This window comes from Tympanuchus pallidicinctus, unplaced genomic scaffold (assembly GCF_026119805.1).
Source record: "Tympanuchus pallidicinctus isolate F22 unplaced genomic scaffold, pur_lepc_1.0 scaffold19, whole genome shotgun sequence".
Lineage (NCBI taxonomy): Eukaryota > Metazoa > Chordata > Aves > Galliformes > Phasianidae > Tympanuchus > Tympanuchus pallidicinctus.
In genome coordinates, this window is record NW_026294710.1 from 6,709,359 (window position 1) to 6,781,447 (window position 72,089).

The 72,089-nt window shown below is 38.4% G+C and overlaps 1 protein-coding gene and 1 long non-coding RNA gene across 3 annotated transcripts; both read left to right on the forward strand.

Moving 5' to 3' along the window:
- The first annotated feature begins 3,671 nt into the window (after nt 1–3,671).
- Nucleotides 3,672–37,344, forward strand: GNAI1 (G protein subunit alpha i1). Of its 2 annotated transcripts, XM_052680919.1 has the most exons (9): nt 3,673–4,171; nt 24,529–24,571; nt 24,646–24,787; nt 29,671–29,828; nt 30,453–30,581; nt 33,922–34,051; nt 35,294–35,447; nt 36,287–36,501; nt 36,602–37,344. In XM_052680919.1, exons 1-8 carry the CDS (start codon nt 4,054–4,056, stop codon nt 36,475–36,477), a joined length of 1,065 nt encoding a protein of 354 aa, XP_052536879.1. In that variant the 5' UTR covers nt 3,673–4,053; the 3' UTR covers nt 36,478–36,501; nt 36,602–37,344. The 2 variants fall into 2 exon arrangements, with proteins under 2 accessions (XP_052536878.1, XP_052536879.1); XM_052680918.1 differs by having other exon boundaries at nt 3,672–4,171; nt 36,287–37,344.
- Nucleotides 17,851–21,738, forward strand: LOC128079592 (uncharacterized). The gene is made up of 2 exons (XR_008206228.1): nt 17,851–19,067; nt 19,131–21,738. It is a non-coding gene; the product is annotated as an uncharacterized LOC128079592 (long non-coding RNA).
- Nucleotides 37,345–72,089: the final 34,745 nt, after the last annotated feature.

Consider the following 72,089-nt stretch of genomic DNA (forward strand, 5'->3'; position numbering starts at 1 on the left):
GTCCTTTCACTAGTAACATTGAGCAGGGACGTTATCATTGCTAATTAATATCTAAAGTCTCCACAACCTACTATAGATTTGTATTTGCAGCTTACCTTTCATGTCTACTTGACAGTTTACTCATCTTTTAAAATTTCAAACAGTGCAATGTAATTTCCTACCATTGATAATGATTTGCAGCCACATGGGATCACAGCACCACAGAGGATGCCCCTTTAGTAACCCAGAAAAAAAGGAGGGTAGTGGAACTGTTAAAAAAAAAAAAAAAAAAAAAAAAAAAGTCAAGAAACTGTCTAAAAACAAAACTTTAATATACATACTTTAAAAGTGAAATAGTACTTAGGAAGAAAGTATCTTGCACTGGAATTCAGTAACATTTTGTTTTCTTAGCACAAAAATTAATTAAATGAATTTTATTTGTGGGATTTTTTTTTTCCTCTCCATTAATCCACCTTGAATTGGTCTTTTCCCTTTTACAAAGATGATAACAATTCAAACTTGTCCATTTTCCTCTGCTTTCATAACAACTGTGTATTTGGTTTCTCAGATGTCATTTTCCATACATTATGTGATTAAAAACAAAAGAGCACAGTGAACGAATAAGAAATTCTATCAAGTTCACGCAGTAGCAGCTGAAGATAATCTTACTAAAATTGAACCTAAGAGCAGGTGATGGGGACTCAGATGGAGGCCATAACAAACCACTGCTATTTGTCACTAAAGCAAGCAAAACAACAAAATCTCTCCTCTCTCAGAAATGCAGCTGCAAAACACACACATTCTGAGCATTCTACCAACTTGTCAGATGAAGGGACAAAGCTGCGTAGTTCTAACTTCAGGGATGAAATACGTATTTCATATAACTGCACTGCTGAACAGCAATTCCAACCAACATACCAGAGTAAATAGTTTCCTGACATTTTGGAATAAAACTGATAGATGGTGTATTGCTCAAATACAGACAATATTTAAATATTTATTTATTTATTACACTACAGTAGAGTATTTCAGATTAAAAGAAAATACTTCAGTACACCAGAAGTGAACCTCTGCCATCACATAAAGATCTCTGCTAGCTCCAAGTGTAGATTCAGACCTCCACTGCTCTACAATTTAACATTATGTAAGGTGTTATTTGTGGAAAGCACTGCATGGACAAACTTTTTTCTCAATATTGGCAAGAATAATTAGCACAATAATTATTCAACCTTTCTAGGCTCTCTAAAAGAGTGTATATTATTCTAGGGCCCTGAAAGCTTCTACTGATGCAAAGCAACTCTGCAATACAATCGAGTATCAATTGAGGAATTACTTAGTATGTAGAAGTAAACAAATGAGATTGATTAACACAGCTGAAAAGATCTTTCTTTCAAAGAATACTGCATGAAGAAATACAATCAAAGAATCATAGAATGTCCTGGGTTGCAAACGACCTCATCTAGTTTAAACGTCCCTGCAGTGGGTAGAGTCACCAACCACCACAGCAGGCTGCCCAGAACCACATCCAGCCTGGCCCTGAATCCAGGCATGCGGCATCCACAACCTCCTTGGGCAAACCTGTTCCAGTGTGTCACCACCTCTGTGTGAAAAAATTCCTCCTAATATCTAACCTAAATCTGCCTTGTATTAGTTTAAAACCATGCCAAGCAGTTTTAAACAAACAAATAGTACTGTTAAATCATATGTAACCTGTAATGAGTATTTCTTTTGCTCCTCTGAAATTAAAAATCCACAAAAATGGCTGCAAAGAAAAAAAGTTATGTTCTTCTTCAAAAGGGTGATAAAAATGTGGGGCCTACTTCATCCTGTATGAGTATGGATATGGATGCAGTGACAGCATTAAATAAGAAGGACATAGACAGATTCATGACAGACACTCGTAGTCAAAAGTACAAAAATATGTGCACTGAGTACATATAAAGTTGGATGTCCCACTTGTAGTATCTCACTCCATATAACACCTAACTCTTCCACTGTTATATATTTCCATATACCAAAGTCTCTGTTTACTGCTTTCTTATTCCTTAATCTGTACATTTTCACTTGCCGGTACCCAAACCACACACTGTTTACTTTAGAAATCATTCTTCATCCCTTATTCCTAAATCAGGAAACTATCCCGAAACTTATTAATTTTCCTGCCCCAGCTTCATTTTTTTTCTGACTGCGCCTGACTGTTCAGTAGCATGCAGGAACTCTTCAGGAGGACACAGAACTTTGGCAGAGAAGTAACTAATATCTCTCAGCTGCTCAGATGCTTTTTCTGGGGGTAGCACAATGAAGAACAGCCAGACAAGATGTTTCAGAGGTCTTACAAAGTCGTGCGAGCTGATGTTTCTCAGTTTAAGAGAGGTTGCATAAGTGCTTTTAATAAGGAGTCATAATATTTAATTCACAGTTTAACTGTATTTGATTTTACGTCATTACTTATGGTTTATTCTGTGCTAGCTTTCAAGACCTATATAAAGAAGAAAATCATAAAATCATAGAATGGCTTAACTCAGAGGGGACCTTAACGATAACCTTGTTCCAATCCCCTGCTTGGACAGGTTTGCCACCCATCAGATCAGGCTGCCCTGGGCCCCATCCACCCTGAACTTCAAAGCTTCCAGGCAAGTGGCATCCACAACTTCACTGGGCAGCTGCGCCAGCACCTTACCACACTGAGTAAATCATTTCTTCCTAACATCTACCCTAAATTTCTCCCTTTTAAAACCTTTCCCTTTTGTTATATCACTATCACAGTTAAAAAAAAAAAAAAAAAAAAAAAAAAAAAAAGCAATAATTTTGCCCATTTGCAGGCTCCCCTTCCCAATGCAATGCCACAATTAGGTCACCCCAGTGCTAAAGTTCCCCGACTGAACAAGCCCAGCTCCCTCAAGCTTTCTTCACAGAAGAGGTTCATGCGGCCACACTTTTCAAGCCTGTCCTGGTCTCTCTGTATGGCCCCCTTCTTTCACAAACCCTAAAGGCTCATTGGAGAAGACAAACCTGAACTTAATACGCTTGCCTTGTAGGCTCTTCCACGTGACAGTCTGACTGAAAAAATATCCTAAAAGTCAGAAAGTTTTGTCTCATACAGATTCTACGGCGCTGAACTGGGTTTACGCAGTGACATTTTGCGGCGGGGCAGCACAGAGCAGCCGCAGGGATCGCTCCTGTGCCCAAAGCCGGGCAGCCTCCCCACATCGCATCAGAGCCAGCCGCCTCCAAGGGCCGCGCCGCTGCACACAGCCGCCCATCCACCAGCACGCAGCTCCGGGAACGGGACTCGAACGGCTCTCAGCAGTAAGGCAGGAGGAGGCGACGCACGGCAGATGGAGACGTTCACGGCCACGAGCTACCGAGGCCATGCCTAAGGAAGTCGAACACCCCACCACAGGCGACTCTCAGTCTCCGGAGTAACCCTACAGGCATTAGAACAGCCTCTCCAGGCGCTCCCTCCTCAAAACAGTGAAACCTCTCGCGAAAAGCCATTTAAATTCGAGCCCTTATCGCCCCCCGCCCGCAGCAAGGTGTGCGGGGCTGGGCGCTGACGTCACGCACACGCAGGACGGACGGAGGTTCGCGCCCGCGTTCCGTTCTCTACCTCCGGCCGCTCGATGCTGCACGCAGGCGCGCTCGCGCCCGCCCCGCCCTCCCCCGCGTGCACGCGCCCGCCCCCTTCCTCTCCCTCCCACGGCTCTGTGGGCTGTGCGCGCCGCCGAGAGCTCCGGAGGGGCGGGGGCGGCGATAGCAGACTCGAGGAAGGGGAGCGCGGAGCGATCGCTTCCGCCGGCAGCGTGTCCCCGGGGACGGATCGAGGGAAGCCTCCCTCTCCCTTCGCTGTGGTGTTTTTTTACGATTTTGGTGTTGTTTTTTGGTTTTTTTTTTTTGCTCCGCTCTCCCTTTACTTGCGCGTGAGGTAAACGTGGTGCGCGCTGCCTGCGCTTCAGGTGGGGAAGGAGGGAGAAAGAAAGCGGGCAGGCTCTGCTTCCCCCCGCTCCTCAACGTCTCTCCGGAGCCCTCCGCGCCCCGCTTCTCCCCGCGGCGAGGTACGCGGCCCCTGCCGAGATGGGCTGCACGCTGAGCGCCGAGGACAAGGCGGCGGTGGAGAGGAGCAAGATGATCGACAGGAACCTGCGGGAGGACGGCGAGAAGGCGGCCAGGGAGGTGAAGCTGCTCCTGCTCGGTAAGGGCGGCCCCTGGCCGGGCCGAGCTCCGGAGCTGTGAGAGCCGAACGGAGGGCGGGGGACCGCGGAGGTTCCCCAGGGAGCGGCGGCGGCGGGGCGCGGAAAGGGCGCGCGTGGCTCCTCGGAAGCGTTGGGGGCGGAGGGGGGAGCGCAGGTGGGCGCGGCGGGGCTGCAGGCCGGGCCGGGGAGCGGTTCCGAGAGGCTGGGGCTTTGTTTAGAAAAGGCGCCGGCTCCGCGTGAAGGGAGTGAGATCTTGAACTTCTGATGTGGGTTCTGGGTACTTCGGTTCCGAGGAAGAGCTTAAGGGAATTTCAGGTTGGGAGATGTTTGTTTCGTGTGGAACGTCCCCATCTGAAACGTCGGTGTAAGAGTGAAGTGGAAGAAGCGTCAAAGGAACACGAGGCGCCGTCTGACTTCTTGCATTGTTTTGTTTTGGAAGTTGGTTACGTTGCTGAACTTGTACAACGTAAGGTCAAACCTTGACGGGTTATAAAGTGTGTAATAGAGCGGATCACTGTAATAAGGCGATGAGGAGCTGCACAGAGAAGCTGTGGATACCCAACCTCAGGAGGTGCTCAGGGCGGGTTTGGATGGGGCCCGGGTATCGATCTGGTGAGCATCAGCCCTGTGCACGGCAGGGAGTTGGCACTGGATGGCCTTTGAGGTCCCTTCCAGCCCAAGCAATTTCACAGTTCTGTGCCATCAGGTCTTCCAGATTTTGCTCACAAGTTCCTGGAGCTAGCAGCTTTGCGTATTATAAGTGATATGTTTGTGTATAAAGATAAATGAAGTAAAATTACTGCTAAAAATCACTATGAAAGGAGAAGCAATATTTAAATAGAAATGCCTTTGTGCAGATCTAAAACTGTTGTATGTGTTGTGGGCAGCTGAGTCCTGCAAGACGTGTTGTATTGATGTTATGGGGAGTTTTGTGTTATGCTTTATAGCTTAACTGCACTGGATCTTTTTAACCCATATTTTTAAAAAATAAATATATACAAAAAAAATTTGGAGTTTCAATTTTCCTTGTGCTGCTATAGTTCCAAGCATGGTTTCTGGTTTTTGAAATACTACCCAATTTTCTCTCCTCCATAAATTTGTTTTCCTTGAGTGGAGCATTCTGTATAGTACAAATCTTGCTGTAGTAGAACTCAGTAACTTCTGTCTGTTGCAGACTTGTAAAATAGCTCCAAACAGGTACAGGGAACTGAAGCCCTTCCCTCTGTGTTTATATGAAGAAACAAAGCAAGCTAGTATGGTAAAGCAAACTTCTAAAAAATGTATGTACAGATTTAAAATTCTGCATGTGAGGGGAAGAAAGCTTTTCTCTTCTCTTTGCTTTCCAGAAAGTGTTAGGCTGTTGGTTGGTACTGTGCTTAGTCCTGTGCAACTTTGTAAGCCTGGAGTCTGTTGCGTGGGAAGGTTAGCCTCTGATCAGCACTGCAGAAAATGTCCTTTTTCAAGAGATGCAGACTACTGGTTTGTATATGACAAGGCGCTAGAAATAATTTTTCAGAGTTTTGCTGTTCTGTACTGAACTTTAAATAGACATAGGTAGTCGTTACGCTATTCTGTAAATGTGGATAACGTCTTCTATAAAATTTGCATTAAACTTGAGAATGAGCTGTTTTCGGTGGCTGAATATTCTTGTGTACAAATTTATATGCTAGTAGCTTTTTATATGAATTCTTTCTGATACAGATAAGCTTTTGAGGAATTTGTTTTCTGCTGTAGTCTACCGAAATCTCAGGAAATGAAGTTAATGCTCAAATACATGCATTTCCTCACCTTACGACTCAGTGTAGTATTTCCCTTCAACTATTAAAAAGTGAAAATGAGCAGATGAAGAATTTCTAGGGCCAGAGCTCAGAGTAAGGCTTTATGTATACATCTATGGATACATTTATGTATTTCAGATCCTAATGGAAGCTTTTCTGTTCCATTTCCTGTGTTAGCTGTCCTAAATGTTATATGAATGCTTTATCTGATGGAAAAACTATTTTAAGTTACTTCCACTAGTCATTTTCTTCTTGCCACTCATTTTCCCAATTGCTTTTTCTGCCCATATGTTGTAGTTTGTCATCAACTCACTTGTATTCCTGCATCTATTTATGGGCTTGTTCTACTAAAAAGATGCTGAAATAAAAGGAAAAGAACAAGTTGTGGTCTGCTGACAGGAAGATATGCCATGTGAGAGGCATCTGAAATACCTTGCTTATGTAGAAACAGTGTGTAGCTCTGTGCTGAGTACTCAGTAAGGCAGTTCTACTTCAGGATCTGTAAAAACTATTTCTGTATGGTGATTAGAGAATCCTAGTGATACTTGAATTACTTAGTGTGTTAACTGGAGAATAGGTTTATAAAATTAGTGTGTTTCTGGCTTACAGTGGAATTAAAATAAAAAGCTTTTCTGAAGGTTTTTCTAAGCCAGGAAGTATCATTGATTAGAGGGAGCTGTGATACTGCTCTGCGTAAACCATGACTTTGTGAATAGTATCACTGATCTGTGGTAGATTCGTGTTTTGTTCTGTATCTAGGAAGAAGCAGTCATATTCAAGCTGTTCTAAATGCTGTTGGTTTGAGTTGTCTAACTTTTTGAAAGCATACTATCTGTAAATTGGTACTGCATTTTGTACAGGTTTGACTGTAGATCATGCTTCTGTTCTTGGAATAAAAGTATTGGATTTGGACCAATATCTGTGAAAAATATTTTAACCTTGTAATTCACTTCAGTGTTATATGCTAACAGCAGGAGAACCTTCTCTGGAAAACTTGAAAACCATCTTCGTTATTAGAAATAAGCTGAACTTCAGCACATAGCTGAATGAGCCAGCTGGAAAATGTTTGTGTATGGAGCTGGGTGATTTTTTTTTTTTAGTTGTAAATTATTAAATAAGCTGCTTTCATTTAAATGGCTTTTATCCATATGTCTCCTGTTTGTGATGAAGGGTTTTTTTGAGTTTCCATGAAGTGTAAGTGCAGTCCAGTATGATGTCCAGTGCTGAAAAATTTAACATTCCAAGTACTTTTCCTTAAGCCCTTAAAGTTTGTGTCACTGGTATTTCTTAAACCTGTTTCATGATTACTTGAGGTAATGTTTGTTTCTTTCTCAAAGATAGGCTCATGTATCTATAGGGTAAACTGTATTTCTGAAAAACTGCGTATCTTCTATCTTGACTGCCTTCCAAGAGAGGGAAGCAAAGGAACCAAGTTTTTCTCTTCTGTGGTGATTTTTTTTTTTTTTTTTTTTTTTAATTTCTGTGTTCGGAGTAGGGGGAGGATGTGAAAGAAATACTGTGATGCTTGCAGAATGAGTGTAATTCTACTCATTTCGGGAGGTGGTGGCTCTTTGTAACTGGTCTGTGTGCTGCATTAATATACATGTGATCCAGATCAGGTGTGGATTTGCAAGTACGTTTCAGTTGAGTTAGCCAAAGCGCATAAGACTGAATTCAGTGCCAACAGCAGGAGAACAGACAGTACCTCATTTAGTAGAAAGCCTTCTGGTATGAGGTTAACTCATTGAGTTTTATGAATACATTCAAACTGGCAGCATGAGTTTACAGGATTAACACATTTGTCTTGTGGATCATCACATTTTTTATCTAATACAATAAATTAAGTGCTGATGTTCTCAGTATCACTGGAGAAGGCAATAGGCCTATTCTTTAGGAGAGGGTTCTGGGATCCACAAGGCCACTGATTATGTGTGACAACTGAAGTTGTCTTCTTTCTGGATAGTCAGGCTTCCAGGGCCTTTGTAGTCAGGACCAGCAGAGCTTCTATGTCCCTTATCAGATTCTTATATGGTTCACACTCAAACACTGTTGCCATGTTCTTAAAAAACCTATTTTTCAGTTTAAGGCAGACAATTCCTTTTTTTTTTTTTTTTTTTTTTTTTAAATTGTAGTTCTCCCTGCTGCTGAAGGCACTAACTAAAATTATATTCAGTTCTAAATTTTCCTTTCTCAAACATTTTTTTTGAACTGCTGTTCTTTTGTTCCAGACCTTCGTATTTCTGCTCAATTGACTCCCACTGCATACTCATCTTTCCCGCAGTGTCATCTTCACAGTCCTTGGCAATACACGCTTTCCTCCAGACCTGACTGCACAATGGACTGAAAAAAAAAATATATATATGTATGTGTGCATTATGTACCATTAATTTTCTTGCCTTTCCTCCAGTGTTTTCTTTCTCCATACTCAGATAGATGTCTCAGTTACTGGAGCTCTCGAAGCCTTTTTCTCACAAACATATATTGCACCTTTCAGGAATTCTTACCTTTTCTTTGTAAGTTATGCCAACCTCTGTTGTAGTGGTCCAAAATATCCCTGGAAACATTTCCTGCCTGACCTTCAGTCACAACTATCTGTAGAATTTAAGTTCAAATTTTGTTTAAGAATTTGTTACAAGATAACTTAGAAGTGTTTAATTTTACTTTTGGTTTATTATAGAATATTCCATTTGCAAGTGACCTACAGAGATCAACTCCAATTGCCCAACTATTTCAGTGGCATCCACAAGATAAAATATATTAAGGGCATTATCCAAATGCTTCTTGAGCATTGTTGGGTCTGAGGCAACAACCACCTTGCTAGGAAGCCTGTTCTGGTATTTGACCACTGTCACAGTAAATTTTTTTTTCCTCATGTCCAGTCTGAATCTCCCTGTGTGCAATTTTGTGCAGTTTCCATGTGTTTACTGGGGAGAAAAGAATTGCTGAGGACGAGAAAAAGAGGAGCCAGTTGCATAGAACAATGTCATTGTTGCTTCTCCTTTTCTCTAAACTGGGCAACCCAAGCATCCTCAGCCTCTCCTCATAGGGCATGCCTTCCACCCCATTTAACCAGCTTTGTTGCCCTCTGCTCCAGAGACATTTGAGGACCTTAACATACTTTTTATATTATGGAACCCATATAGGCACACAGTATTTGAAGTGAACCCACAGCAGTGCTAAATGTAGTGGGAGAGTTACCTCTTTGGACTGGCTGAGTAGAGTGTTTAATGCACCCCAAAATGTGGGTTACCATTTTAACTATTGAGCTGGTGGCTCACAGTGAGCTGCTGTCACCAGCGCCCACAGATCCTGTTCTGCTGAGCTACTCTCAGCCATTCCTCTGCCGGTCTGTGTCTGATATTACTCTGTCCCAGGTGCAGCACCCAACACCCATTGCTGATTGCTCAATACTCCAGCCTGTGTAGATTGCTGTGTAGGCTGCCCAGGGAGGTGGTGGAGTCTCCTTCTCTGGAGATGTTCAAGACCTGCCTGGATGCCTACTTGTGTGACCTGCTGTAGGGAACCTGCTTTGGCAGGGGGGGTTGGATTTGTTGATCTCTGGAGGTCCCTTCCAACCCCTACAATTCTGTGATTCTGTGATTTTTCCAAGTATCATCAGTGGATTTGCCAAGGATAAATTCAACTTCTGCATCCAGTTTTCTGATTAAAAATGAATAGGACTGATCCTAGGATTGAGCACTGGGAAGCACCACTAGTGGCTCGCTTCCAGTCAGGTGTAACCCCATTCACTACAACACTTTGAGCTCTGCCATTCAGTCAGTTCACCACCCAGCATAGTGTGAACCAGTTCATCTCACAGCTGGACACTTTGTCCAGAAGGGTACTGTGAGGGACGGTATCAAAAGTCTTGCTGGAATCCAGAAAAATTACGTCCACTGCTTTCTCTTCATCCTCTAAGCAGATGACTTTACTGTAGGTAATCATCAGGTTAGTCAGACTGGATGGACTTTCCCATCGTGAAACTATGTTGATGATGCCTGATAGTAGCTTTGTTGTTTGAATGCTCCTCTAGGACAGTCTTCTCTATAACTTCCAGGTACTGAAGTTGAACTAACAGGGTGTGCCCACTACACATCTTTTTCTTCTTTGTTATTTTTTTTCACCCAGATGTTCTGCTGCATGATCTGTTTAAATTTAGATACTTCTTAGTAGTTCTGAAACAGAAACTGTCTTGTATTTTAACATGGTACAGCTGAATGCTGGCATCAGGATGTTACTTGTGTGAACTTCTGTGCATGACTTGCAATTATGTTCATGCAGTCCTCAAACCTTAGTACTAAATACAGCAATAATTTGTAAGGACAAAGTCAAAATTGCTAGATTTCCCATTGCATACCGTTTCTCTTGCTTTTTTATAAGGAAACTCATGCATATACAGAAGACTGAGCCACTTAGATGTGTGTTTGTATAATTGCAGTTCTGGTTTTTGTGCTTGTTTCTCTCTTTGAATTTTGGTGTACTAATTTATAACTTTGGTCATTAGTGTGTATAGACTTCTTAAGTACAATACAGATTATCTTAGCGAAAGTTTATTAAATCAGTAGGATTGTATTGTGGCTTTCTTTTTTCAGCATTCTTATGAACAGTTTGCTTTAGTATGTATGCTTTAAGATGAGGCTAGAGAAAAACCGTGCATTTTGTACTGTGCTGTAAGACCGACAATGCCTGCTTCCTTTTTTTCTCTCTAGTTTAAAAGGTGTAGTTATGGATTTATATCTTTTTGCTTTTATATCAGGCACTAAAGAAGTTTCTGGATTTTGAGAGTTGTGCAATGGATTTCACATGTTTATCTTTAAAGAGAGATTTCCTTCAAGTTGTGTTCTAATGCTGTGCAATTTTTTTTTCCCCCTCTTGAATCAGAGACAAAAAAAAAAACTCCAGTAAATAATTTTTAGTAAGCACCTCATTTCCAGCATTAACACTGCCTCAGGGCAGTACATACATTTTGTAATACACCAACTTATTTGGTTTCTTGTTATTTTTTTCTGGGAGCACAGTTTATTGTATCATCATCATGCTAATATGATAGCTTCCTACAGTTCTATGAATTATGGTACTGAAATGATCTTGTAGTGAAGCTAACCCCACTTTTCTAAAGAGTTATTCTTCATTAACTTCAGACTGCAGCTTACAGTACAGTTCCTTGCCTAGTTGTGTTGGCACAACTTGAGCTCAAGCTTCGTGCTATAAAGTTAGGCTGTTCTGATTTCTATATATAAATATAGAAATATAAGTAAATATATATATAATCATTTCTGAGGTAGCTCATACTATTGTTGCCATATTTTACCCTCTAATTGTCTTGGTATTCTATAAATACCAGGTATTTTGAAACCAAGCCATCAGTCTGCTTCAGAGGTCGTGAAATTCTAAAGTGAGTTTTGCTGCTGTGAGTTTGATAGATATCTGCAGTGTTTCCTGTAATGTACTGTCTGGCAAATGTCAAGGTAGAAAATGAAAGTAGAGAAGAGAGATTAGAAATGTTAAGTGTGAAGATTTTTCTGCCATGGAAACGCTGCAATAAAGATCTGAGCTGACTTGATAATCAGCAATTAGAAGGCTTTTTCCAAAATGTATATAGGAAAGCCTGTATTGATGGAAAACTTGCTATTCTGAGCTTGACTCTTAGTCACTGACCAGCTTTACTGAGCTCAGCTGTTCTATTTATTGTCCTTGTTTGTTCAGTGTCCTAGTGTTGTCTCAGGCTTTGTGTAAATTACTGTTTTGTTATTCTGGAAATGGAAATTGGTTGGCTTCACCTGAAAGATTGTGTATCCGGAAAGAAATACCTTAAACTGGTAAGGGATTTTATGAGCTCTTGGAAAATTTGGGACTTTTAAACATGTGAGAGCAAGAAGCTTTGAGTTTGCTGCTTGGAAAAATGTATTTTTTGAAGTGGCTTAACTTGGTGACATTTCTGAGCTGAAGGATGTTAAGATGCTGAAATCATTTAGAAAAATAAGACACAGTAGCATACACTTTTTACTGAGACAGCTTTGTGTACTAGGAATAGATGCTTTTGCAGTAAAAGACTCATGATATCACACAATGGCTGAGGTTGGCAGGGACTCTGGCTCCGTTTGGTCCAAACCCTGCTCAGGCAGGGGCAGAGTATCCAGAACTACATCCAGGTGGCTTTTGAAGATCTTCTAGGAGGAAACTCCTCATTCTGTCTGGGTGAACTGTGCCATTACTCAGCCACTCACACAGTAAAAAGTGCTTTTGTGATATTCAAGTTGAATCTTTTGTGTTCCAGTTTATACCATTGCTTCTTGTCCAACCACAGGGCTCCAGTGAAAAAAATGCCTGGCTCCGTCCTTTTTGTCCCTTGCCTTCAGGTATTTAGACACATTGATGTGATCCCTTGAACCTCCTGCAGACTGAACACTGCCAGCTTTCTCAGCCTCTTCAGTACTGAAGCTTGAGGGCTGGGCTCGGGTGAACCTAATGAGGTTCAACACGGCAAAGTGCAAGGTTTTGCATTTGGGCCGGAAGAACCCCAGGCACTCGTACAGGCTGGGAGGAGTGGTCCTTGAGAGCAGCTCGGCAGAGAAGGACCTCGGGGTCCTGATGGACGAGAGACTGAACATGAGCCAGCAGTGCGCTCTGGCAGCTCGAAAGGCAAATGGTATCCTGGGCTCCATCAGGAGAGGGGTGGTCAGCAGGGAGAGGGAGGTGATTGTCCCTCTCTACTCGGCTCTTGTGAGGCCCCACCTGGAGTACTGTGTCCAGGTGTGGAGCCCTCAGTACAAGAAAGACATAGAGATCTTGGAAAGGGTCCAGAGGAGGGCGACTAAGATGATCAGGGGGCTGGAGCACCTCCCCTATGAGGACAGGCTGAGGGAATTGGGCTTGTTCAGCCTGGAGAAGAGAAGGCTGCGGGGTGACCTCATTGCAGCCTATCAATACCTGAAGGGAACCTACACCCAGGAGGGCTGACAACAGCAGGACTAGGGGAAATGGATCAAAGTTGAAGGAGGAAAGATTTAGGTTGGATGTTAGGGGGAAGTTCTTCACAAGGAGAGTAGTTAGGCCCTGGAACGGGCTGCCCAGGGAGGTTGTGGATGCCCCGTCCTTGGACGTGTTCAAGGCCAGGTTGGACGGGGTCCTGGGCAACCTGATCTGAATGTGTACGTTTGGTGGCCCTGCTAGGCAGGGGGGTTGGAACTACATGATCCTTGAGGTCCCTTCCAACCCAGGTGATTCTGTGATTCTGTGATTCTGTGAAGCGAGTTGCTCGGAGAGGCTGTGGAGTCTCTTCCCTGGAGATTTTCAGAAGCTGCCTGCATGTGGTCCTGGGCACCCTTCTGTGGGTATCCCTGCTTCAGCCCTTTACTCTTTGGGGAAAAAAATGCAATAAAGGATAGGTTTAGTTATGGCTGGGCCTTTCCTTTAAAGTAACATTTCTGTGGAGTCTTTAAACAATTTGTCTCAGTGTCATTCTTTCAGGATCTCAATTGTTGGGGTACTCTGCCTTACAGTGTATGAAAACTTTTTCTTTAAAGAGACTTGTTAAGAGGTTTAATGTAAACATTTATTAGTATACAGGAATTGCTTTCCTTTCCTGGCTTTAGTAATTGAAGGGTTAGTAAACCTTCAGGTAACACAATTTCTTGTTCATTTACGCATTAACCTGATAAATAAGTAGAGATGTTGATACATGCATCTATCCTTTTATGTAAGCTGTACATTTATATTGAGAGATGTGTGTAAACTGCAATATTTTGTATACCTATATAAATTGATATTGAAATTAGTGCTTTTCATGCATCTATTTTATTTAAAGGAATCAGTGTTCGAGTATACAGTGCTGCAGTTTATGAAATAAACTGTATGTCACTACTTTTTCATGCTTTTTAGAAATGCATTATTGCATTTGAAATGTGTAATAGACTTAGCAAAGGTACCTGACTACATCTTTAGTGAAATGTAACTGTATCTAGGCAACCAAATTGGACAGGAAGTTTCTACAATCATTGCTCTGAACTGATTGCTTTTAAAGAAGTCGTCAATATACTGTAATGTAAATTCCAGTTCTAACATGGGGAAGGAAGCACCAGCATGAAAATCTCAGCCCACCTTGCAGCAGAGGACTCATGGACCTCTTCCATGAAGGCAGGTCGAGGAGAATTGGGCATGTTCAGTCTGGAAAAGAGGAGGTATGATCTCATTGTGGCCTTCCAGTACTGGAAGGGAGCTTATAAACAAAAGTGGGACTGTCTTTTTATGTGTGCAAATAGTGGTAGGATAAGGGGGAATGGTTTTAAACTAAATGAAAGATTTGAATTAGATGTGAAGTGGAAACTTTTTTACTCAGTGGGTGATGAGATTTGTCCGGTGAAGTTGTGTATGCCTCATTCCTGGAGATGTTCAAGGCCAGGCTGGATGGGGCCCTGGGCTGCCTGATGTAGAGTGGCAACCCTGTCCCACAACAGGAGAGTTGGAACTCAGTGATCTTTAAGGTCCCTTCCAATCCAAACAATTCTGTCATTCTATGAACTTCATATGGCCTGTTTTTTGAAAGGATTGAATGTGCAGCTTGGAATCAAGTGGCAATCTGTATCACTTCTTTCATGAAGTTTTTAAAGTAATTTCTCTCATACATCTGTCTGCCTATCTTTTTCTCTTACGTGGTTGAAGCTGATGTAATACATAACAACTCATGTTATGAGCTAAACAGATTACAATGGTAAGGAAATATTTTCCAAGAATAAGAATCTTGCCTGCTTTGTAAATACATGTTGGAATGCCAGAAATAAGTAGTATCCATTGTTTAATAGTGTAGTGACATAAATAGTTACTTGGCTATGGGAACTATTGTGTTCCTAAAAGGACAGAGCTGTTGCCACATCTGGCTGAATGATTTTGCACTCTCCCTGGTACTTTAATATGTTTAAGTCAGTTTTGTGCTGGTTTAATAGTCAAATTAGCTATCCTGTTTTGACTTTGTTTTGCTGCTAGAGTGGTCAGTCTTAACTGATATTTTTTAATGGTCTGGTCAGCACCTGAGTAACTGCATAGTGAGCAGCAGAGATATGTGCCTGATGCACATGGATTGCTAGAAGTGAGCAGCAGCAGATGGAAGGTAAATGGATGCTGAATGAGATGTTTCAGTTTCTGCATTTCTCTGTTAGAATTTACTATAGGATTGGAGTAGCAATAATGTTGTTTGCCTGCAAAATCCAATTGGTAGAGTTGTTAAACTTATTCAAAACTCATTATTTTAGAATACTGCTATTGTAGGAAAGACTTTTCAGATAAGAGCACTTAATTGGAGAAAGGAGGTGTGAGCTTTGGTTTCATTCCAAGTACAAGGAGAGTCAAACGTGTTTCCGTATTCTTCTGAATGCAATTTTAACGTATAGGTTACACTCTCAAGTGGGAAAAATTCTTTATCTGGTGCTTTGTGAAGAATGCCATATGGTAGTGAGAAAAAGATAATGACCAGCTCAGTGTCCGAACAATAGAGTGCTCAGAAGAGTAGAGATGTTAGTTTCAGTTACCAGTACTGTAATATGGGAACAAAATGAGTAGAGTATTAGAATGAAGTTTTAAAATTTGCTGTGATTGAAGGTGAATGGCTTGCAGTAACAGAATTGAGAACAAACGAGACAATTGTCTCAATTAATTGTAGGTTCTGTTCAGTTAAATATCATTTTGAATTCTCATTGATTTCTCAATCTACCATGATGTGTGGTACAAGAGGACCGAAAGTAAGCTGCCTAGTCTCATTTAAGTGCTGCCTGTATTCTTGGTGTTTTAAATATTTCTTGAAGCATTTTGAAAATGGATTTATCAGCTCTGTGCTGCTTCAGTTACTAAGCCTTAACAAATCCAGTAAACTATTATATACCTTCTGAAGCTCTTAATGACATTGACAGGGATTCCTTCTAATATGCTTTAGTGCCTCAGTGTTTGCTAGCAAAGGTTGTCGTTTAATTCCTAGATGAGAGGCTATCTAGATTATTTCCTACCTGCTGTTCTGGAACATAGTGCCTTTTGGTGTTAGATCAAACCATGACAACATACTTGTTTGTTTTTTCTGGTCTTGTTGGGTGTGACTGCCTGTTTGAATGGATTGAAATCTAATAAACCTTAAAACTTTAACACTTTAATTTGAAACCAACTATTTATCTCAAAGTCTATTTAAAAAGAAATTGATTCAATGCTATTAAACACAGATAATTGTGTCTACCTGTAGGAAGCTTTGTGGGAAGAATACATGTGTGTACAACAGAGTGTGATTGAATATGCACTCAAGTTTTCTTCTTTCAATTAAAATAAAAAATATGAGTTCTAAAAATAATTCTTTTTCAAAAAGATCAGTTTGGGTAGCAAGACCCTTTTTGTTCAGCATTTCAGGCTGTATCAGCTTGTAAATCTGCACACTTCTGATGGAGGTAGAGCCCTTCTTAAAGTATATGTATTTTGACTGCCCACATGCTTATTCTTGTTTTTCTGGAGCTCACAGTCCTCATGCTATACAAGGTGAGAAACACTAGGCGTGCTAGACGTGGGTGAAGACTAAATTTGTGTGAACCAAGGTTTATTGCACTGGTTTTACAATATGGACTAACTTCAGTATAACTGCATTTGTCCTTGTATAAACTTCAATGATACCCATTTATCTTATTTGCAAGTGATACTTTGGTATCACATGACAAGTAGAGCTTTAGAAAACTAAACAAAAAAACAGTTAAGATTTACATGAGGTCTTATGTTTTGAGAGGAATGCATCCACCTTGCTTTCTGATTTTTCCCAATTTTTTGTATAGTTACAGAGTAAGTGCGGTAGAGGATAGAACAGTATTGTTGTTCGGAATTGCGAGGAGCATGAAGTGAAAATATGCTGTGAATTTTAAGTTACTTTGTTGTATGTTTTTACCAGAATGGTGTGCATAGTGTCTGCCTCTACTGCAGCTATGAATTTTTTGTGAAGTTTCTTTGTTTGTGATTACTGGTGGTATCCTTATCTCTGTGCTGTCTCAGTTACTGAACTTGCCATCTTCTCACAACATATCTATTATTCAAAGAACAGTAAAAGGCTATGAAGGCCACCATGCTGTCAAGAGAAAAAAGACAACTTGAAGTTCTAGGTATTTAATTATACATGTTAGGTATGTTGTGTACTGTTGGCAGAGATTGATGGTAGCTGTTGTAAACGTTGTAAGACCAAAGGGGGTGATTATTTCTGGTGGACTGTATAGCATTTATCTGCATGGTTACATATAATGTCCTCTCAGACTTGTTCTCTAGGAGGTCTTTACTCGTATCCTTTCATAGTGTGACTTTGAATTATGCAGTGATTATTGTTTCTGAGCATTCTACATGAATACTTATCTTAGAAGAGGATAACTACTTTTACTTGTGCTTTTTAGCTAACATATTGAAGTTTTAGTTTTGAGGAGTAGGTCAATTATTTACTGTTCTGTTAGAAACACCAACAGATTTCTGGACTTGGAATTTTTGCAAGAGTCCCAAAATTTTCAGAGGCTCACCTCTGATTCATTTAAGTAATCAGCTGCTAAACTTATTGAGACACACTGTTGGGTGCTTTGACATTCAGTAATCATGCATGATGTTTTTTAATAGCCCTGATTGTCATCTGTAAGCATGCATCTATTCCCCTAATTTTTGACATAATTAAAGTTTATTTCAAAAATTTTAGCCTCAAGTTTGTCGTGGTCCTTGTGTGCTGGTCACCTCGTACTTTTTGTGTGAAGTCTTGCATATGTATTAATTGAAGAAAATCTTCAGAATTAAAAGTATGGTAACACTGTCCCTTGTCTTGTAATGCAGTGGTTCTACTTTCTTTCAAGAGATGTCTTGTACGCTCTTAACAGAAATCTTCCTTAAAAGTAGCTTCAATTCTAATTTCAGTGTTTCTGAAACATGCCTGAGATTGTGCCAGGGCTCTCTTTGGGATGATTGGTCCACAGTGTGATTACAGTAAAGGTGATGCAGATGATGTTAGAAGTAGCTGTACAGCCATTGATTTGAAGCAGTTGAGGAAGGTGGATGTAAAAGTAGTTTCGAAGAGTTAGCTGTACTTTATCTTCAAAAGCTACACACGTAACTGAAGTTGTCTGCTAGATTACCTTTCTTACCACATCCATCAAATTGTAAGAATAAAGATTGTTTCATAACATCTTTGTCATAATAAGATTTTAAACACTATTAGAGAATTTGAAATAACTGGAAACTCAATTTGTACTTCTAAAGATAAATGGAAACATGAACATGAATGGGAAGTTACCTTAAAATCTGCACAGTAGAATGTTTTATGCACATTTACTACAAACAGCATTCTTTAAAGAGTTCCAGAGGTTATAGTGAATATAAAAATTCACATTCTTTGCTACTTCAGTACTAAATTAATAAATATGGTTTTAATAACAACTTTATATTTTTACATTAGTAATAACTTTAAGTCTTTTATGTAGGCTAAGTTTATAGTCTTTGGTTGTATAGACCTGGCTAAGCACACAGGATGCTAATTTGAGTTACTCTGCAGTTGCTTATTTAAAAACATTTTATTAAAAATAGTGTTTAGCTGTCTACCATTGATTTCAAAAATCTGGTAAGGGTGATACTGAAGGCTTGGGAAAAAAATAGTGGCTTAAAATTAGTTCTTAACAGAGATGGTGAATTATAGGTTTGCTTAATGCAGTTGCTCTAGAAATAAACCAGCATGTGGCTGCTGTAACTTTGAGAATTATCTCAGTTCTTTCATCTGAGTCAGTGTCACAATTTTAGAATCTGTCATTCTTGTGGTTTCAGCGAATGATGTAATCTGGGATTTATACTCCATTACTGCATGTTGAAGTTACTGAAATGTTTCCTTCCAGACAACAGTAACCGCAGCTTCTTTTTTAAGTCATTCAGAATTTTCTGACAAATTCTGCGAGTTGTAGAAATTCCAAAACTAATATCACTAAATGTATAATGAGTATTCTTGTAGGAGAAAACTTCTGCTGGACTATATGAAAACATTTGGGATGGGGGAGAAAGGAACATAAAAAGTCAGCAGTAGTAGCTGCCATAGAATTAAGAGGAAAGCAAGATGGTAGTAGATAGGAAGTATAACTGCCATGAGGTTTTGAAAAGACAGCACAAGACAAAAAAGAAAACTTTGTAGGGAAAATATTCTTTCGTAGAGGCTGGTGCTGAAGAATATTCCATTTGGTGGTCATCCTGGGTGGGTGGCAAAAGGTTTTCACTGTGGATTTTTTGTACTACTGTGGATGTGTTTGTGAGTATGGTAACAATGATTAATAACTTGAATAATAGCTAAAATAAGTCTCATTTCTGGTAATGTGTCATGAGGTAATAAATGTAAGGAGGTTATATTTGCAAGCTGTTTTATGAGCCCTGCTGCATTTGTAAGAGTTGACTGGCCCCATCGCAGAGACAGCACTTTGCTTGTGCTGTCTGTCCTCAGTGATAGCTGACGGCCAGGCACCATTCGTCTGGTCCTCCAACCAGAAAATGCCAACATCTGACAGGAGACTGAGTTGGAGAGTTGTGGGGAGAGGGTTTTCAAGAGATGAATCCAGCAATTTATTATTAAAATGTAAATGTTGCCTGCTTCATCTATCTATCTATCTATCTATCTATCTGTCTATCTATCTATCTATCTATCTGTCTATCAAGTTGATCTGGTACAAATCTGCTTTGCAGTCTGAAAAGCAGCCAGTTTTGTATTAATTACTCTTGTCTATATTTGTTTGACCTCTTCTCTGGCACCATACAAGACTATTTCATTTGTCTGTAGGTTCTGTTCCTTTTGACAATGATCTGATGGTTCAAAGCCATTCCTGTTCTACTCTTCAGCTTTTATGTAACTCTTCAACTAGTTCTTTGCCCCAGATTTAGACTACAATTATTTCTGTGATAGTATTGCCAGAAATGTCTTTGCACAATTAGAAATTGTTGTACATAACAGTTGGTTTCCTCCAAAGAGGGATGCTATGTATGTGAAATTGCGAAGTTGTTTGGACTGCTTCTTATTTGATGTGTGAGTAGTTTATTCAGTAAGCAATTATTGAGTCTTTCACAAATTAGAAATGTTATACCTATTAAGGTATAAGAATGTACAAGCAGCAGTTTTTGTGCTTGGTTTCATAGAACACTTGCTGGTGAAATCTGTTGTTCTGGAGTGCTTGCTATGTAGGCAGCATGTGGGATAGTAAATTGTGAGACTAATTTAAAGTAAGATTTTTGATGGCATTTTTTCAAATTATGGAAAATCTTATTTTAATTGGTTTTGGACGTGGACCTGCTTCATTTGAAAAGTAAATGAAAGCAGCTTGCAGAACCAAACATTGTTTTAGCTCTTGCTTGTATGTATTTGAACTTTGATACCCCTACTCAGTTTCTTCGAAGTACCATACATGCAATTGATCTGTTAAGTACTTGGAGTTTTTTGAAGACATTTGGACATGAAGAAGCAACAAGTTGTCTCTCTGTTTCCAAATTTGAAAGTTGTCTTCAAAGAAAAACATCAGTATAGTTCAGTGTTTCTTACTAAGTTACAGTTTGTGCCATGAAGGATGTAACAGGGTTAGTTTTGTGCCTGAACTGAGTTAACTGAATTCCCGGAGTGCTGTCATACATAACTCATGCTGGATTAAACTAAGTAACTTCTTTGGATTCCACTAATAGCTGTCAAAGTGTTGAGATGTGAAGATAAAGCCTAATTACTGTGAGAGAGAGGACTTGTCACATTTTTGTACAGTCAGTAGGGGAAACCTAGTTCTTCTGTCTCCTTGTTAAGTTGTGCTGAATAAATTGGACATCTTTTGTTTTCAAACTTTGTTGGTTTGCAGAATGAAGCATAAGGATCTACCTTTCTGGCAAGCAGGTATAATAAGAGTATTAGACTTAGGTGATGTTACACTGAATTATATCAATGAAAGTTTTTAAGAAGATGCAGTGCTTTAAATGATATTTTCATCAGATATGTTGTCCTCTGATTTTTCTCAATAGGGAGCTTCTGTGGTATCACAGAGGGCACCAAGTGCCAAGAGAGATGAAAATACTCATAAGTTATTCAAGCCTTATTCTACTGAAGTGCAGATGACTTAATAGTTAACTAAGTTTCATTTAAAACTAAGCAGTCAAAAAATCTCTACCATTCTTTCAAATCTGGAACTGGTACTCTGCTACTTTTCTGGTTAGAGCAACTCTGCCATCTCTTTTTTTATTGTCATTATTCCATTTTTTAATTGCTCATATTTATTTTTATATTACTGTCTGAGACAGTAAGGCTCTCAGCATTTATTGGCAGTAGTGAAATTGCAATCAAATATCACACTGATGTAGTACCAGAAATAATAATTAGTATTCTTTACTAAATGATAGAGGAATATACATATAAGACTGTCTAAATTTGGACAGTATTTGGTTGTGGCAGTATGGCTATCTTTGACATGTTTTATGTATCTCCCACATGAAATATTTAATGCTGCTTGCTCCTGAGTAATATTTTCTAATACAGTTCTCATTTTGCTGTTAAAGAACTTATTCACACTGGTGCAAAGGAAAGGACACTTTTTTTTAATCAGTGCAGCTTTGCATCTATAAGAAAACCTGGCTGAGCTCTGCATTCTGGAATGCAAAAATTGTCAATTTCTGTTCAGTGTGGGACAGTGAGTAAGGTGTCATTTTCAGACTTATTTTGAAGTATTATTATCAAGCTGCAGACAATTTAGTATGAAGTAAAAGCAGATATAAAAAAACAAACAAACAAAAAAAAACCATCAAAACACTCTTCCCAGTAAAAAGAACAGAAAAATAAAGGAAACAGCAGCAGCAAAGAAAAAACTGTTTCTATTTTGCAGTTGACAAGGTAGGTAAAATAGGAGACTGCATCTTCCAGAAGCTCATAGTTAATGCTACGTACACTGCAATGAATTGCTTGGGTTTTTTTGTACGTGTTTTGAATGTTTATGGTTGTGTTACTAAAAGAACTTTTATGAGAATTCTAGGTGTTTGATGTGATTTAGTACTAACACGTAGTGGAAGATGGACACTCAACTCAGGAAAAACTGAGTCAGTTATATATTACATAATAAATAATTATGATCTAATAACCAGACCTGACACTGACCCGTTCTGTTAATCAAACATGTTAAATGTTTAAACAGAAAGTGCTTCACAAGGTGATGTAATTACCTCTGTCTCTAGAAAGGTGATGGAACAGCTTGTTCTGGATATCCTTTCCAAGCAATTGGAATGGAAGTTTGTCAGGAGTAATCAACGTGGATTCACCAAGGGGAGATCATGCTGGACCAACCTGGTAGCCTTCTATGGCTGGTGGGGGGAGAGCAATGGATATTCTGTACCTTGCTTTAGCAAAGCATTTGACACAGTGTCTCCACAACATCCTTGTTAGGAAACTTAGAAAGTGTGGGACAGATGGATGGATGGTAGGTGGATTGAGAACTGGCTGACTGGCAGAGCTCAGAGTTGCCATCAGCGGCGCTGTCTGGTTGGTGACCTGTAACTAGCAGTGTTCCCAGGGGTCAATGCTGGATCTGGTCTTGTTCAATATCTTCATCACTTCTGTGGCAGCTCAGAATCTGAGGGCTATTGCTGCTCGGTATATTGTATGTTTATCAAAACCATGCCTTTTACTTGGACATCAGGAGAGAGCATAAACCAGTCTTAGGCCAAAGTTGGCAGTTGCTTTGTTCCATAGCAGTGTAACTGTACAGTGCAGGAGCTTCTGTTGGTGATAAGTCGTGCTGTGTATTGGAGGAAAGGAAATCTATCACATCAGTTGTGGTGCTGGGGAGGCTGTGGGACAACTCTTATCTGACAAATAGTTCAGAGCTGGATTCAGCCTACTATGATGTTACATATTTCATTTAACCTACTAGGCAGAAATGGCCTCCAGTTGCGTCAAGGTAGTTTTAGGAAACACTTATTTACAGAAAGAGTGGTTAAACATTGGAATGGGCTCCCCAGGGAGGTGGTTGAGTCTGCGTCCCTGGATGTGTTTAAGAGCCGTTTGGATGTGGTACTCGGAGATATGATTTAGCAGAGGGTTGTTAGAGTTAGGGTACTATGGTTAGGATGCGGTTGGACTTGATGATCCTTGAGGTCCCTTCCAACCTGAGTAATTCTATGATTCTATGATTCCAAATGGATTCATTACACAGTAGTGAAAGTACAAAATATTTTATTAGTCTTCTATTTAAGGTGGAACACACCTCTAGAAGTCATCAGTTTCAGTCCTTGGCTCAAAATCGAGCGAGCATCAAAATTATGTAAGATTGCTCAGAGCCTTATCCCATTGCATCTTGAAGATCTGCAAGACTTAAGTTTCTACTTCCTGTACAGACACTGTGTTCCAGTCCTTAACAACTTCCCCTGGGATAGTCCCATTTTCACAACACCCTATCCACATCTCTAGAGTAACATATGCTCTTCCTATTTGCTACATGTCTTTTTGTTGTTGAGAAGTTTGGTTCTGTATTCAGCTGTCTTAAGTTGCTTTATGGAGAAGAAAGCAATTACATCCCTCCAGCAGTCTTTTCAAGATTAAATAGTCCTCTTCTTGTAGCTTACCCTTTAGTGCCATACAAACCAGTTCCTTATTCATGTAAGTGGCATGCTACTGTTTCTGTCTTGCTAATTTCATTTTTGGAATGCTGAGGGGAAGAACACAAGGTGCTGAGATACAGCCTCATGAATACATACAGCTCAGTTGTCTAACTTCTTGAGGATCCTTTGAACAAGCAAACACCTTTGCTCTTCCAACACTTAGACTGCTTCCTAGCCTCTAGAACTGATATTGCCTTAATTTAATGACTTAATGCAGATGTATTCCATCCTGATGTTCAGGTCAACAATGAAGATGTTAAATAGTGTTAAACAAATATTGGCTTCTGAAGATTACCTCTTGTAACTAGCTTGCATCTATCCTTACATTTAGATGGACCATCTAGACGATGTTTTAGACATCTTGAAATCATTCTTTATTCAATGTGGTACAAAGAATACTACAATGATATTGAAGACCTTGCTGGAGGCACAGTAAATTACATAATTGTTGTTCTACATCCACAGAGCCAGCTGTTTCCACATTAAAGCATTACCAAGTAACTCAGAGTTGGTAAATCCTTCCTTGTTTTTGCCAGTCACATTCTTGTCCTTCAAGGACCTGGAAATCGCTCCCAGGAATATTTGCTCTATCAATTAGTCTGAGGAACAAAGTGAAGCTGGCAGCCCCCCCCCTCCCTTTTTTTTTTTTTTTTTAGTATGCTTTTAGGCAGTCTTTATGCTTTTAGAAACGCCATCAGGTTGTCTGAAGTTTATTGCTCTCATGCACAAAAAGAACAGCTTTGCAGGGTTGAGTGATTTCTTGTCAAAATACCTCAATTTTGAAACTTAGCTAGAAGCATTTAGGTCTTTATGTTAAAAATAATTTGTAATGTGTTTGGAACAATTGAAGTTCTTTGTATTGGTTAGGTATTTGAAGTGTAGAAACAAAAATTGCATGTGTTCTCAAAGATGAGCAAAAATGTAATGAATTTCCATTTATTTTTCAGGAGCTGGTGAATCAGGGAAAAGCACAATTGTCAAACAAATGAAGTAAGTATAGTAAAATACAATCATAGAGATTTTTTTAATTTGAATAGAGAATTTATTTTTTTTTCCTTCCGTAGGATTATCCATGAAGCCGGTTATTCAGAAGAAGAATGTAAACAGTACAAAGCTGTTGTCTACAGTAACACCATTCAGTCAATTATTGCTATCATTAGAGCAATGGGGAGGTTGAAGATAGACTTCGGTGATCCAACCAGGGCTGTGAGTATTGAAGTAAACATGCACATGTACAGCTGAAATATCCATTCTATTTCAATTTCTGTCCATTGTTACTTCCTGGAAAATCTCTTCATATCCAACAGGCCTTGTAAGCTAGGTTTGATAAAGAAGAAATTTCGTTTAGTTTCCTACGTGAAGTAGAAGTGCTCTATTGAGCAATTAACTCTGGGTTGTATTTTGTTTAGATACAGTCCTCCAAATTCTATGTAAATCTGAATCTTAGGGATTTTTTGAACAATAGTAAGCTTTGTAGTCGTACTTCTTAATTTTTACTTGTGGGCTGCTATAAGTCCTTCAAGATGGACATCTTTGCTTTCCTTAACAAAACACAGATTAAACAGGTACGCATGTAGCTGTTCTCTGCACTTCAGAATTGCGTCACAGACACAGTAGTGCCTAAAACGTTCTCACCTGTGGTTTCATACTGACTACTAGTGCGGATGACTTTACTGTACTCTAAGGCACAGGCATTGTGCTGCTGCTGGTGCTCAGTTTTTTTCATTATAGCACATGAATTAAGGATTTTTCCCAAAAAAATAGTTACCTATTTCCAGGGTTTCTTGTACAGTTTTCATCTCTTTTCATCCATTTATTGGAGGCGGTCTGCAGAACTTTTTGCTTATCACTTCACAGTTCCAAACCCTGTATTCTTATTGGTGGTGAACCTGATTGTGTCCCTATCAGATCAGGAGGATAGATGCTGTTTGTAAAATGTAGATATGTTTATGTACATATGTTAATTCTGTCTGAAATCTGCTTAATTTTAAATCAACTATGTAGATCACTCTGAAAGTAATGCCTCCCACTTATTTCCATGGAAACTACAACAGATATAAAGAGCACAATAACATTATTTGATAGAGCAAATTCTCATTTACTAAACACTACTTTTCAACAGTCACCACCATGAGCTGTGCTTTTTTGTCAGCAGTGAACAAGAGGCTACATTCCACACTTGTAAAAATCTGCATGGTTGTTTGTAACATGGATTGTCTTTCACGTCTGTCACCACTGCTGAAATGCACCACCTACTGCCTGCCTTACTGTACTCATATTCATTGTTTGGTCTCCATAGATGTTCAGCAAGCATCAATGAATGTCTGTGAGTGTGCAGTTTCTTCACATGGAGAAATTTAGTCACACACCTTTTCTTCATACACACTTCCATGTCAGACTTCCTCTCCACTACCATCTGTCTCATGGCAACAAAATGTAACGGGATGTGGGTGTGGAAAGTTCAGCCTCTACTGCCATACCATCACCATCCGCCTCTCACATAGTGGGCCAATATACTAAAATAGGAGGCGTTACTTTTGGAGTAGTCTTCTCGCTTTGTTTTCATGCTTTCTGTTGTCTTACCTTCAGACTAAAGATTTTCAGGGCAGGAGCAGGATGTGAATACGTTTTAGTTCATCTGTATAGTGAATTCCTCTTGGATGTCTGACCGTTAATGTTGGAAAAAGGTGGATGGTGTATTTCTATTACTAAATACTAAATAAAATAAAATGAAGGAGAGAGTAAGTGTAGATTTTATCAGATAAAAGGACTGACAAGAAGATTGTGAAAATGTTCTATGTGTGATATGAATTCAAACTGATTGGAATATTTCAACTTCAGAGAACTGTATAACTGAAGGCGAACTTCAGTCAGGGATAATAATGAAATAACTGGCTATTCCCTAGCATTTAAGCAGATCTTGGTGATCTGAATTCTTTTTGCAGAGCAACATTGCTACTGAAAGTAATTATTAGACTTGGAATAATTTCAAAATGAGAAATCAAAAAAGGAATCAAAAGCTTGTGAGTTACAAGTCTGCCTTTCTAGAAGATATATGAATGTTCTTCATTGTATTAAATGTAGGCTTTTAAATTTTATTTGATTTTATTACCATTTCTACAGAAGAAAAAATGCAAAATTGCAATGTTGTGAGGAAAGCTGTTATACAGACTCTTCCTTAGTTTTTTTGAATTGAAATTTTGGAGATTTTACTCTGAATAAGATAAATATGTTTGGAAAAATGACTGCTCTTCTGTTGTCAGAATAGTTGAATGTTTTCTTTTGTGAAACTACTGAATCAGGAAAGCACAAGTTCTACCAGGAACTTCGGTAATGCTCCATCTTAGGATTAGCATACTTTTCTTTATCCTACGGAATATTTCCATACTGTTCCAGAATCCATATTTTGAGAGACATTTAGTGAATATGGTTTACATGAGAATGGACTACCTTCAGTCCATTGACATTTGCTGCATTTATCTTCAGAAAAGGCTAAATGAGTTTCTGTAAGGTAGCTCATTTGTGGAATCTTATATAAAAACAGTGAGTCCTTGAGAGGAAGCAACCCTATTGCAGTGTGATTAAAGGAAAGCATCTGGCATTCGTTAATAATGAAAATAGGACTCAATTATTATGTACTCCCTCATTTGTGGCATCTGTGTACTTGCCTTCTGTAGAATAGGGATATGGGGGTTAACAGATGCCACCTAACAGAACTTAATTCACTTCCTGCCCCTTCTTGTTACTACCTCTTACACCCTTCCAATAAAAACAAACGCAGTCTTAGAACACGTAGAGGTTAGAGCTATTTCAAAAAGAATGAGTTTTGTATATTTGAAAGTCAGACTATAGCAGATGTGAAATGACATTTTGAGAGTTCGTGACAAGACAGACTCACAGTTTCTAGTATGTATCTGCTGCTTCTGTTAATTGTATATTGGCGTTTTCATCCAGAAACATTCAGTTGCCATTCAGGCTTCTTCTATGCAAGCGTATTGCTTAAGCTACAGTCAGTGAGATCTAATTATCCTGCTTTTTGATCTTCACTGCTCTGTTTTTTATGTAATTATTAGTGCAATCTACTGAACTTTTACTAGCTCCCATGGTTTGCCCAATGTATATATTGTAATCAGCATACTATTCTTAAGTTTGATAAATCAACATTTTTAGATTTGTAGCTTTCAATAGATGATATATCACTTAGCTGTTTGTTCATATGTATGGCTACATTAACCCAGGAGCTAATCACCAAACAGCCATTCACTCAGTCCTCTACCTCCTGTGAGATGAGGTATAGAATTAAAAAAAAAGCAAAAAAACAAAAAAACACACAAAATGGAACACTTGGGTTGAGATGAAACCTGAGACAGAAAAGGATGAGAAATTATTTCTACATGTATATGCACACACACACGTATTTACAAAACAAGTCATGTGCAGTGCAGTTGCTGATTACCTGCAGATCAGTCAGTGTCCAGCTGGTCCACAAGTAGAGGCTGTCTCTTTTGGCCAGGCTAGATTCTCACAGTTATGTAGGACTTTTTGCCTGATGGTATGGAATATCCATTTGGCCATTTTAGTTCCCTCCCAGCTCTTTTGCTGGGCTTTATGAGAAGCCTAAAGGTCCTTGGCTCTGTGCAGCACTGCTCAGCAGCAACTAAAACATTGGTGTGTTATCAATGTTTTTTTCCTAAAGCCAAAATATAACACCAGACTCTATGAGGAAAGCCAACTCTTTCTACAGAAACCATGACGTGTACACACAGATACAGATAAATATCTTCAAATCTGTCTTGAGTTGACTATAGAGCGAACTTTCTAAGTTAATATTTAAGCCTAAAGTGTTCAGTCTCTTCAGAACAATCATTACTTTCCATGCTTATCCTAAAATGTTATCTTCATGTAACAGGAAAAGTAATTGAACCTTTTTTCCTACAGATTTGCGTTGTATCTTCACTTACTGTTCTGTGAGAATAACTTTACAACTTGCAGTTTGAATCCTCTTCATTCTTGAAATATTTTCAGTTCCTAGTTGATGTACCTAAGCCCCTCTGTTTCCCCTGTCCTCCATTCTAGTATCATCTCCCCTTTCTTTCATTTAGTGAACAAACAGGACATGTGGTTACTAGTTACAAACCACAAGTATGCTTATTTTGCTGACTGACATACCTTGTCAGTATACCACATACAGCTGGTAGCTAATGTCAGTCAGCTGCCTTCTGGGGAGTACCGGCATGCAAATCTGTTTCTTCTGTCCAGCTGCTATGTTCTTTTTCCAATACCTTACAGATTTAATATTTTTAGTCTCTTACCTGAGTTAAAATTGGACAAGTTAGACTGACACAAGTTAGACAGAACTGTTCAAGTTCTGTTAAAGCTGAAACTTGGCTGGTGGATTGACATCCTACAGGATGTCTTGCTTTCACAGGCAGTCATTATAAAAATGCACCATTTGCTATTGTTCTTAAGAACAAAACAAAATAAAACAACACCTTAATTATTCCTAAACATGTAGTTGTCAAGAAAAGTTGGTCTCAGTAATTAAGGTAATGAATATTTTAACTGTTTTATCTGGAAAAGTTTAAGAGTATTTTTCTTTGCTAATGAATGATCGTTCGTCACAGTCAAATTGTTTTTTGAAGTTTTAGTGATTAATATGTATTCTGCAGTCAGTCTATACATCTGCGTATCTGAAGGTTCTAATATGTATTGTAACTGTTCTATTCAGTTGAGGGGTATGACAGTAAAATAAGGTTAATGTTAGACTTCAGCACAAAATGTGTAAAATGTTTGCATTTATAGAAACTCAGTTCAAGTGATAAACTGATCAGAGTTTTTGTCAGCTGATGCAAAATTCACTGAACTTGTCTTTTTCTGTTGTTGGAAAGAGTGTGAAGTAATATGCTATACTAATACTTACTAATTGCTTTCCTTCACATTTTTTGTTTGGTTATAATTATGTATACCAGCTTATGTAACTCATTCCTTTGCTGAATGTAGTTTTTATTCTTAGGTGATAGGGGAATTTAATATACATTTTGTTGTTTTTCTCAATGTTTATCTCTCCACTTTCTATTTACATTGTAAAGGATGATGCTCGTCAACTCTTTGTGTTAGCTGGAGCAGCAGAGGAAGGATTTATGACTGCAGAGCTTGCTGGTGTTATCAAAAGACTATGGAAAGACAGTGGAGTACAAGCTTGTTTCAACAGATCTAGAGAATACCAGCTTAATGACTCTGCTGCCTAGTAAGTACTATGTGACATACAAGGCTCTCTTTTGTTTTCTAAGTAGCAGCTTAAAGAACTTAAGAGAAATGTAACCTTTTAAATAATTGTAATTTAATAAATATAATTTAAATAATTCTGCTCTCACATAGATGGAAAACCTAGAAACATCTAGCCAAAGATATTGTATACTTGGATCAGAATGCTAGATGCGACTAAAATTCTGAGTTGTTCTCTTTACAACTGTTTTCAAAGTAACTTGGGTTTTAGATGTAGTACAACGTACATTAATTTCCTACAGAGCTATTCAGGGGTGAAAGTGTTAATGCAAAGAACACTGGTAAATGTAGAACCATGTTGAAGTATAGAGCCATGTTTGCTTTCTGGGATTTCAAAATACTAATTCTTTGTAGTAGAATCAATCATATGAGTTTTCTTCTAGAATGAAAGTGTCTCTAAAACTTCATTTTAAAAAAGAAGTGGAAAATTAGATTATTTTCCTCTTAATCTTTTATCTCAGAGAAAATTGTTCATATAAAAGTAATGCGTGGTGTAATGAATAGACCTAGAATTCGTGTAATTTTTTGAAATTATCTAATTACTATTTTATGAATAACTGAATGCAGTATTTATTTTTACCTCCAGTTACTTGAATGATTTGGACAGGATAGCACAAACAAGCTACATTCCAACTCAACAGGATGTTCTCAGGACTAGAGTGAAAACTACAGGAATAGTGGAAACTCACTTTACTTTCAAAGATCTTCATTTTAAGTATGTAAATTGTTCTGTGTGTTCATCTGTCTATTAACAGCTTTTGTAAAGTTCTCATGAATGGACTTACAGTGATTCAATTTAACAAGTTTGTGTAATCATAGCTAATTATTTTATTATTTTTCTTTTTACTGGAAAATTCCTTGCTGCTTGGATTAGTTTTCTGAAAGCATATGGGAATTGTTTGAATTTCTATAACAACTCAGAATAAATACGGCAATATTAAGTAATAAATGTTTTTGTTTTTATTTCAAGCTTTTTGGAAAGTTTATTTTCTGTGTAAATCACATTTTGAAATATTCAGTTTTGTACTATGTTAACATGTAGCTGTTCTATCAGATTTTTCCCTTTAAATTCAGTTGGAGAGCTGGAGATTTAAAAATATTTGTTGCTCTGGTTATGAAACAGCAAATCCTTTTTTCTTGGAGAGCTGAGTTGAAAACTGTACTTTAGGTTTTTTTAAGGTAATACTTTATTTACTGATGTAAATTACTGCAAATAAAGTTTTTTCTGACACAGTTTTTTACCAAATAATGCTAGTATTCTAACCATCTTGTGTCCAAAGACATCCATTCTGAAACTGTAGGGTAGTATAAATGTAACACTCTTGTATCTATTCTTTACTAGGAAAATGGAGTGGAAGCTCAGTAAAATTCTCATTGCATATATACTTTAGATTGTGTGGAGATAGTTGTCAGCACATCTATTCACATTCTGATTTCTAAAAATAACTAATTGAACCTCATCAAATACAATTTAATTTACTTATCTGATACACCAAATCAGTAGGTTTTCTGTCTACCCATGTACATCATGGGTTCCTCCTCTTCCTCCTCTTACAACCTGAGGAAAGCAGAAAATCAAAGAGAAAAGTCAGTTTTTTAATAAATATGAGACTTTCCAGAGCCTCTTATCTTTTGAGATAGGGCGAAAGAGGTTACAAAAAATATTTGTCAAATAAGCCTTCCTCAAGTTTAGGGCCTGGGGAGTAGGGAAGCAATCAACTTGTATAACCTTAAAAGAAAAAAAATAACAAGAAAACAATAACAACAAGAACAAAAAACAAAAACAAGCAGTGAAAGAAATATCAAAAAGTACCTACAGTACCTACTGTCCTTTTGGCCTATATCACATTTTTTTTATGTGTGCTGGAGCTATGTTCTCAGCTTAAATAATAGAAGCAGAACATGTCAAATCTTGCAACACTGGCTTTAAAAAGCATTGTGCTAACTTGTGCTTGCACAAGTCCTTAAATTTGCACAATTGCTGATAAACCATTCAGAAACCAGCCCATACAACTAAGTAACAAAGATAAGTGTGGTGATGACTTGAACAACCATCTGCAGTGCTTTAAGCTTAGTTCAGTGAAGTAATTTGTCTTAATATATTGACAGTCACTATGCGATCTTACCGGAAAATTCTGTATTATTTAAGTAAATGAAATGGAAGTTCTTTAAATCATGTGGATTCAGCTCTTACAAACTTTAATTTTTTCAGTACTGCCTTGTATTTTTTTGTAGTTCACTGTAGACTGTAACTTAATGTTACTGTTATGTTAATGTGCATAAGCAAAATACCTTTTTTTAGAGTAGCCAAATTGCACTGAGATGTTCAGTATTAAGGCAGAGGACAACCTTGCACACCGTACTCCCATATTGCGAGGAGGAATCTGTAAAGCATCCAAGATTCTCATTCTTTCAAAACTCTTTGAAATTTATCTGTATATCAGGCAGCTTCTGTCAGTGTCTTGGTGTGCTGAGACTGTGACTTACCAGATCTCTGTGTTCACAAATAAGGCTTTCATGGTAGTTGCTGGCCAAAGTGGATGGAAAAGCTCTGTCCTCAGTTCTTCTCGTCTGTCTTCTCCTTCCCATGATTTTATACTTACTGAAATTTAAGCTTTTTCGTGGTAATGCCTAAAAAAGTTAAGGTTACTTGGAAAAATTGCTGAAGACAAAAGTCAGGCCTCTATTAAAAGGAATAATTGCATTTCCTTGTAACAACAAGGAAAAATCCAATATTTGCATGGTAAAATACTGGCTACTTTAGCTAAGGAAGGCATATGGTGACCTTTTCACACTGTTTTTAAGCTGAAAGTAATCACAAGAATTTGAGACAAGACTCTTCTTTGTGTGGTAGAAAGGAGACAGATGGAAAAGGGCTGCGTTCTGTTTTGTAGAGAAAATTCAGCTATTTGCATCCATTTTAGGGTAGCACTACTGTCCCCTTATTTGATTGCATTTTGCTGCTGCTGTTTTTGTTGCTTGGTTGTTTTGTTCTGTTTTTCATGACTTAGTTCTTTAAATCCAGAATACTGTTTTTCTGGCTTGCAAAATACTTGAAGTTCAGTTAATTAAGATGTCTAATAAAACATTCAGTCTTTCAGATTCACTGTAGCTCAGATGTTAGGAAATAGTCCTTAAAGCATTTAGATAAGAGATAAAAGCAAATTCATGTGAACTATGCTGACTTGCTGATCCTCTGCTGTTAAGTTCTTGTGTGTGGTCTTTTCCTATCATGTTGTTTCTGATCAGCTAGGAATTGAAAACAAACATCTTTATAGTTTAGTTGTCCCATTTAACTGCATTTCCAAAGAGTTCCTTTATTAGAGGGGAAATTACTAGTCTTGTATGATACCTGTTTTGTCTTTTTAAGAAGAGAATGTTGAAAATAATATTTAGCGTCACTTAAAAATTCTTTTTAAAGGTAGTCAGCTGAAAAGCTGATCAAACTGTGATTTTGTTTAAGAGAGATGAGCTGAAGCTCACAACAATTTAGAGACTAAATTTGAAAAACTGAGAATTATATTTTATGTATTTGGATTTGGATTCAGAACACAGAGACAACAAAAAATATTATTTGAACAAGTTTCATAGAGTAGCATTTTTTTCAAGTACTAAACATAGTGAATTCTGCTCTTACATTTAAAGAATTTAGTATTTTTGACTTTTTATTACTTAGGACTGTTCATTTGGGAAAAATATTGAAGAACTTCATGAAAGCTTTCATTTGGTTAAGTTAACTGTACTTTTACAGGTTATACTTAAGTTTGTTAATGGAATTATTTGTAATAATAGATCTTTTTAAAAAATAAGTAGATTTATATTGCTTTCATATCACTTGGTTAGGTTTTGTGAAATGTAAAGGAAGATTTCTAAGTCCTAAATAACTTGAAGTTGTTTCTTACACTAAGAAATGAAATTGTAATAAATGTTGCAGATTTTATGCTGTTTTTCAAAGTTCAGGCTTGCACAGCTGATGTGTTCAGATTTTATCACTTAATATTCAGAAAGCTGGAAAATCCAAAGTTCATTTCCTGCCTCGTGTTTCTGTTTTGCAGAATGTTTGATGTTGGAGGCCAAAGATCAGAACGGAAGAAGTGGATTCATTGTTTTGAGGGTGTTACAGCAATTATTTTCTGTGTGGCATTAAGTGATTATGACTTGGTCTTGGCTGAAGATGAGGAAATGGCAAGTACCTTAATGTTAAAGAAAGGAATAGTTGTTAGGAACTAAGCGTTTTGCAAGGGAAGCTAAATGCCTCTTTCACAGTAAGAAGCTAAATACTTCTTTGATAGGGTACATGGGCTTTTTTGTAGAAGTTTTCAGAGAACTGGTGATAGATTTTGTGCTTTCAAGCTTCAGAAATAATTTCTTTATTCTTGGGAGTACTTTGAGATGAGTACTCTTCTGATGTATTCTTTCATATATTTCAAATTATACCTAAGCTAATGAGGATGTCAGTAATAATGTCCTTGTCTCTATGGATACTCAAAGTATCAAAGAAGTTGGTTTGCTTATCTGTCTCTGTGTTTTGTTACCCTTCCTCAGTCTTCAGTTTTTTGTGTCTTTATAAATATTTTACTCCAACCTCTTTCCTTAGTTATACAAATCTTTCTTTTCTCTCTCTTCAAATTCCTTTCTGTCCTTTCTCTTCTTTCAAGATGTGACTCCTCCCACGTCAGTACATACAGTGTGTGTGCTTTTCATTTTCTGGGTAGTCTAAAGCGATGCTGATCTGTTGTATGAATCGTTAACAAGTTTCTGTTATTCCTAATGTTCTGCAGATTCGTGTAAAATAGTTGGAAGGAAAGAAAAACAAAAACAGGGAAGAAAAACACTTTCGAGTTAAATCTAGTCAAAATAGATCATACCTGCCATCTACTTAAGTGTCTGGAAGTAGTGGCAGAGCACTTACATATTTGATAATTTTTCTACAGCGTCAAAATTGGGGTAACTTTTTTTTTTTTCTATTGAAACCCAACAGCTTTTTCATTTAATTCTCTACTTCTATAGAACTACTGATTTTTCATTATATTGGAATCTTGACTGTGTACTGAAGTTCATTGTCAGTTTTCAGAGTATCTGATAAATATCAGGCAATTTCTGATCACTCAGAGAGTTTTCTAGAATATCATTATTGCAAAATGTGAAAATGCACCAAAATTTTCTAACAAACTAAAAAAGACTTAAGCCTGGAAATGGAGAAATGGCCTTCAAGATCATCAAGTCCATTAAATTTTATTTGGCCTCTGTATATATCTCTGTGGTAATATGTGATTCTGCATACTGGAAACTTAAGTTTTTAAACTTTTCTAGTTGTAACTAATCAAATAGATTTATCCTGGTTTTACTTCTAAACTCTGATAAAATACAATAAAGTCTGTCTGTTTGTTTGTTTGTTTGTTTGTTTGTTTTTCACCCAAATTACAGAATCGGATGCATGAAAGCATGAAATTGTTTGACAGCATCTGCAACAACAAATGGTTTACAGACACTTCTATAATTCTTTTCCTGAACAAGAAAGATCTTTTTGAAGAAAAAATCAAGAGGAGTCCTCTCACTATTTGCTACCCTGAATATGCAGGTATTGGAAATGGACAAGTGTCAAGTAATTTGGGATTAAATTTATCTTATTTTTGATTAACAAATTCAGAGGAATTTGATAACTGTAGGTGTACAAAATATAAAAATAAAGTTTAATTTCCTAGGAAGATCTTAGGAATCACAAATAAAGGAGTACTGAAGTCACATTAATCTTCTTAATGAGATTAAATGATGGTGATCCACTGATAGTGCTAAGATGTTACTGTCATCGTGCTTGTCAACCTACTCTGGTTAGCATGTTCTTTATTCTGTATTCTATTCTTTTCTGCTCAGATGTATTTTTTTTTTTTCCCCTAGCAGGAATCCCTGAGGATACATGAGAGTTTGTTTGAAGGGAGCATATATACATAGATGTTAGAAGAGGTGGCTTGTTCAGGAAATAAATAACAAAAAACAATTTTGTTTAAGAGGGCTAAGGCCTTTTGTGTATCATTTTCGTTGTAATTTCAGACTGTTCTTTGTCTGAGGAAAAGAAAAACTGTCAAAAACATGAGAAGTGAAAGGGAGTAACTTGAATGAAGGAATCAAATATAGTCTGTGTAATAGTGATAAGTTGTTAATGAGACTTGGTCCATCTACCACTCTTACAAGTATTCTTCCTAGAGCGCTCTTTATTATTAAAAATTTGTCCAGGTTTCCTTCAACAAGATATACATGGTGTATTGTAAAGTAGTGTCTGTGAAATTATTTAAATCAACAAACTCCTTTTTAGGTTTTAGTGATTGTTGCAGAGTAAGTACTTCCTTCTAAGATACAATATACATTTAGTTTTTAGTTTAGTTTTTGAAATCTGCTTACTGAGCAATTTTCTCCTTCTAGGTTCAAACACTTACGAAGAAGCAGCTGCTTACATTCAGTGTCAGTTTGAAGATCTTAACAAGAGAAAAGACACAAAAGAAATCTACACTCACTTCACATGTGCCACAGATACGAAAAATGTGCAGTTTGTTTTTGATGCTGTAACTGATGTCATTATTAAAAATAACCTTAAAGACTGTGGCCTCTTCTGAGAACAGACAAGACATTATTAAATGGTAAATTATGTGCCTGAAAAAAGGACTTAGGCATTTGGAATAAGCCCATGTTGTGTGAAACTTGCATAGATATACTTAATTCTCTTTATTTTATTTTTAGGTTTGAAGAATGGCTTCACACAATTCTAATCTGATTGATTTCAAGATGAAAGATATACAAAATATGTTGTGCTGAATGATAGATCAGTACTGTACTTGCCTGTTTTAACAGCTTTATTTATGTTTGTCTTGTAAATTTAAGTAATTAGGTAACACTGAGATGTCTTTTGACTGTATGTAAACTTGTAGTAATGTATTTGTATAAACGTTGAATGGAATACTTTGGTAACTTGTCCTCTAAAATTTCTGTGGTTTATGAAGATACTCTTAGAGGAGACTTTCTGCCTTTTGGTTATTTAAACATCTTGTAAAATTAAATTTTCTTTTCATCTAGAGGGTGCATGCTACTTTATTCTTTACTTTTTGTTGGTAATACTGTATATGGCACTAGCTTTTTTGATATTTAAACAGCTTCATACACCTGCTCAGATTTAAAGAAACATAACTAATAAAACTTGGGGTTTTTTTTGCCTTAAGTTTTGGGAAAAAATATTTTTAAATTTAGGTTGAATACAAAAATTATTTTTAAAACTTAAGTGAAATCCACAGCTTATGAAATCTGGATTTTCAGTCTTTGAAGTGCAAATGTGACTATATTGAAAAACTGAATTTGAAGGTTGAAATATCATTGAAGCTCATGGAAATGCAAAAAGGAAGTTGTTAAAAACACGCTTGTAGAAATAAAAAGAAAGTTTGAAACTAATCTTTACTCACTGGAGTGAATGGCAATTTTTTTTAGACCTTTAACAAAGGCTGGACTTCCAATTAATCTGATTTCTTTCTGCTTAATAATTGAAATGATGTTATCCTTTAACTCTTTGCTATCTTGTGGTAATAAAGCTAAAACTAATTTGCTAATTTAATAACCATAGAGGTATTAGGTTCTCCCACAAGACACGGCTCAGTGTTTTCATAGTTTAAAGCAGTTTACTGTTGTTTTTTAAAAAGAATCTTCAGTATGTTGGGTAGGGTGACTTTGTGACTTGGAAGATGCTGATTCTTTAATTTAGTTATGTTTAAAATCTCGTACTTTCATTTAAAAATATGTTAAAGAATATGATTTTTCTTCTGGTTATGCTTTCATTACGTGATTTGGGATTTTAGGTATATATCATCCATTGCCTTATGGTTAGTGCCAAAACTGATTTTTATACCTATTTTAAAACGAATAAGCTTCTATTTGTAAATAAGTTCTTGGATGGTTGTCTTAAATGTATGTCTTCTACATAATACAGGCGTACCAAACTTGGAAATATGATTTTCTATAATTGTTAGTATATTCCAGGCAGCTACAGTACACTGTAAGTTTTTTGAGAATGATTCTTTGAATCTGTTGCTATTTTTCTATATTATCTTAGCTTACTGTTCTTAGAAGCTTTCAACCAAGGTATTCAAATCATTGTTCTGTTATTTAATTTTTTATTGCGTGAATGTTTCATTAGGCCTTAGCTTGATTGATAGCTTCAATGCTTCCTTTGTTAGGTACAGAATTACTTAAACGTCTTTCAAATGAAAGTTTAGAAAGGAGTTTCTAATTTATTACTGGAGGTTGTTAAATATATTCATACATTATGAGCTCTTTCAGCAGTTGTAGTAAACAATCTGTATATCCTGGGCTGCTTTTAATTGTGCTTTACAGTTCTGGATACATAACTGATTTTAAATTTCATTGAATAACTTTGTGAAAATTGTATTTACACCTACGTTAAACTTGGTTTTTGTACTTGATGTAAAACAGAAATTGGGATTAATCAAATTACATAAATAAATTTAAATTTTGTGCCTTGCTTGAAAGAAATTTTCTTCCTTAGACGTGGTGCATCCATCCTGTAGACACAACTACATAGTAAAACAGAGAAGATAAAAAGTCAAGAGCCAATTCAAATCTTTTATGCCAGAAACAAAAATGAGCATAAACTTAAAACTGTTAGCTAATTCCTAAATGTTTTTCCTCAACCACCAATCCTAGCATCTTCGATTTCAGATTTTTAGAATTTCCTAACTGTTGATTTCTTTAATATTAACATCTTAGCACAGAACAAAATTGTGAAATAGTTTTGTTTTAAGTCCAGGAATAACTTTTATATAACTTTTTAAATTTTATAACTTGATGAGTTGACACCTGCTATGTTTCCTTATAGATGCCCTATAGTGGTCCTTTGTTTAGGTTTATAAATTGCCTGTATAAAAACTTTTCATATTAAAAGCCCAGTAAATCACTGATCGCATCTGTCCAAACTTTCCAAAACTGGGTTGCTGATAAAAATTAATTTGTTATGAAGGGGTTTTCAGCTTAAGTGTATTAAAAATACTATGCTAAAAAAGTGTTTTTAATTTTTTTTTAAAATATTCTAAGAATTATCTATACTGATAGCAAGCACTTTGCTTTTCTTCTCAATTTGAATACCTTCATCTTTGAGCCAAATGAGTTCTGCTAATTTTGTTACCTAATAAGACTGCTAATATAAATCCCTTCTTCTTTTCAGGTTGTAATTAGATGATAATTAGATAATTCTAATATGAATTTTTCCAGACTTTCGACTGATATATATATATGACTTTGCCTGAATTTATGAATTTTAGTTATATAATTCTTTAGTGTAAGTGCATGGTGCAGTGGACTGATCTACCGTGATCAAAAGTTTCTGAGGATCTTGTGTAACAGAGTTGATCATTCTTTTTTGTCCTGGGACGAAAGTTTGTCATCTTAACCTACTTGTCTAGGCAAAGCTACAAGAAGGCTAAAATGCAGTGGTGGGCGCTACATGCTTAGCTTCCAGTCTAATTGTTATATTGTTATATTGTTATAGGGCTCCACTCCATCTCTGCTTGATCAAGAGGCTCCTTCTCAGTTATAAGTAGCCAAAGATGAGGAAATCCTGCTAGTCTGGGGACAGTCTTGTGCTTCAGCAGTCTGAGCCTCTGTTCTCTTCCAGTTCTTCATTCCTTGCATTTTTTCTACTCAGAGTATCCTGACAAACGACTTTTTCTAGCAGTACCCAGGGAACCTCCTTCTACTATCTCAGAATATTTCTTAAAATTATCTTAAATTATTCTCAACACGTATAGGAAACTGCAGCCTGATGGAGGGTTCTCTAACGCCAGGATCTTGTGATCACATTGTGAATTGTTGAAGTCTCAGTAAAACATTTCTTTTTAAGGCATTTCTTTTTAAGAAGGTCATTTGTGAGGGAGTGGGATTTTGAACATTTGGTATGTGGCTTTATGATGCTACCTACTGAATTTGGAATAAGTTTGTCAGCAAATATAATAACTTTGGTAACCAAAACAGGGTTCAGTGTTAGCATGGAAACAGAGTAGTGTTTGCTGAATTTCAGTTCCTGTTTCCACGTACACAATTAACATCTTCATTATTTAAATTCTACATAAAACCTGAGGGGGGGAAAAAGATCAATCTGCAGCCTGCTGAACAGCATGATTCAGCTGGTAAGCATTTAGAATTGGGAAAAGTGAAGAAAGTTTCTTTTTCAAATCAAGCAAAAAGGAAACCCTACCAAGACACTGACTATCCTACTGTGTGGAAGTCTCTTGAAGCTATTGTATCTCATATGAATAATTAATAGCCTCTGAGTCAAAGAGTAATAATAAAGTTGAAAATTTCAATTCCATACCTCTTTCATTTCAACAAAATGTTGCAACAAGAAGTTGTAAAAAGCTCATCCTTGGATAGCTCAGAGCTTGTGAGAGTGCACTCACAAGGAAGATGAGATTGGATGTTGAGCAACTTACTTACCAGACATTACCTATAGCAGAGTGTGTCTGCATTTTTCACAAAAAAACTCAGTTGATGTTATGGGCTCTGAAAAACAGAAATCAAGTTGCAGAAGTGGAAAACAGTATTTCCAGCTCTGCATCTACAGGGTACTTGAAAAGCAGCTTCTTTGACAGGCAGAATAAAAGATGATTAAGACCAAGTATGTTGTCGGCAGAAGTCACTGCAGCCCCACAAAACTAGCTGTTCCCAGCTCACTTCTTTATTCTCCTTCCTTTCTGTCCATTAATAGAGAATTTTGGGAAGGAGTTTTGCTTTCATGCTCATGCATTGGTCATGGGAAGACTGTGCATAATGACTGTGGAATGTGCAACAGTACTGAAGGAATACAGTGAATGATCGGTGTGTTTAAAACTGCACATATGTGTATTTTCAAAAGCATGAACAAAAGTCTAGGAAACAAACCTGAGCAAGACAAGGATTTCTGAGTGTAATTTAGTTTCTGAAGTCAGACACAGCCAGATCAGATGATTGTGCAGTGTGACACAGCCCATACCTTTTACAAATAAGTGTCCTTATAACAATATAGTTTTAATCCTGCATTCTAGTAAACATGTTAATGGTAAAGAAAATACATAATTTGTTAGATACTACACATGGAAACGTGAGTGCATTTGGTTGAGTTCTAAAGTGGCTTCTAGACTCTGCCAGTATCTTTCCTAGCCAAGTTATGTTGCTTTGGCTTAAATGTCTTCAGCTTAATTCTCTATGAAATTGTCAGACTTTGGATTTCTGACTCTAAAGGATGGAAGAAAGTCATAAACTATATCATCTGCTGAGACTAAGAGAACATTTTCAAGATGCAGTCATTGAGGCATAAAAGACTGGGGTTCTGAGAGCTGTAAGGAAAGTACTCTGTGATGAACTTCACAGCTGTATCCAATATTTGGAGAAAGCAGCTTTGGGAGAATGATGTGGCATAAAGTTGCATCTGCTTTTGTTGAGTGGAGCTCTGAGTGTGAGGGGATAGGCTGAGGTATGTAGAGTTATGTACCTGTTTCCCAGATGAGATTGTCAGATGCATGTGCTTTAAAGCCAAGGAAGCTGATCTTATAAACACTGAAGAAGTGCCCCTTTCTGCATTGCGCTCTAACGTTCAGGGCATTTTTGAGCCTGAAAAGTTTTGAGCTGCCCGCTACATGTGAGGGAAGTGTCACTGCTGGCACTGATACTTGTTTAGGGCTTCTCTCCAGCTTGCCAGAACTGTGCAGTCAGGAACAAAGAGCAACTCAGCAAAAAGCAGTACAGAGAGGGCATAAGAGGCCCTTTCATCTGCTGCAGGGGAAGCGAGAGGACACTCCCCAGATAAGTGAGCGGAGATTGTGGGGGGAGCTGCTCTTGTGATTCTTGATGAGTCTTTGCTCCCAAGGCTTAATGCAATTTTACAGGAAGTGATGGCAGCAGGAGAAAGTTGGTGTTTTATACACTGTATCTTGGAACATTATGTCCTATCCGGATTCTTAGCCCTTGAAGATCAGTTTTCTTCTAGCTAACAGAAAGTAAATTGCTGATGCTGTATAGTGTGCTAGTCTTACAAAAGTTTTTTTCACAACCAGAATTTTTAGTGGTATAGAATTACAAAGATGATCTAAATGATAAATTCAAAGGCTGTTAAATGAGTTGTATAACATTCTAATATTTAAAGTGTGGAGATAAGTGAAATACAGTATCTTATCCCTCATTTTTCCCCCACTAATTCTGTGAAAGGAGGGTTAGTGGAGCACTCAGAGGCCTCAGTGTGAGCATTCCTGAGACCAGTGCTGAAATACAGTGCTACCAGGGGCTGTAATGGAAGCTGAGAGAAAAATTTATGTTTTCTGTGGAGTTGCAGTTCTTGAGGAAGTTCATGGCCCTTTGTTGCAGTCTGGTGACTCGTCTGCTGGCATATGGTTATGGGTTCTCTCAGCCTTTAACAAAAGCAGGGTAGTTCATTGTGTTTTAAACAGTGGAACTTGTAAGAACTAAGGAAGGCATGATCACTAAAGAAGTAATGTGCAAAATTTAGGTCATGAAGATTAGGTTACAATTTCTGCATGCTTCCAGTATCACCTACGTGCACGATCACATTGTGCCTGCATTTTCAGGAGCTATGAACTGTATCTTTGCTGGATTTTTGGTGGTAGCAATTCTCATTGTTCTTTACACAAGTGAGGAGATGATGGTTCATACATCTGTGTGTTTCTGTAATCCAGCTGCAAGGCTATTCAGCTGGCAACTGGGATACTGAGCTTTATGTAGTCTGATTTCTGAAGTGCATTTGAATAAGAAAAACATCCTAATGACTGGGCCTGTAAATACTCCCGAAATAATGACCTCCACTTTTCCTTGTTATACTTATTTTAATTTGCTTTATAATGACTTCTCATCTCCACAAGGATTAGAATCTGTGTGTATCAGTTACCAAACGTAATCTCCTTTTTTTGCAACAAGTTTTTGTACAAAGTCAAGCAACTTCCATAGAAGATCTCAGAATAAAACATTTATTTAGATCCGAGCTCTGAATCAAAGCCGATGCTGAACTTACTTGCAATGTCCTGATCATCCTAGCCAGCTGTATCAGGTTGCATAAGTTTACAGCTGTGTCCTCTCTCATCACCTTTAAATAGTAACAGAATCATCCTTTTAGACATTTTATTTTCCAAATATCACCTTATTTACAACAATCTATAGCATTATTTTGAAATTATTTTATGAACTATTTTTGAAATTACTAGCAAACAGGGAAGTTACAAACAGCTTGCTTGAAGACTGATCTCGTCCTTTAGCAGTTTCTCTGTTGAGCTGTGTGGATTCAGCATATGAGACTTCCTTTACAATGCATGTTCTTAGTCCTTGAACAGTTCGTGTAATTCTTTCCTGCACCAGTTTCCAGTTCTCCTTGTGTATCTCAAATTGCTGTGCTATTTATTAGTGAAAAGAATTTAAAAGTGGAAAGCTGCTTTTTACATTTTTTCTAACTTTTTTTTTGTAGGATGGATGGGAGAAGAATACGAAATGAGTGTTCTACCAAAAAATACCAGTTAGAGTCATCTCAGCAAGCTTCAAAATTTTCCATTCCTCAAGCATAAATATTGCTTGAGTGGACTGTAGGTTTCTGAGCAATTTTTAATATGCTTTTTTAAAAATAACACAGATCGAAAAACAGGAAAACTCCATGCTATGAGATCAGAGAAAGATAAATGAAAATCAGAATACAGCACTCATTCTAGAATAATTCATTAATATGGAGGAAAGACCATCAATAAAACAGGAGAGCAAGATTTTACTTAGCATTTTACTCTGCATTTTTGCAGGAGAGCAATGCTGCTTATCCACAAGTCCTTTGCCTGATCTGATTTTAATTAAAGGTCCCCGCTAACACTGTTATTTGTCTGATTGACAACCATTTGTACTGGGATTCAGCTCTGGAGCCAGGAGTTTTTACTACTGAGTTCAGAAGGGTGTTCCTAGGAAATCAGGGCTCTTCTTACCTTTAGCTTTCATAGCTCCCCAGGGCACTTCCACCTTCTTAGGTGGGCCCAGGAGAAGTAAACTGGATTTCTGATGCAGATTTTCTTAAGAATAGTTTTCTGGAGGTAAAATGCTGTAGCTAATACAAAGCATAAAGCTTTTATGCTTTAAACAGAACAACTTGGTGGACATACTGCCATTTCATTATGCCTAAATAAGGTATATAGTTAGCCATTATATTGGCCTAGCTCCTTACTTGTGTTCTAAGTAGGTCTCCAATGGTGCAGCCGTTGTTTTGCCCCTGTATGCTGAATTCTTTGAAAGAGGGAGGTGAAAGAAGTGTGGTGAGAAGCTAACCATCTGCCATCGTTAACCTTCCTGTATCTGTTAGTCTTATAAATCTGATTTTCTCCTTGTTGTCAGACAGCATGGAGGGCAACATACTCATGCAACAGCATAATGAACATGCAATTTAAATCACAAAGATGAATTTGGTTCTTACACCAAAAGGTACAGATAATGGAGCAGTAAAAGCCAGAAAATTGTACTCAATGCTTCTGTGGAGCATTTGATTGGTTTTGCTTAATGGATTTTTGCTTTAGATCTCAGCTGGCCATGAATGGCTGCTGCCCGGTGGAGATTTTTCAGCTGAAAGGGCAGGCAGTTTTGTGGCCATGGTATTCTGTAATATTTTGACAAAAAATCATACTGTCTTTGTTACAAACTCCATCATAACTCTGCCTCTTTTCCAGAGCTGTGATCTCTGATAGATGGAAAATGCTGCAAATATCCTTCCTTCCATTGGTATGTTCTCATGTCCCTATTCTAGATATAAGCATTTCATCAGTCACATTTACAGATTTGTTTGTTTGTTTCTCGTTTGTTACTCTTCCTGTTATTATTTTTTGTTGCTCTCTTTTCTGTGTTCTGTGGCACTACAATTATGTTCAGTACATCAGGAATAAAAAAAGCACAGGTACTTAACAGGCTTGGTGATACAGTGATTATTTTGGACCACAGTAATTAAATGTTTCCTCCAAAATTTAGAAATTTCGTTCATATTTTCTTTTTCTGTTTTGGGACTCCTTGAGGGTGTGGGGGCTTTTTTAGATTATTTTTAAACATAGGCTGTCTGAAATTTCTTATCTTGGGCTATTAGCTCATGAAACACAGATTTTGGTAAAAGCTGAGTAGATTAATGAAACTGTGATCCAGTGTACATTTTCCATTTGCTTATTTTTTCCCCTCTAGTTATTTATGCACTGCCACAATAAATGTACTTGCCAAGTAATGTATTTGATTTAGTGTTTTTTTGTTTTGTTTTGTTTTGTTTTTAATAATATTTTTTATTAGCAGAGGTAAGTAACAGGAAAGGCAGTAAGTACATCTTGGGGAAGAGGAAGCAGCTGGGGATGCCAGTGGCTATGGGATTTGTTGTAGCTGAAAAATAAGACTTTAACGTCTCTGTTGTGAATGTTATTTTTAATATTCTGGAGAGGAAGCAGATGGAAGGAGACTGTCAGTTCTGTGTAACAAGAAAAGATAAAGAATAAACCCTTCAAAAGCAATATATAATCCTTACTAGTATGTCTCTCTTCCGTAACAGTCACAACATGATGATCACATGGGCATACAGGTGGCCTCTGGCCGGCTGTGCAGCTCCTGAGCTCCTTGCTGCATGTCTGATCAAATAACGTTTTGACACACTTTTAAGCACTTGCTTGCTTGGGTTTAAAGTGTTTTGTGCTCAACTATCATCTGTATCATGGGTTTACAGTTCTGGCACTTTTGGAAGTCCAGTTCTCAGTCACCATTGCCTTGCTGATGCTTTAATGGTCGCACCCCTAGGCAGTGGGGTACAAAGAATGAAACCATGCAACACTGACTTTATGAGAGTATTTAGAGAAGTGCCAGTATTGAACTGTTCATATTACAGTCTTTCACGTTTATCCTAAAGCAGGCAAACTCACCCTGAGTTGGAGTTGCCTCATTTCCTAGACAACTTACTCGCTCTAACCAAGAATATAAAATCCTCTTGGCTTTGTTTCCATAGATAATCATTTGAGGTGAACAGCTTGGAAGAGCATTGTGTGGAGACAATACATGAGTAAAATCCAGTTCCACGGTTACTCACAACGTGTAAGAAGTCATTCCACAAAAAGGATGACAGCTGAGAGAGTCGGCAGCGTGTATAGTTCTTTCAATGACATCATGATTTACCACTCAGACAAGATTTTCCTATAGCAAATAAGTTAATAAGTTTGAGGAATTAGGCTGATCTTGAGAAGAATATGAATGCTCTTTAGAAAAGCAGGCATTCATCATGGTTTATCCTGCAGTATTGCAATTTAGTGTCTTATAGCCAGGTTATTTTCTAGAAGAAGAACTGGAAGTTCTTTTCTACTAGTGCAAATCACAGTGTTATTAATCTGCTACTGAAAACAGAGATTGAAACTGACTTCAGATTAATTTCTCAGAGGTATACTTCATAACTTCTCTTCAACTTTTGTGCACTCCTTCAATCCAGAGGTAAGACAGGAAATGTCATGTACTTGCAGTTGCTTACAATACAGTCTGCCAGCAATCTTGTTGAATAACACTGAACTTCTTTTCATGGATTCATAAAACTAACAGTAGAAACACATTGTAGCTGAAACTGAAATTGCCAGATCCATTCCAGTCTGATGTGCTTTTTATATCCATTAGAGAAAAACAGAAAACCGTATGCACATCTTTAATATAAGAAGCAGCTGAGGAAGGCTGTTCTGTTCTGTGCATCCTGGAGTGGTCAAAGTCTGTGTAGGCATTTCCTCCTGCCCCATACAAGCACAACCAAAGCAAGGCATGCGGGAGGTCTTTGTTTCTGTGTTTTGCACTACCATAAGGGGTTGAATTGTTTATGTTTGGATCCTCATAACTACAGAATGTTGAAGATTTAGGATTTCCCAAATCCATGGGAACATACCATGGCGATGTCGATATAGTACTCCAGGATGCCAAATAGCTGCAAACATGAGAATCTGCAACTTCTGCTATTGTTTTGATTCAAGAAATACTGGTTTGGGATTGACTAGGATTAAAAAATGCCACAGAATTGCTGTCAGGAATTTTATGGCAGATAAAATGGCAGAACAGAGGCTGTAGACATGAGGAAAATGGAAATGGCAGGTTTGCTGTTGAAGGTTTCTGAAGACAGACCTTGTGCAGCAGGTTTCTACCACAGGAGTTTGGTGCAGGGCCTATATTTTGCAGTGCTTTCATAACTCTCAGTGTGAATCATTCTGTTTAGAAAAACCTTAAATTCTTCGCATTTATTTTTTAAAAACAAACATTAAAAAAAGCACAAGATGATTATATTGCTCTTTCAGGTCTTTGGTACTTGATTGCATTACACAAATCCACCATTTTAGTCTATTACACTTTGTTCTTCGGTTTCAAAAAACAGTTCAAGCAGTTCAAATCAGTGAGATTTAGCAGTTGTACTGTTTTCTTATAGATCTGTTCACTGGTAAAAACATTCAAGGATGTTGCTAAAAATAAACATCCTCTTCCTGCAAGGCTGGGAAGACGGACTGTATAAATCTCTAAGGGAAGCGTGTTACGTAACAGGAAAGCACTTCAGTCTTAGCTGCTAAATGATGTCACCTTTATAAACCATGGGATAGGTCCTGAGAGTAAAAGTAGTCATTTTCTTCCTTCACAGTTCTATTTTTGAATGAAGTGACCTCAGTTAGCTGTCAGGCTGAGCAGTTAGGAAGGCAAGGCTTTCTGTGCTTTCTTCTCGGGCAGCTGCTGTCATCTTGGCAAAAAACATATATATTCATATGCTCTTTTCCCTGAAGTGATGAAGTAAGTGATAAAATACATGCCTTCAGCATCGTGTTCCTTATGCCAATACAGCTAATAAAATGGTGGTTTTGCGCATCCTTATTCCATTCATTTCTTGAGTTAACTTAATGAGGCTTAATGATAATGTAAGTTATGCACGTCTGTACTTGATTTGGGCTTTTGGAATTCTTATTTACTATGTCGGAACAGCAGAGAGAGAGCATAGAAAAAAAAAGCACTATTTTCTTAATAGAGGAAGTGTGGCATCTGTTCAGTTCAAGTTGCTCAGGATCCTGTCTATTAGAAAACAACTATAATGGTTTTAGCAGTTGGGAACTTTTTGCTTCAGAGGGACTATTAAAGAGGTTGCATTAGCAGCCAGGGGCATTTTTATGTTAGGAGAAGGATTTCAGTTAGAACCTATATTCCAAATTTCAGTTGTTTTTTTCATTTTCTTGGCTAGATCTGTTTAACTGTGTTCATGATTGCACACTGGTGCAATGGCACACTGATTCCTTACAGAAGAGATTAAATTTCAGTGCTAAAGAATCACATAGTTTTTCATGTTTACTTTTTCAACTGATATATATATATATATTTACCATCTAAAAAGTTATGTTCAAGTAATTTGACAATACGTACATTTAAGAGGAGGCAATAAGAGGACGAATTGCCCTCATTTCATTAATAATCTTCACCCACATTTTTGCATTTTGCTTTTTAATACATCTGTGAAGTGTTTTCACAGAATCTCAGAATTGTAGGGGCTGGAAGGGACCTCTAGAGTTCATGGAGTCCGACCCCCTGCAAAGCAGGCTCCCTACAGCAGGCTGCACAGGTAGGTGTGCAGGTGGGTCTTGAATATCTCCAGAGAAGGAGAATCCACAGCGTCCTTGGGCAGCCTGCTCCAGTGCTCTGTCACCCACACTGTGAAGAAGTTCCTTCACATATTGGTGCAGATCTTCCTATGGAGTTCCTATGTTTTACCTTAATGAAAGTATGCAATCAAGACTCAATGGAGTGGTGTCCTTAAATTCTTTATAAATAAATGCGTTATGAGTCTTTTGTTACAGAATGTACCCATGTATCTAAAGTGCTTCTTAAAAGACATCAGTGAAGTTATTGCTTTTTTACAAGTGGGAAACTGAAGAGTGAGAAGAGTCACTAGGGCAACACATCACTGCCTGTTCAAATCAGAAAGATTGTCTTGTTTCAATGTGTCTTACACCATCCACATAGGTGTCATGTGAACGTACCATCGAGAATAAATCCAACATCCATAGACAAAAATAATATGTTCAGATAGGAAGGACTTTCACTGTCCTACTCAAAATACAAAAATCCTATTGAATACTTCCTGTTTACAGAGCAGAAAGCCCAAACCTGAAGTTTCCAATATCTGTGTGACTCCACCTTTAGGATAACTTATATCTGTATCTTTTATTTCAGATAAACAACCTCAGAATTCCATTAACTGCAGCCTAACTCCATGAGGTGTTGCATTTTTAAAGCTGAGTATATTAAATCAGTTTCTAGCATCACCAGGCCAGAAAATGCTGCACATCTCAGAAAGACTGCTAGGGACTTCCCTTTCTGCCTCACAATATCAGGAAAAACTTCTTTACAGAAAGGGTTGTTCAGCACTGGAATAGGCTCCCCAGAGAAGTGGTTGAGTCACCATCCCTGGATGTGTTTAAAAATCGTTTGCTTGTGGTGGTCAGGGATACGATTTAGTGGTGGGTGGTTAGTTAGGGTAGTATGGTTAAGTTGTGGTTGGACTCGATGATCTTTAATGTCTTTTCCAACCTGAGCAATTCTATGAAATCACAGTTTTGAGAACTTTTGTTTCCTAGCAGTGAAAGAAGGCGTCAGGCAGCTCTTGTGCCTACCAATGCTTTTTGGTTTGTCTGAACAGGTGTAATATCAGGTGAAGTGCAAAGAGCCATAATGAAAACACCTGAGGAGCACCAAATTCTGTGTGTACTTCCTAGATTTGTTGTGTATGTGCTTGGGGATGTGTATCAGTAAAAGAGGTGACAGGACAAAATGAGTAAATAGCTTTCCACAATCTCTGTGACATGTATCTGTAGTTGAAAGTAAAGTCAAAAGCAAAAAAATGTTTGCCTCATTAAATAATATTATTTGTAGTGATAGAGTTCAATGGCTTCATCAAAAAACAGACATGACATCACCTTTGCTCTCCAATAAACAATTTGTTTTTAAACATTAACATTATTCATAAGACTTGAATTGACTTCTGTATGCTTTGAATGTAGCATCTGACAACAGAGTACTTATTTACTTTCTATTAGGAAAATAAGCACAGAAGTCATTTTTGAAACATTAATGTATGTGGCTAGGGACTTCAGTTCTCCTTGGGATTTGATTTGCTTCAGGAAGTAGAGAGACACAGGCAGAACCATTTCAGGAATGATTCCCCCAGTGTTTAAGCTCAATCATAACAGATTAGGAAATGTGATATGTGACCTTTGGAAAGCATGAACAACTACTAAAATATGCAATCTTAAAGACATACCTCAATGTTATATGAAAAATGGAAATTTCATCATTAGCCAAAAGACACATTTTCCATTTAAAGCTTAACACTCTGAGGAAAACAACTGTCTGTTACTGGCAGAGACACATTTTTATGGCTACATGGACTGGTATGTTCTTGCTGGTTTACATCATTCTGCTGTTATAGGGTATGCATTTTTTCAGAGCAAGTTTTTCATTTCAGCAGTTTATGGCTGCTTTTCATCTTGGGGATGGTACAAAGGAGTTAGGGTAAGTTGTTGGATCTGGCTCTATACTTTAACCAACTTAAAGCCAGTACTCTAGACAAATTTTTGCCATGCCTGGCAATGGACAATAAGAAATGTGGAACAGCTTTTAAAGTTAACATCTCTTTGCACCGCTGATCTTTTGTTTCCTTAGAGTCTGATTTACAGCTGCTTATGCCTCTGGGTGAAGGGAGAAAAGAAGCAAAGATCAAGAGCTCTTTGGAGTATTCTATATCAGATATTTCCTGAAATGGGTATATCTACCAATTTGCACATTTGGGGCTTTTATGAATGATTCTCCTTTCTACTTTCTCCAATCAATATTTTATTTCACAGCAACCACAAATGTGTGGCAGAAGCAAGACAGCACAACTTCTGCACCGCTGAATGCAACAAAGGAAATTGAGGTGGCTTTTTTTTTCTTATCTGTTCTAATTCTTCATAGCAGACTTCCTTTCTGCTTTGAGTTCTTTGCACACCTTTAGAACAAAGGATATTTAAAGCCATTATTCAAGGCTGCAGTGTGGAATAGAGCTGCTCTCCTTGCTGGAGGTTAGAGAACTGGCACTGAAAATGAGTTTAAGAGTTACAAGCAACAAATTTTGCCCTGTAGGTCTGATCATATTGCTGCTGTCTGTGTTCCTGGCAATTCACCAACCATTGCAAAGCAAAGGCTTCCATGACACGAGTGGCATTACAGAGGAAATATTTTCTGTCCTCATCCTATGTTTTGTTGAGGGGAAAGTGGACCCATGGGTTTGATCCAGCTCATCAGACAGAGAATTCCCAATACGTGTTGAGCTGTGTGACAACAGATTGCTTTGGCCCTGCTGGGGCAGCCAGGTCCCACAGCATGGTGAAGTGCCAGCATCTGGGGCTGTGTCTGCAGCTCCTTCTGAGCTCCTCCACTCTGGGAGGACACAACAGGGGCTTTTTTGATGCCGCTGTCAGCAGTTCTTACAGATGATTACCCATAAACAAGCACTTCATTGTTATATTATGAATTGCAGAAGCCTAGTGTGGCTGCTCGAGCTGAATTACAGCACGGAGTGCAGCAGCTACCAGAAACAAACACTGAGACTCTTGGCTCTGTGCACCTGCCTGGAATTGTAAAACTGAGTACAGATCATGAGTGGGAAGTCTGGAAGGGAAATTTTGGGGCTTCCCACCTAGGAAGGCAAACCATGCTGAATGAAAAAAATTACTTCACAGTCCTTATGCAGGTAGCGAGGGCCAGTGGGCTGCTTTATTTCTCATTGGTTTTAACCCATTTGCTCTCAGTTTAGATGTGGTTGCCATGATGGCAACTCTCTTCCTGGGGTTGTGTACACAACTCTGTGGCATTGCTGGTGAATGTTGTAGCAAGGTGATGCATTGGAACAGGCTGCCCAGGGAGGTGGTGGAGTCACTGTCCCTGGAGGTGTTTGAGAAGAAGGTAGAAGTGGCACTGAGGGATGTGGGTTAGTTAGGTGGGGATGGGTTGATACTTGGGCTAAATGATCTTAGTAATCTTTTCCAACCTTAATGGTTGTATGATTCTAAGGGCTTAAAATTACAAGTTTAAACCTTATTCTCATCATTGTGGATCTCTGAAATACGTGATGAGCCAAGTTGCTCAGCTAGATAGTTTGGTCAGGTTGCATTAGAGTAATTGCTTATTTATTGCATACTGTGAGCTGAGAAACTGGCTGAAAATGCTTTATCGAGCTGATTCTTGCAGTGCAACATTGTCCATGAGTTGTCACTTGAAATAACATACAGTGAAAAGTAGGCAATGGAGAGGCATTGTCACTGAATCATGAAATAATGGTCAAAAATCATAGAATCACAAAACAGCTTGAGTTAGAAAAGACCTCAAAGGTCAGCTAGTTCCAACCCCCTGCCTGGATAGGGTGTCAACCACTAAATCAGGCACAAGATCAGGTTGCCCACAGCCCCATTCTTCAGCTTCTGCCATTTACCATGCCTTTGTAAACCCTCACACTGTCCTGCTTCAGGAGAAGCAACACTATTCCTACTTTTGAGAAGTGATGCTGCAGCATGTGTGTGGCTGTTGGTAGCTACAGTCTGTTTCCAGATTTTGTATCAGGTGAAAATGGCATCCTTCTCTAAGGACGTGGAGAAATTACCATGTTAAAGCACATAGAGAAATTATGATTTAGTGCATTACTCACAAACTTAATCACTGGGTTTTTACAAAGCAGCAGTGAGTCAGGCTGGCAGGGCAGTGCAGAAAGGGCCCTTTTGCATGTCCCTGTGGCACCTTGATGATGGTAATGGAAGGGAGCAGTGGTGTTGGCACAGCACAGACACGCGGTGACATAGCAGTGTGCCATTGTCACCTATTTGCACCAAAGTTCCTTTTAAAACTTCCTGAAATTTCTTTCTCTTACGTGAAAACTTATAAATAAAAACATGAGTCAAACATACAAACATCCACTCAGGAATCTGTGAATTGGGAAAGTGTATTTTAAAGAAATTTCTTCTCCTTTTTGTCCAAATTTCTAAATGTTAACATACAAAACGTTTCAGTATGGTGTAGATATCTTTGGGAAGTCCTCTCTCTCCGTGGGTTTTTATGATTCAGCATGTAGTTTTATTCAGAAGTGTTCTCGTAGCAGTTTGAAAGCTTCCCTGTGAATTATTTCTGCCCTTCTGATGCTTTATGAAGCATCATATTTTGCAATTGAAATATTTTTAGCATGATTTTAGCACGTCTGATTTTCCAAAATCAGAGAGAGCCTCTCTTGAAACAGATGGAAAATGTGATAAACAACTGAAGGGGAGACTGGAAATGAAATGGATAAGGTCTGAGTGATATTCTGATATTCTGTGCTGGACCCCCTTCTTCAGCTCCTTTGCACTTAGACTCCTTCTGCACAAGAAACTCAAAGGCAGAAATGTGTGAGTTTTGTGAGGGGTGTGAGTTGAGGCAGGGGGGAACGAACATAGGGACTTATATCTGAGGAATTCATCTTCAGCAGTGAAAGGCAGAAACAAAAATCCCCCCTGACTTGGATATTGGGTAATTCCACATTATTACACATTTCTTTCATCTTCCTCTAAAATATTAACTACTGCTGCAGGGGTTCTGGCAGTGTGCTTCTGTGTACTACTTTCTTCAGTTTTTTTCCTCTACTTGCATCTCCTTTCATACGCATTTAATGGTGATAGTTTGTTGGACTAAATTCAGTTTGTGCAGAAGAAAACAAAAAATACCATTTTAGATGCATTTCTTCTGTACCCCCAAAACACAAATCCAGGGGTGAATTTGAGTCCTGAGCAAAGATCAGTCTCCAGGCTGCAGTGCTGCCCAACAAAGGAGGAGCACTGGAAGCTCAGCACAGTTCACTTTTCAGCCTTTCCCAAAGATGCATTTGCATTAAAATTCCAACCCTGTCATGTTTTTCTCATAGTGAGCAACCTCTTCTTCCTCCCACTAGAGTCATTGAACGCGGGATCAGTCCCCGCCACGACAATTATTTCCCAGTGATGGAAATGGGCACAGTGGGACAGTATGCATGCAACAAAGATTGCAATGCGTGAAGAAGGCGATATTTTTGGTTGCTCAGTGACTGCTTTAGTCTGTAGACCCCCCAGAGGCCGGGACTATCCGTCATGCTCTGTCACTGCAGACAGCTGGCGCACAGCAGGCACTGCCTTTGTTGCTTCAAGCTTTTGTGTTGCTTTAGGATTTTTATAATTAAATATGAAACAGCAGCTCAGAATAATACAAACCCGACCGGATGTTGGTTTTTTTTCCAGAACATCAGAGGAGTTCCATTGGCTTAATTGATAATAGTTGGCCTGCTGGTGTGCTGGAATCCTTGCTAATCACGCTGACCTGTATTGCTGCACTGTTCACATACACCAGTGTGTTTGTGGTCTCCTGACACTTGCTTTCTGATTAGACCATGGGACTTCTTCAAGGTGATGGTGTGGCTTGTTGCATGATTTGAAAGTACTCTCAGTCTTGTTCTTTGCAGTATTTCTTGGTGTGATAATCATCATATTTAGCAGCAGCAGCAGCAAATTCCCAGGGTAAACTGGAACTTAGAGAGGAATAATTCTGCAGCTGAAGCTTGGCTGGGAGCTGGGAGCTGGGGAGGTGCCCTCTGTAATCACTTAATCCTCCTGACTGGTTTGCTCCATCTGGAGTTAAAGGTTTTGTAATGTTTGCCTTAGGTGTTGCTGCCAGTTTGAGCAGGTTTGGCTGAAATTTGCCCGAAAAATATTGTTTGTTCCTCTCTACTTCAGAAGTCATTTCATGAATGTACATAAATGTATATCCAAGAAACAGCAATGAAACAAAATAGTCCGATGTTTGTTACCATGGTTGGGTCAAGGATGGTTAGCCACAGCCATAGGAGTCAGCATGACAAATAAAATCACGGTGCTCCTGAGAGGTCTGACCTGTTTAATTGATTGTAGTATTTTCCAAAGAAAACCGCCATACATGCTTTGCATCCTTTTAATACACATACATACATAGTAGGTTTTAACCAGGTACAGGATAAAATCTGTCCTAAGGACTTTCAGATGTAGTTATACTGACATATTTATTTCATTATTTTGACCAGGTCTGCAGAGAGAGACATTTGGTCTGTTGTACATTCCATGTATGTTTATTTTTATTATTTGTTATCAGAAAGTTTAAAAGTGATGAGGATCCTTATACTCAGAGCATTATACATTTCATCACCCATACCGTGCTGCCAGTCTTAATAGGCAGAGGTCTGAGCACTCACTGTCTCTCCTCAAAACACCCCTTCTCTCCTCAGCACCATTTAAGCCAATAGTCAGTGCAATAGTCAGACACTGTCAGGAGACCCCCGTTACATTCAGGAATTTGTGTCATTGTGCCAAATTCACATCTGCTGTAAGTTTGATGACATCAGGAATTAATTGAAAGGCAGTGTTTTCTATATTCCTCCAGCTGGGGTCACATAGTTGCACTGAGCCCATCTCCTACAGTTTTAACTTGGCTCACAAGACAGGCACATGACAGAGACTGTTTCACTTGAGTGTAACACAAGGATGCTGGATGGTTCTCATTAGTAACTAGGGTTACCCCACCATGCTGAGGCTGTGACTGAGATCAGTGTCCTTGCTTTTTGTTGCCCAATCAGGACCTGCCAGCTCTTTCTGTGCTGTAGCCAGACCCTTCTGCTCTGGAGGGAGAGCATCCCTGGATCACTGGTGCTTCTGTAGTCTGCTCGGTCTGTAAGGAAGTACATAGATGTGCAGGACCACTCTGTCAGTTTATTAGTGGGAATCTTGATTGACATCTGTAAGTTTTATTCTCAATATGCTGTAACGGTATAAAATGGGCTAGGCAGGTGAGAATAAAGGGAATAAAGGCATCCACAGGTTTGTCCCACCATGGTATGGTGTACATAGATCCTAGTGACAAGTCTCAAACCAATCTCTCACCCTGTGAAAGGATTTGGATTTCCTCACTGGCTTTAGATGGGTAGAATGGTTCAAAGAGCCCTCTGTTCTTCTTGCTAAAATGAATCTCCTATATTTCTACCCTTGGTTCTGCTTAGAACTTAAGATACACAACAATTTATTTTCACTATTTCCTGCTTTACAGATCTTTTCTTTCTTTCTGATAAACCTAAGGTATTGTATGCTTTCACTTCATAGTGAAGAGAGCAGAGGAACGGGCGTTTGAGTCATAGCCTGGTTTCAATTGGAAAGGAATTGTAATGAGACTATAAAAAGAGGCCTGCAGTGTATGTAATCCACATGAGGCATTTTGCTAGAAGTGAGACATGGTTGCTAAAGCATGCTTATGTCATTCTGATCTTATTAAACACATTATGGAAAGGATAACATTCTCATGACTTGGTGTCTGGTAGCCTTTATATTACTTTACTGAGCCATTACTCTGTGGCTGCTATTCAGGCCCATACACAGTTTCCCATATTATTCTCAGTGTGATTCATATTATTTTCTCACTGAAAACATTCTGACACTACAGACATGTAGAGGATGCATCCTACCTTAGCCCTGACAGAGCAAGGTGGGGGGTGTGCAGCCACGACTGATTTTGACACGCCAACCAGTCAATCTGTACAAGACATAATTCGGACAGCAGTTTCTTCTCCAGTTTGTTACAGTCTATTTTCAGCTGAATACCGTGCTCCTTCTGGAAGACCAAAATTTCTATTTATGTTGCTCTCTTTTCCTTTGTTTTTCTACTACAACTTTTTGCTGTTGAATAATTACCATGTAAATTTAAAGCATACATTTATTTTTAGTCTGGAAAAAAGGACAGCCAGGGTTAAGCTTTGGTCAGACACAAACTAGAACTTAATTTATCCTGATAGCTTTTAAAGGGAAGAATTGCTGAAGAAATGTTTGAATGTTTATAAAAACTGACTTTGGAGAACAGTAGCCTTCCTGTTAGCTATAGATGTGTTTTTCCTTCAGAACACATTCTGTAATTGTAAAGGTGTATAATTTCAGAGGATGTCACGGTTGTCATGGCAATTGCATTAATATTGCATGGGCATAAAGTGTGCACTAACACGGTGTCCATGCCTCCTGCCCTCAGGCTATCACAAGTGACTCATTTTTCCATTTAAAATTGTGTTGATTTTTCCCTGTGAGCATACCTATTACAAATATCAACTGAAGACTCTTCAATTGTTCACTCAATCTGCACAGAGAGATTGCAATTCTGTCTGCATTAGGAAGGGACTTTTAAAAACTTTTTTTAAACTAATAGATAACCAATTCTGTTGTATTGCTGCAAAACACTGAGAGAAGTAGTGGATGTAGTAAAAGCTGCATTTAAGACACAAGATTTAAGATTAAGATTTAAGACACAATTATTGTCTTCCTATTGCTACATTTATATCTTTTCCTCTTAAATTTTGCTTGTTCTGTCTCAGGTTGAAACTTATTGCTGTTTAAGTAGATGTGATGAGCCACGAGATAAGAAGAACCAGAAAACCACAGAAATTTCCATAGGTTCAGATTGTGCCACTATTGTACGTGTTATGCCAGCTGTTCTGGAGCTGAGGAAAGTTGAGGTCTGTGGGATGGAAATACCCACATCTGTGGGACAGAAGTACCTGGATTTCTCTTTCCTTTCATTGGACTTCAGTGTGCTTTACAATAATGTGTAAGGATGCACAACATGGTCCTGTATGCTTCTTGTACCTGCGGTGCGTCTCACGGAAAACGTAAAGCTGTAGTAGCAGCCACTCCTCAAAAGCACACAGCTATCATGCATACACCTGCACTGCCTGCATGGGGATGAGCCCAGCCGGGTACTGTTTGGATAAAACCCATTTTGGAGCTACAGCTGTGGCAGCATTATCCCTGCTAGTTCAACTGCGCTTGTCTGAGTTCATGACGTCCTCCTCTGCTGTCTGCACTGGCTGCCTTTGAGTTGGACGTTCATTTGAGGGCTTTAAAATCCTAAAAAAAAGCCTATCTGCCTGTGTCTTGAAGTGGCTCACAAGATTCATTTGTTTCCATACTACTGCTCCTCCAGTGTCTGCAGTGGTGTCGGGGGAGCAGAGAGGAAAGGCACTCTTTTAAATGAAGTTATACGTTGCATGGAGGCAGCTTTACCTGTTCTCCTTGATTAGCAACATCCATCAACCAAGTTTCACACATGTGCCATGGTCAATGTGATACACCCAGCACCTCAGAGGAGTGTCTTAGACATGTCTCTTCAATATTCACAAACATGAGACTATTTTTCAGAATGTAGCATGTTGTGTCCACCTAGAATATAAACATAAGCTCCTCTGCAGTTTTTTCTAACCCCCAAGTTGCTTCCCTTGCTGTTTAAGTCATACTGGCAGGGAAGTGGCTGGCTGGCCACCACTGCCAAAAGCTTTCAAGTACTTAAATGTTCCTCCTCCATCCCCTGTGCAAAAGAGGGCTTGCCATTCTTATGGCTCTTTGGCTCATTAAGAAGTTAGCAGCTGTTTGCTTGTGGTCTTTTTATAATGCATTATATTTGTACTTTATGGTACATTCAGAGCTTGCCCAGAGTTTGGGATAGGTGGCTATTTGTTCAATAGTCATAAATACTTCAATTATAGCTGTATTTGTAATGCATTAGATAATAGCAGGAAGCTGGAAACAATTAACTCCTTCAATCTATAATAAAAGTGTTAGGGGGATGGCATCTTTCTTCAATCTGTGTGGAACACCACATCCAAAGCACAGCATTAGGGACCCAGGAGGGCTGTCACATACACTAAGCCAGGAGCAAAATGCCTTTACTCAGCAAGAACCCAAGTTCTCAGGACGTGGACAAGCTGTGCTCCAGATCACTTCCTCAGGATTAAAATTCTGCCTCGCAGCCTTCTTTTTCAGCACCTGAAACATCCCAGCTGTTTTGATTTTCTCTCCTCCTTCTAATTAGAGCAAATCGGGTTTCTTTTTCAGTGCTTGGTTATGATTTGTAATTAATAGGAGGATGGAGCAGGGATAAAAATTCATTTGAGAAGATCTGTTCTGCTGAGGAATTAGGGAGGAAATGAAAACCACGAACTGCAAGAAATTTGCTCATTAAAGAGTATTAAATATGCCTTTGTAAAACAGAATTCTTCATGATACTTTTTTTTTGGTTGAGTTAAACCTTTCAAGTGAAAAAAAAGAAGAGATCCATTAAATTTAGCCACAAGTTTCTAATTAGTGATACTATAAAGCAAAAGGAAAACACAAACTGATTTCAGTGTCAGTACCACAAATATGCAGAGATCTCCTTTACTCTTTCCAAGGGCTGCTGGGTTTCTGACAGCTGTGTAGAGCCAGAAACATTAATATTCCTTTAACTAAGTCTGTCAGGGAATTTCAGGCACTATGAGGCGTGGAAACCATCAGAAATCAGAAGGTGTCTTTAGAAGTGACATCATTCTTCTACGCAGAACCATGTCTTCTTGACATCTCATATAGGGACTGGCTGGCCCAAAATGAAACAAGAAGCATTGTTGTCACTTTGATATGGACCAGTAGAGTTTTCACAGTGTTAATCCAAAACAGATTGAGAGCTTCAATGCAGATGCTCCTGAGAACTTTTCAGGAAGACTCAAAGGCATCCACAATCCTCTCGGTATTTCTTACTGCTGCATGACACAAACTACAGCATGGACTGAGGCTGCATATACAGCTTTACCATCATAGAATCTTAGAATCATTAAGTTTGGAAGAGACCACAAGGACCATCTACTCAACCATCAACCCATCTAACAAGCCCACTAACAGTCCTTGCACAGAATGAACAGAGCTCACATAAATCTCTGCTTAAAAAAAATGATGCTGTCACTCTTTTGAAAGCGAGGCTTATTAGCATACTACATAGTTTTAGTTGTGATCACGTTTGATATATATATAAAAAATCTCTTGAATATACTGTCAGGAATTTTTCACTCTGCAAGGACAACTACCTTCAAGGTTAGCTATCCACAGTTGTATTCTTGGTAGCTTTTATTCCTGATAGCACCTCTGTAAATCTGTATTAAAAGGAACCATTTAATCCATATCAAGCACATTCAGCAGAGAAAACCCCATCGTTTGAAAAACAAGCAGTAACCAGTCTGTGTGTGCTAAACAGGCAGCTGGCAGCTGCCCCTTGTTCTTCTCACCATCAGTGAGTCCAAGGTCCAGCCTGATTTCCCTGTAACCAACAGTAAACACCTGCTGGCTGTGAACAGTCTGAAAGCCTTGGCTACGGTTTGTTTACCCCCTCATGCACTTAAAGCCTCTCTTCCTAAACCCCTTCAGTCTCTCTATGGACTCTCTGCTGGGTACTTTATTCATCCACTCAACTCAGCCTCAGGTGCATCGCTTTGGTTCACTGGTCAGTGTGGGGTTAACACTGCTTTGGGTCATCTCCGCGAAACCAGAGTTCCATTGCAGGAGTTCGTGTCCAGTGGAGCATCCCTTAGGGAGGGATGACCCTTAGCAGGGTCGTGGAAACCTCTCTGGGTGAAGTTTAAAACGGAAATAAACTCGGAAACACATAAAAATGTCTGCACTATCCTCTCTGTGTAGTTGAAGTAAGGCTGGAAAAGGACTTTTAATCTCTGTATAAATGTAAACTAACGAAAAACCTTTATGAAATTCTCAACCTTGCTGAGTATATATGAATGAATTGACTTCATTTCCTCAGAGGATCCATAGGCTTGGTGCTATTCACTGAGGCAGCACTGCAGTAGGAGGTGATGCTGTATCATAATATATGTAGAATTAGATTTTTTCAACCTACTATTTCATAGCCAACTATTTTAAACAGTGTTTCCCACATGAAAACCCTGGATTGAAGTAGTTATTAGAGCTGATGCCTGTTGACAGCCTGTACTGCACAGTAATGGATTAAACCTCGTGATTTTCTGTCTTCTGCCCCATGACTTGGTGCAGAGACAAAGTCTCTCTCACACTTTGTACATCCTTCTGATGTGCAACGGGGTTTGACCGGGTCTTGCTGCTGCCCAGTGGGAAGGAACTAAAGCCAGTGAGCTACTGCTATGGGTTGTCCCACAGAACTGACACTGTGGATCAGACCCAGTGTTTGCCTTCTTACATATCTCCATTCATCTGTTCTGTGAATATGGAGATAAAATGCATCATCAAAGCAGGCAGAATGCAAAAATCTCTCTGCTATGTGCTTGTTTTGCATCTGACATCAGCAAATTGAAATTGAGGCCGAAGTCCTCAAAGGAATGGTTGAGTAGGCTGAGGTAGCGGGAGGTTGCATATCTTTGTCTTCTCAGTCCTGCACGTTTAGCCTGTTTGCAAGTAAAACAAGCTTTCCCTCAGAGTGCTTTCCAAGACAGCAGCTGGGTGCTCTGAGCGCTTGGTCATGCAGGTTTCTGAAAGAGGAGGGGTAGCTGAGCCTTGGTGAGAGATGCTGTGCTGGAAGTGAACAGAGGAAGCAATGTTCTGCTTTGCACTCCAGCCAGCAGTAATCTCTTTCCCTGCTGAATGTTGCATTTTTTTCCTTTATAAAAACATTAATCTGCAGGGTATTGGTACATGGTCAGATCCTGCCAAGAACAAATTGTTAAGGAGTTGCTGTGCTCGTTGCTTCTAGAAGCTGTAACTGTTGATCTTCATTTTGCAAAATAAGTATCATAGGGTAAAAATGTGTTGGCTATGACATTTTTTCCCAGAAGAATTAATTCTAAACGGAGGGACTAAGAAACAAATAATTCTTAGAAGGCTCTGTTTGTTCAGCAGCTGTTGTTTATACACAAAACAGAGGAAATTTGGTTAAAATTGTGTGATATGTTCTTATATTTCAAAACATGACCTGCTTGAAAGTCTCAGTTTTCACTTGGCTTTAGATCATGCTACAGACGCATCTCAGCTACATTTTCTGGCTGAGAACTTACAAGAATTCACCCTCTGTGGTGTTGGACTCAACCTGCAGCATCCAGGGGCAATCCAGCAGCAATTCCCCTGCTCCAGCCCAGCCCTGTGCTTTCTGCATAGCCTCCAGCTACTTTCAGCACTTTAAAATCCCATCTCTGGGACCCTGTGGCTTCCTAAACCCTTCCTAAGGCACTACATGAGAGAAAACAATTCCAATGCTGATATTTTACTTAGAGGCATTTTCTGGAAATGATGAAACAGAGGAGCCAAACTTCTGTCAAGGGCATTTCCAGAAAGTGCCTGCAATTTTTTTTCCATAGGGCAGATCTAAAAACTATCATACGTACAAGCAGCTCTGCCAAATCTATTGCCCATTTTCACAATTAAGGAGCTACAGTCACACAATAGATTTCACTAAGAATGATGGCAATAGTGAATATGCTGAGATAATGAAATGTGCAAAAATTTCAGAATGGAGAAATCCAGAAATATGCAGTTTGCACCAGTTTGAGGTTTAGTATACTAAGAGTTATGATCATCTGTATCATTTTGTCCTTGAACTTCACTGGCATTTTCATGCTTTGTCACAACCTAAAAATGGAAATATTGTCAAATACTACATCATCTCATCAGACAGCTTCATTTTTTCCCCTTGTGTGGTTAGTTATTAAAGCTATTGCCGTTCACTGTAATGGAAGCTGTGTCAGACTGCTCTACTCCCCAGATGCTCACAATTTGGGAATGTACATATCTGTCTTCTTGTAATGACAAATAATACTGTTGTGCCAGTGATGAATTCTGCCATCATTTCAGTAGTATTTTTGCAGTCATTTATAAGAGTTTGTAAGGCTGAGAAAGCAGAAAGCATCACGGGAAACCTAATTCTTAGGGCATTTGTCTAGAAAAAGAGGAGAGTCCTAACCTTGCTTACAGGACTGGTAGACTTTGACCTGTTTCATGTTTTGCCACATTAACTTTCCAGTAATTCTAGTGCACTGAGAAAACGCTGGTTTTAAAGACAAATGTGTTAATAAATCCTTTCCTTAGGCTTTTAGTTGGCCTAAAGAAGTTCTCAAGAGAGAAATATTTAATTTAAAATGTCACTGACCACTCTCAGGTATGAGGTTAGCTCCACAAAGCTTTGTGTACTCTCACCTCTCAGTAGGTTATTAAATTGGCACTGCCTACTGATTTATTTGGTCATAAATTGTTTGATAATCAACAGCAATTAAGAAGCTCCTTTCACCCTATGTGCCAAGTTCAGGTGGGTGTTAGGAAGCAGCATGGAAATGGATAATTTATTTTTGATGGTAGTTTAAAACTGCATGCGAATAAATGGAACATAAAATAAATAACTATGTTCAATAACTGAATTTTGCTTTCATTAAAGACGTAAAAAAAAAAAAGAAAATAAAAGAGAAAAGAAAAGCTTTCTGAATTATGTATTGTTATTATTGCTTTTTTTTTTTTTTTTTTTTTTTTTTTTTGTAAAACAGATTTTCAAGAAACTATTATATTTCTTTTTCCAATTAACCAATAATATTTATGTGTAGGGATTCTTATTTGGGAAATGGTTGCTTGTGCAATTTCTTTCTGAAATGGAGCTGATTGGTTTTGAAGTTCCAGGAGGCCCATAGTTATTTTCCTTGGTAAACAGAAGCTCCTAGTGCCAACAAATTTCCCAGTTGGCAGCAGGATGCTGAAGTAGAACTTGAACTCTTTTTACATTTACAAATTTCACCACTGAAATTGAAAAGCGTCTCTTGTTTCTTTCCTACAAAATCACTAGGCCTACACTATGCAAGAAAGGTGTAAAATGGAAATAATTGGTGCAAGTGGTATAAAAATGGCAGGATATAAAATGGGAACAATTAATTTTAGGAAATGTTAGAATATGTTGATATCCACCAAAAGGAGGCCTGAGGCTCAACAATCAGTGTTTTGACATACATAAATTGCTAAAGACCTATGAATTTCCTGGATTATAGGTCATGATTTTGAGTTAAAGATATAGAGTAGTTGGAATATGTTACTCAAGTTCGTGTTTAGATTCTGTATTGGCACTGTTCCATGCCCAACACTTCCTGATGCAGAACCTTTTCCTACCACCTCCCAACCCTCCCATGATATTTCCTTGGTCCTGTTGACCAGAGAACAGAGATCAGCACCTCAAAGTGAGCTACTACTTCTATGAAAGCCTAAATCCTCCTTTCTCCATTCCAAAGTCCTCCCACCCTCTCCAGATACACCAGTGGTGCTCCAGTATCTTTCCCAAGCAGACTTTCTTTATGGTACCGAATGGTCACTTGTGTATTTACTCAGTCACTAGGGTTATAATAAAGTAAGCCTATGCAAACACATTCTTTCAACCAAGGTATTTTTCACAGAAAAGGAGAGAGATACTGTTGCTGGTATCCAAACATAGAAATACATCCCATTAACATATGCTTTGTGGTTTCGTTACCTTAATATTTCTAAGATGCCAGTGTCTCTTGGTAGAACACTGTGTACTTGCTGCAATAACTGAGTAGATATTTACTTGCTAGAGATGGTAAAATACAAAAAGAAGACTGGTGGTGCTAGACAAATACAATTTTCCATATGTTATTTTTATTTATTTGGGCTTTCTCTAAGACCTTAAGTTTAGAAATTGGATATATTTACCAGATTTTTAGCCAGATCGACTCTGGTTATGGTCACAAACGATCTTCTGTAAGCTGGTTGTCTATTTTTTTTTTTTTGGCCATGAGTAAAAGCAAAGATTAATGGTTTAAAAGTGGAGTGTACCTGGATAAACTTAAGGATAAGGTTCTCGGACATTATATTAGTCCCTCTGCTTAGAATTTCATCTCATTTCTGAAATAGTTACAGTCTTCATGTTTCAGTCCATCTAGTCCCAGAGCATCATGATCACATAATAGTACAGTGCTCTCTGTGGAGGTTGAGTTGAAATTTAGCAGCACATGCATTTGTCTGCAATATATCTGAAATAAACATACAGTCTTTTCAAACTGCTGCTGTCTGTATTTTATGGACCTTAAATCAGAATGTAGTTGGCATTTGGTGGGTACAAGTAAAACTGAAAAAAATTATATTAAAATTTCAAATCTCTTATGTGTTACAAATTGCCTGCTGTAGATACCTCATTAAAAGATTGGCTATTTTCAAAGTAGACTTAAGTGTCATATGATGACATAACAACATGGCAATGATCTGAAATAGTCATGTTCTGGAGTGTTGCCTGTAAATACATATCCTTGTTTAGTTCATACATGAGCTATAAGTGTAGTACCTCATTGATCTATGACTTGGGGAGCTTGGACTGTCCCAGTACAAATCAACACAGATGTGACCACTCATCTAATTATAGCATTAGATTTTACGTGTAGAAAATAGTTTCCTAAATTCTATTAGCATTTTAATTAAAACCAGTGCTGCTAATGAATTGCTGAAGATTCACAGAACAACTCTAACAAAGCAAAGGATCTAAAAGAGATTTACAGATGTTCTGTCTCCGCTTTGCCTGTTGAGCCCAACATACTATGTCTGCATCGCAGCCATTTGATCTCCTCACCTTTTGTTACTGCTTCTCAAAGAAATATGAGGTACACAATATATATTTAACAGAAGCATATCACTTGTGGTCTATTAGAAACTGCTCTGTAGGAAATACGAGTACTGAAGACCTAAGCCCCCAAACAGTGAGAATTTTTAATTTTCATATTAATTCCCCACTTTCACAGATGCATACACTTAGAAATTACTTGATTTTTCCTGCTACCTCCTTTTTTTTTTTTTTATAGTTCTGTCACAGTCCAGATACTGTAACTGCTCTCTACACTCTTTTACCCCATTCTTCTTACCAGTATTTTCATTTCCAACCTGTATTTCATTTTCCCCTTTTCTTGTCTCATTCTGTATTTTTTCCCCACATGATGATCAGAAGAGCATGCATGGCAGCGGAAAGTATTATTCAGTACTGTTAGAGGAATTAGGAATCTTTTCAAAGAGTTAGAAAGCTTAGAAAGCAATGTATTGAACAAAATTCTGTAGTAAGAAGACAGATTTAGCAAAGTTTAGGAAATGCTAAGTAACCTCCTGAGGACTGTAAATCCTGTTCTTATTAGCAAGTATTTGAAAACAGGGCAGTCAACAACAGAGGCGAGATGATGAGGACTAAGACTCTGGGCTTATGTTTTTGATTTAAGTTTTTTATTTAAGTTTATTTATTTTTTTATTTAAGTTTTTTTTATTTTAAGTTTGCAGATGACACCAAGCTGTGAGGTGGTGTCGATCTGCCTAAGGGTAGGGAGGCCTTTCAAAGGGATTTAGACAGGCTGGATCACTGGGCTGAGGTGAATGGGATGAGGTTCAACAAGGCCAAGTGCCGGGTGCTGCACTTTGGGCACAACAACCCCATGCAGCACTACAGGCTTGGGGATGAGTGGCTGGATGAGTGTGAAGAAGAGAAGAAACTGGGGGTGTTGGTTGATGCTCGGCTGAACATGAGCCCACAGTGTGCCCAGGTGGCCAACAGGGCCAACGGCATCCTGGCCTGCATTAGAAATGGTGTGGCCAGCAGGAGCAGGGAGGTGATCATCTCCCTCTACTCAGCACTGGTGAGGCCGCATCTCGAGTGCTGTGTTCAGTTTTGGGCTCCTCACTACAGGAAAGACATTGAGGCCCTGGAGCGTGTCCAGAGAAACTGGAAACAAAACTGGTGAGGGGTCTGGAGCACAAGCCTTATGAGGAGCGGCTGAGGGAGCTGGGATTGTTCAGTCTGGAGAAGAGGAGGCTCAAGGGAGACCTCACTGCACTTTACAACTTCCTTGAAGGGAGGTTGTGGTGAAGAGGGATTTGGCCTCTTCTCCCAGGCAATGAGCAGGACACGGGGTAATGGCCACAAGTTGTATCAGAGGAGGTTTAGGTTGGACATAAGGAAGAACTTTTTCTCTCAAAGGGTGGTCAGGCACTGGAATGGCTGCCCAGGGAGGTGGTGGAGTCGCCGTCCCTGGCAGTGTTCAAGAGGCATCTGGACGACGTGCTGCGTGATATGGTTTAGTGCTTGTGGTGGCAATGGTGATGGGGAGATGGTTGGACTAGATGATCTTATAGGTCATTTCCAACCTTGTGATTCTATGATTCTGTAATTTGCTTTTCTAATTAGTCAACACTGTGTGACACTGTGTGAAGAATCAGTTTGATCTATTTTTTTCCCCTTTCTTTCTAATCACTCTGGATCTCTTATTAACCAAATTAATAGGAATATGGGTGTCTCAGGTGTTTCCACAAGTTTCATAAAAGTAACCACCAGGGTACAGATAATATCAGAATTCAAGTATTTTGGAGTTTATATTTTTCTATCTGTTGCCTGATGTGGTCAACCAGGAGGCACAGCAATGCAGGAAATTAAGGGATATCCCAGGCTGGATGTGGCCCTGGGCAGCCTGGTCTAGTGGTTGGCAACCCTGCCTGCAGCAGGGGTGTTGAAACTAGATGATCATTTCAACCCAGGCCATTCTATGGTTACATCTATCGTTCACTGAGATTTTTACTTTTTTAATGATGCCATTAATATTGTTTCATTTGTGTCTCACTGGCAAATTGATGATTAATATGAAGCTCCTACTGACTGGAGAGAAGTTTTTTAAACTGGTAATGACAATGAAATTACTGGCTTGATACTGTCTTGATGCCAAATTACACTGCAAATTGTACATCAAAGTATTTACAAATGAAGACATAGTTATCTCTATGTAATGAGGTGGCTGGACTTCTAAGGATTATGTACTGCAGTCATCAAGCCAAATTAATCAGCCAGTAATCCTCAATTTTTATTGTTGAACCTCTTGTCATCACCTATTGTCACTAAAAATCTGATTGTCTTTTGTTCTGATTTTTCTGCGGCCACATACAGTGCTGTAAAATGCTGCCATTCTAATTTGGTGGCTTTTCAAATGTACTATGGTGAGACTAGCAGGGTGGCTATTTGAAGGTACTGAATGGCTGAAATGACCCCCACATTCCTTTTTAACAGATGACTGCATTCCCTGTAGAAGGTGCATTGCCAGTGGGCTATGCTAAACTGAGCAGGGACCAGCAGGGTCAGATTTGGGATGGAACTAAAATATCTCCTTAGGTTGATAAGATAGATACCACGGCTTCTGTAACTGTATTAATTCTCAAGGATGTTCAGAATACAATCTAAAGGCCAAACTTGTCTTAGAACCGCACTCCTTTAATCTTTGTTTCCTACCACCATATTTTTTCTACCTTTTCAAGTTGCTGTTTCCCACTGGAAACAGAGTTGCTAGATATTTGTTATATAACAAAATTGTTATATACCCTATCAGCATATTCTTTCTGTCCTGATTTTGTTTTTCAAGTACTTACATTTCCGTAGAGATACAGAGACTCCAGCTTGAAAAGCACTGTCTTTAGTATTTGATTAGTCTGTATATTTTTCTGTAAGTTGGCACTAAGGAATGCTTTTCATAAATATGAAGAAATAAAGAAATACTTTGCACAGTCTGTTTCCCACTGTCATGTGGTTATTAGAAACCTTCACTGAAGTGAAAACCTTCTAAAAAGATTGGGTAGGTGCCATACTTCACTGAGAAAGTAATAATTCCTCTTCCATGGATGGCAGTACTTGAGAAGAGTACTGATGTTATTTAATAGGAGTACTAGATCCTTTAATGGAAGTACCAAATCCTCTATGCTGTAAACTTGGTATCCTCTATCCAATTGTTTCTCACTTTTCTTCTCTAATCCTTTGCTGATGAGATTCAAACAATATAAATTTTTTTCACAACTTTATTGGATTCCATCATTCTTTTTCCATGGGGGACAAAAATATATTCAAGTACCAAAACCAAAACTTGTCTCAGATGCTTCGTTTCAATTAAGAATATTTTATCAGCAAAATATTCACATCAGATTTTGAATGTTGGTTTCAAAAGTTGTATTTTAAATGATGTTTCTTAAAATCACTTTTTAAAACTCTTTCATCCTTTTTCATCTTTTGTTGGATCCTAAAAGGCTGTCTCTGGAAAAGAGGGCTGCAAAACTTGTGAAGCCTTCTTCCTTTCTGCTACAGGATATTGCTTTTTCTCAGCTGTCCTGTAAGACTTCCACATTTTCCAAAAGCTTCCACCCAGTGTGAAAACCCAGCTGAGAGCTAGGGAAAAATAAATCCAATTACCCTGCAAAAACCTGGCCAGATCCATTAATCCCAAGGCACCCTTGACTGATGAGCGTCCTGAATGTCTGTGTTTCTAGGGAATGAATTGTACAACATACAAAAAATGTGATTCTTTGGTGTATTCAGGGTTTTCTTCTTAGGCTGTGATTAGCAAAACAAATTCCAGCTCCTTGTGCCACTCATTCATCTGTGATGTTTCATCCCATTCTCTTCACCTCTTCACATGCAGTGCTGCACTGAACTTTACCTCCTGCTTGTATGGCCCTTCTTTTAAGCCAGCTGTGATTTTCTTAGCTGATTGAGCCCTTGCTGGGAGATAACTGCTTATTGTTTTCTTGATCAGCAAGCTCTCTCACAAACTAGTTTGTATTATCAGAAAAAAAAAGCCTGCAAAATCTTCATGACAGATTTAGCTCAAGCCACAGGCTGGGCTTGAGCATAAAAGGCATTATGAAAAGAGAGATTTTATCAGTCTCTGTTCAGCTGGACTGTAAATGCTGCAGTCTGGCTGCCCTGGATATACATTTGTAATAGCTATGAACATTTCTGTCTTTACAGACGTAGCTGTGGGATTCATCATACATGAAGTCAAACGTTTCAGTCCTCTCGCAGTCAGAGTGGCTTTTGACATCTCGTATCCTCTTGCGCAGGCTTTAGGAAGCCAAGTGTTTACATCTCAAGCAGTACATTTCTGTGGCTATTTTTAGAGACCTGAGGGTGGATTCTTTTCTTTCCCAAGTGTAAGAGAGCCTTGCAGAGCTTTGACTATTTGTTTTCTTCTTTACGTCTCTTCATCTATTATTACTCCAGGATGATTCACATTGCTTTCTGAGCTCGTACGCTGGGATGCCTGTTGTGGGGAGCTTAGCAACTGCCTTGCACTGAAAGCCCATGCTGGCTGTGGCACGGCTAATGCTTAACCTTTTCTCTGCTATGTCAGGAAAAAGTCATTGCTATGAGCTCATGACTGAGAAATGTTCTGCAACATTTGATTACCATCCTCTGTATGTAGCACCTCCCACTATTTTCTGCTTTCATTGTAATGCTTCTGTTGCCTTGTTACCCACTGTCCTTCAACCTATGTCTTGCAACAGGGATGGTCAGAGAGGAGGCAACGTAAGCACAAGAAAATAGAAGAATCCTTGGTCTTTTGTTTTAGTTTCATATCCTAAAGTAATGGGCCACATTTTCTACTGCCATCTCTGAAATTATTTCAGTGTATTTTGTTGAATTTTCATGGACTGAACTGGTGGAAAGCCTATAAAGCTTGGGACTTACATCATAAGTCTTGCCTGCAATTTGCTTTGATAATGACTGGCTCTACAGAATTTGGATATATTCTTTATTAATTTCATAGAATTAAATTCTTGATAGATTTTTTTTTTTTTTATACCACGATGCTAAAATAATTCCAGATGGAATGCATTATGTTTGGATGAAACTCAGGGATATGATTTAGAGGAGGGTTGTTAGTTAGGGTAGTATGGTTAGGTTGTGGTTGGACTTGATGATCTTTAAAGTCTTTTCCAACCTGCTTATAAGGACTCTGAATGACAATTTCTTGAAATTCAAAAAAGAGATAGCAGAAGAATTTAGATTTTTAAACTAGGTTTGCCATCAGTACTTGTCAGGCTGATCAACAGTAAAGATAAATAATAGTGAAGAAAGCAAAGACAGTTGTCAGATTTGAAACATAAGCAAAATCATGGGCTGACAGACTGCAAAACCTCCCAATTCCGTTTTTAGAAAAAGTCTTTTAGAAAACAAATTGATGGCACTTTTTATGCAGGTAAAAAATAAAAGCTGGATAATGGGACAAACTGCAAAGGTACACATGATTAAATGGGTATTACTGGAAATAGAGACCCCATTTTCACTTGATTTGTGTGGGAATTAAGAGCAATAATAGGTGCTTCATGGAAAACACATTATATATTCTTAGAAACTGAATACATTCTTCAAGCAATTACATGTACAGCCCCTTTGTGCATCAAATCCTGGAGACTTTCTGGCTAGCACTTTAAGTCAAGCAGCATTCCTGGAGCATTGCATGCCCACTGCTCCCAGCTGCCCTTGGCTGCCTGGTGCTGGGGCTTACCACTGTTCTCATTCACACCACAGGGAAAAAATGCTGTATTTTCCCTATTTACCTCCAGAATCTACTATAAAATATTTTATTAGTTAGGTAGCTCAGTATGATTGGGTTGATCCTCTTTGTTTATTGGCAGCTTAATGGAGTATTAAAAATAGCAGTGATAATACCAGCTCTATTTTAGGGGAAGGTGAGTTCAAATCACACTCATTGCAGGTAAGGCTTCACCAGTTGATGAGAAATAGCTTTAGGATTTCAGCTATTTGTGAGGATCCCTTCACAAAAATAAAAGATCTCCTTTCAAACTCTTTGCTTTCCTTATCCAACAGAATTCAAGGCTCCACACCTGCTTGACTAGCAAGCCCAAAGGTCAACAGTGAGCCTTGGAGATTCATTTCCCTTAAGCAATTCCTTGAGGAAGCTACATCAGTAAGCAGGAAATCCCTGCATGAAAGATCTGTTGCCCTGTTGAAATTGCAAATGGAAAATCTTGCAGCAAGATAATAAAAGGTTATAAAATTTGGAAGATGTTAGATGGTTAAGAAGCAATATCAGTATCAAACTTGGTGATCTATGTGTGAAAAACGTGGTTTCAGTTGTGAAAGGGGTCTTCACAACTAACAGTAAACAGAAGATAGTACACATAAAATTTGACAGTCTGACGTTAACTGATTTTTGTCCTCATGACGAAATGCACTTTTCCTTGATACTAACACATATAATTTAGATTGCTTTCTGCACAGACTCCAGCAAATGATGGAAATTGAAAATGAAGGAAGAAAACCAGCAATGAAACATTAAGGACATTTGCTACCCTTCTCTTCTGTTTCAGCATGGAATTATTGAAAACGTTTATAGTGAAACTGGAAATCACAAACATGCTGCTCCTGCTTTCATTACAGCCTGAAAGCTGGGCATCGTTCCTAATGACATTCCTCTGAACAAGGTGAATCCTCGCAATTAGCAGGGCTAATTTCATGGAAATTGTTCCAC

What these genes read in the sequence shown, in the direction of transcription:
- GNAI1 (XM_052680918.1), top strand. Translation starts at nt 4,054, where the DNA reads ATGGGCTGCACGCTGAGCGCCGAGGACAAGGCGGCGGTGGAGAGGAGC. An exon ending in GGTGAAGCTGCTCCTGCTCG is followed by an intron (nt 4,172 to 24,528) that starts GTAAGGGCGGCC and finishes TTTATTTTTCAG; the next exon opens with GAGCTGGTGAATCAGGGAAA. An exon ending in CTTAATGACTCTGCTGCCTA is followed by an intron (nt 29,829 to 30,452) that starts GTAAGTACTATG and finishes TTTTACCTCCAG; the next exon opens with TTACTTGAATGATTTGGACA.